The following is a 72089-nucleotide window of genomic DNA, read 5'->3' on the forward strand; positions in this document are numbered from 1 at the left end:
TGAATTGGCTTTGTCATTTTGTTGCATCTGTACCAGGTGATGTCTGCAAATCCATGTGGCTTCCATGCTAGAGTTAGTAACACAAGTGGACACTTGGGTTACTCAGTCCCCCCATGGCTACAAGGAGCAAATTGGAGTCAAGGATATGGTAACATTCAAGCACATCCTAATCAACCAATCTTAGGTAGTCCACCATACTTGGGTCAGGCAAGAGACTCAACAATTATGGCCAATGCAAGAAATGGAGGCCATCAAGCATAAGGGAGGCATGAATTAATTTTTGTAACCACTATCGCAATGTGAATTTTGTAAGGAAACCTATCCCACGCATGCAATGATGTGTTGGCTACTTATTAAAACCAGTTCGGCAAGTTATGGCAGGGTTTAGGGTTTCTATACCGTGATTACACTATGCATTTTTCATTTACGCGTTCATTTCTGTTTGGGACCTGTTCTTCTCCGTTCGCTCTGCTGGGTAGTTGAATTTGAATTGGAATTATGATTTGGAATTATGATGAAACTCAACATAATAATCGCAATGTGAATTTTGTAAGGATGGAATATGTTGATTGGTTTCATAGTAGAAGATAAACTATAAAATAAATTGAATTGGAATTGGAATTATGATGAAAGGCAACATAATAACTCAGGAAAAGAAGTGAACATGAAACAAAAGTAGTTACCAATCAAAGGAAAGATATGCCTAGGAGCATGTGCTTTAGAAGTGCAATAGAAACCAACCCTCTGTCTGCTCACAAAGGCAATAAACAAAAGAATCCCTCTGTTCTCACTAAAGGAAATTCAAGAGAAAATAGTAGAAAGTAAAGATCAATTGAATCCAGTTTGAAACAACATTTAAAAGGTAAAGAAGTAGTAATCTAGAATTGCACTCAAACTTGGATATGTGAATTTTGTAAGGGTGCAATATGTTGATTGGTTTCATAGTAGAAGCTAAACTATAATCTAAATTGAATTGGAATTGGAATTATGATGAAAGGCAACATAATAACTCAAGAAAATAAGTGAACATGAAACAAAAGTAGTTACCAATGGAAGGAAAGATTTGCCCAGGAGCATGTGCTTGAGAAGTACAATAGAAACCAACCCTCTGTTTGCTCACAGAGGCAGTAAACAAAAGAACCCCTTGTTCTCACTAAAGGAAATTCAAGAGAAAATAATAGAAAGTAAACATCAATTGAATCCAGTTTGAAACAACATTGCAAAGGAAAAGAAGTAGTAATTTAGAACAACACTCAAACTTGGATTTGGTTCCATATCAGTGGTATCAGAGCAGTTCCACTCCTCTGGATCTAGAAGCCAAAATGCTCTCATTCTGAGAGTTGTAGCTTGCTTCCATGGCCCTTTAGGTTTCTATATTACCCTTGTTTCTAATCCTTAGAGATCTTTCTTGAAGATATTTGTCATTTATTTCTCCAAAATAAAGTGCCCACTCTAAATCTGGTATTCTCTTTTAAATTGCCTTCACTATATTTAGAACATCACACAAACTTGGATTTGGTTCCATATCAGTGGTATCATAATAGTTCCACTCTTCTAGATCTAGAAGCCAAAATGCTCTCATTCTGAGAGTTGTAGCTTGCTGCCATGGCCCTTTAAGTTTCTATATTACACTTGTTTCTAATCCTTGGAGATCTTTCTTACAGATCTCTGTAATTTATTTAGCACTTAAACTAAGGGAATGTAGAGCGAATGAACGATGGAGGAAGAAGACCTAGTTGACTACTCAAAGGAAGGGGAGGCAGACCATGTGAAGTCTTTTCAAGTTGAGGGATGAAATATTAGCTCATTGGCAAGAAGCTAGGGGTCGGGGCTTAAAACAGGATAAGGAAAAATGGAATACAGTCTCAGACTCTAGAAAGAAACCCTAGTCCACTCCTTAGTTCTATTATTAAGAGGCCTTGCCCTAAACCTTTGTATGACAATCACACTACAGGTAGCACAAATTTTTAATGGCAAAGGCATTGAGAAAGTTTGTCCTATTGAGAATTAAATCAAAAGATGGAACTAGAGTATAAGAGAGGTCTCCTATTAGCATTGGCATAGCTTTCAAGGGGGTGTGATGCAAAAGAAATAAAAGGTTTAATGCATAGTTGGTAACGAGGCAACTTGGTGGTTACTCTGTCACATGCAAAGGGACATAAAGATCAGACCCACATTCGATTGTGTGGTAGATCAACACTATTTATCAGATAGGAGTTTGAACTTAAAGGCCTCATTGAACCTTATATTGTTCATTTCCAAAGTTAGGAGTCAAGGGCAGCAAAGACTCTCTAGTTGGAAAGCTTAGAGGACTAATATTGGATAAATTAAGTGTAACAAAGATAGCAAGAGGTTACCTGGACCAAAATTCAAGGAAAGGGACGTGGAAATCATAGTTAATACAATCTAGAGGAAGAAGAAATGTGTTAGGGTCAAAAGGGAGAAGGGAAACCTTCTGCCAGATGAAGACGCTCCAATGGAGGAGGTAATGTCATTGAGTGGAAAAGCCTTAGTCACAGCTTTGGTATAGGGGTTTCTAAAAAATCATTGTACAGATGGACTAATAAGTCTTGGAATCAAATAATGAGGTATATGCATTTTTTCATGTTTTAACATGAGGGTGACTAGCTTCTAGATTTCAAATGGAAGTAGATGCAAAGAGGATCCTAGAAGTAAAGTGGTAATGGGGCTATACACTGGATCCTATAAGTAAAGTGGTAATAGGTCTATATATTGTTGGCATTGAGGAGATGGACTTTGTGTTTTGAGTTGAGGCTGGAAAAGTGTTTCACCCAGCCAACATGGGTGAAATTACCAAGTTTGCCCCTCGATTTATGGAATACAACAATCTTGGAGGAAATTAGCAATAGGCTTGAGCATTTATCGCTTTAGAAGAGAATACTCTAACAAAGGATACCAGGACTGTAGCGAAATTATTGGTGCGAATAGATATGAGAAAAGGGCACAGAGAGGTTGTTTAAATTGACTTAGGGAATAGATAATATAGCCAAATTCTATTGGAAAATCCCCTTCCAGAGCTTGAGATGTCACAAGAAAGGGCATATGGTAAGGGATTGCCCACAACCTTAAAGGAAATGGGAATGGAGAAGGGTTGAGAAAAAAAAACAGATATGAAATCCAAGAGAAACTACAGAGCAGTGCAGAGCTGGAGTTTACTATGAAAAATGCAGAAAAGGTCATGCGAGTTTTTAAAGGGTAAGGAACAAATCTCAGTTTTGGCAAAAGAGGTCAGAGTAGAAATTTTTGAAGTGCTTTGAGGCATATAGAAATTTCTATACAAACATAAATTGATGTAAAATAGAGATGTCATCTTTATCCTAGACAACCCAGACAATATTTCAATTCTTAACAACTACAAACATCTAGACAACCCAAGAGAAAAATACCAAAATGTTCTGATAAGTTTCAGCGTTCTAGGCCAGATATGAACACACTCAATTACAACTATAAATACAACAACAAAACAACCCTTATCTTCTTCAATTACAATGCTAAATCACTTAGCATAATCACCATTAATTTATGTCAAATTAGCAAGACATATAAGTCAGAAATTATAAACCCTGAAAAACATAGATGGCTGAAAATCAAATCTCCAATTCACAGAGGTATTGGACAGTTGAAAACTTCATTAATATGCATAAGATGAAGTTCATATGCATACTAGTCTTATTTCAATTATCCTAGACAAAAACAGACAATATTTCAATTCTTAACAACTACAAACATCCAGACAACCCAAGAGAAAAATACCAAAATGTTCTGATAAGTTTCAGCCTTCTAGGCCAGATATGAACACAAACAATTACAGCTCTAAATACAACAGCAAAACAACCCTTATCTTCTTCAATTACAATGCTAAATCACTTAGCATAATCACCATTAATTTATGTCAAATTAGCAACACATATAAGTCGGAAATTATAAACCCTAAAAACATAGACGGATGAAAATCAAATCTTCAATTCACACAGGTATTGGACAGCTGAAAACTTCATTAATATGCATAAGATTAATTTCATATGCATACCACAGTCTTATCACAATACTAGTGCAATCCACTAATTCTTCAAACCCTGGATAGAGAAAACCAAGAAAACACTAGCTCGACCAAGAAGATTCAACAAACATGAATCAGCACTCAAACAAATCACTCACAGATAATGTAAAACCCATAGGTAATTTGAATGGGTTGATTCGACCAACCGGGATTTGACCAGCCCACCATTTATTTCTTAGACCAACAAGGTTTTATTCGACCCAGTCAGTAGCAAGTTCAAAGCAATAAGGTACTCTCTTCGTGAGACAAGTGAGTGACCATGGATGCTTTTACTTTCAAATGAATCAATTTATAGACACTCACAGAGACTATAAAACCCAAAACCCACTGACTGTAAAACCCACAACCCAAAACCCAGTGTAAAACCCACTAACCCACTTATTGTAAAACCCACAAACCAAAACCCAATAATTAGCCAAAACCCACACAGGTAAACAAATGCACAATATTCCAATGGAGGCTAAATGTGTTAAAAAACATAGTATATCTGGCTGGTAGGACAGTGTCCTACCTTTTTTCTCCATGCCACCTTTTTTCTCCATGCCAGAAAGCCACAAGAACCCCAGATGCTCAAACAGTAGCTTAGACTGCAACAACCTGCAAAACAACATCAAAATGGTTAGATAGGGACCAAAAATCAGTTAAACAATGAAATTGCAGCTAAATTATTGAACCACAAACCTGAAAAATCCGTTCGGAGCGCGAAACGACCATCTCCAACACTGAGCCAAGCATAATTCGCCACAGGGATAAAGGCAGACGAATAACGAGCCCATACCACCAAACGGGGAAGAAAAACCAGGCGGAAAAACAACACGAAACACACGAAAACAACCGAACAAGCTAAAGAACGACCACCTTTGCTGAACCATAAACCACCACCCGACACTGCAAAGCCACTACCCGCATCACGCACAACAGTAATGGCAGTGACCGCCATTGGAGCAACAGCGGTCAACTACCAACACTGCGAACGGACAAGAATAGGTCCCAAACATAAATGAACAGTGTGCAGCGTAATCATGGTATAGAAACCCTAAACCCCACCATAACCTGTCAAACCGGTTTTAATAAGCAGCCAACACGTCATTGCATGCGTGGGACAGGTGTCGTACAAAAAAAGGGTTTTCCAGCGTGGCGTTGTGGGTGATCGACGTGGAGGTGTTTTCCTAATGGCGCCCCTCCCCTAGTACAAACACATACATTTCTTTCATATTCCTTTTATCTTAAATTACAATGTATATGTATATAACGAAGCAACTACTTATGCAACTTTAGTGAATATAAATTTAGCAGGGTTAAATTTAGGGCGGATTGGTAAACCATTTATGCAAGAGTTTCCACCCTTTTCTATAGCTCATTGGCATTGGTTCCTACTACTTTTTCCACATGCATATCATCTTTAATTTATAAGAAGGAATTAGGATGTTCATATACTTCAAAGATAGATCTTTAAACTTGAAGCTTGCCATGTATTTGGAATAGACCCTCTAGTATGTAGTAAAACAAATTGCTACTTGTTCCAAAATATTTAAATAATAATAATAATAATAGAAACAACAAAGCAAAGCTTCTAGTAAGGTATTCATGATGAAAATATGAGTAGAGGTATATAGAAATATGCAACAAATAGAATTACAAAACTATAAATTTGATCCAACAGATATGTTGTTCTTTTAGAGCTCTACAATCAATAATTGGGATTAGATTGAATTTAATCTTAAGTCCCAACACATATAGTTAGATTTCAACAAAATACTTAACTCGAGTTGGAACAAAAGTGTTCCTACCAACCCTCATTACATATTTGCTATCATTGCCAAGCTTCACATGAATACCTGAACTCTTTTTTTTTAATTACTAAATAGCTCTGCATTGTTATTTACCATGCATTCCTAATAATTGTGTTGATAGGAAGGGCATGAAACTCATGAAAAGTCTTTTTCAAACTTTATAGCAAACTCATGAAAGTTTTACTTCAAACTTTATAGCAAACTCATTAAACTGGTTCCCAATGATCTGAAAAACAATTCATTGTTGTGTTACCTAGCTCTACATCAGTAACCTTTTCCCCAACTGCTAGAAGTTGATCACAAATTCAGTTGGTTCATAACATCACTACCAATTGTTATTTATTTGTCAATCAAGAACAAACCAAACTAGAGTCTTCAACAAGGTATTCATAATGAAAATATGGAGTAGAGATATACAAAAATATCCAACAAATAAAGTTACAGAACCATATATTAGATCCAACAAATATATCATTTTTCTGAATCTCTAGAATCCATAACTGATATTAAGATCGAATTTTTTTTAAGTCTCAATGCATATAACATGTTTTTAGCTTCCAACAAAATAAACACATTTACCAATAAAACGAGAACTGAACTGAATTCTCACTTTTTTAAAAGTAGCAAAAAATCATCCAATTTTGAAAAGTGTTGATTGAAAATACACCTATTTTTAAGTATATTTTTTATACTTTAAATTTTCTTTGCACATTTTTTTTAAATGTTAGTGACTTTCATGTCAATTTTGAAAAGTGTTGATGCAACATCAACCCCTTTTTTGGGTTTATTTTTGACACTTTAAACTTTCTCATATATTAAGGATAATTTTTTTTAAATATTGTTGATTTTCATGCGGATTTTGAAAAACATCAACCTTTTTCTTTTTTTCTTTTTCTGGGGCATATTTTTGACACTTCCAATTTTTTATGTCTAAAGTATCCATTTTTTTTAATATTTGTTATTTAACCCATATGTATATAAAATTAAATCGTCCTGCCACCCCCGCCTTACGACCCTTTGGCCGCTGAGCGAGAGTGGTCAGGGTCGCAGGGCAAGGGTGGCCACTCCCATCACCACCCTACCCAACAGCCAAGGGGTCGTGGGCCAGGGCTTTGGGCGTTGAGTGAGGGTGGCCACACCCATCACCACCCTACCCAATTGCCAAGGGGTCGTGGGCCAAGACAGGCGCTTCCGCGACCCCTTGGCTACTAGGTAAGGTTTTTCCTTTTTTTTATTTTTTTTTGTCTTTTAAAAAAAAAAATTGTTGTTTCTTATTTTTTATGTTTGAATTTTCATCGTTTTATGGGTTATCCTTCGTTATTTTTATTTTTATTTTTATTTTTATTTTTATTTTTATTTTTATTTTTATTTTTATTTTTATTTTTATTTTTTGTGTTTATTTATTTTTGGTTTTTTTCTTTGTTTTTTAATACCATTCTTTTGTATTTGATCTTTTTTGTCATTTTTAATTTTAATATTTTTTTCAATGTTTTAATTTTATTTTATTTTATTTTGTACTTGTTATTTTTTTTAGGTTATGATTTAATTTTGTTTTGTTTTGTTTTCTAATTCTATTGATTTATTCCCCGGATGCGGGTGTATGACGGCAAGAAAGGCAGGCACGTGGGCACCTGTCCGAACATGCCTGTCACGAGGAGTTGTACAAAGACAGGAAGTTGGGCTCGCACAGGGCTCTTAATGAGAAACATTAACTCTTCCACCAGCTTCCCGGGTTATTGTGCCAAGGTGAACCATATCTGTTGCTTGCTCGCTGCTTCAATGTTCATTTCTGTTGTTATAGTCTCAAAGCCTCTCCCTCAGCGAGGCAGTGTTAAACTCCTTCCTGGCTCTGTAGCACAACCTTGGGGCGGTGCCATGCAGCGTGAAAGGCAACGGATGTTAAGTTGGCAAGGAGGCTCAAGGGGACGCGCCATCTCGCAGCAGACCACCTCTCCGACGCGTTCCTTCATGGAGATGATTGATTCTGGGCACAGTAGTCCTCCGGCCACAAGATCTGGTCGTGGCAGAAGTCGAGGGCGCGGGAGCAGGAACAATTGTGAGCATGAGGCTCACCCCACAGTACGATTTCGAATCCCCTGCACTTTCGCTCACGCAACCTTTATCGTTTCAGTCACAATTGAGCAATGCGAAGATTCCAGAGACCAGGATGACACTCCTCCGGAAACGCCGATCGTCCAAAGAATGGCAACTCCAACGGACAGTCAGCAATCGATTTTATGCAGCTCCGCACTGGTGAACCAAACTGTTTCTGCAGGTCCTAGCGAACCAGTGCCGAGAGAACCAACAGGCGTGGCGGCTCAGCATTCTGATTCGGAGGACTCGCTACAATATGGCTGCCGAGTAGTTGAGGAACCTTATACCACTGATGATGACTGATCACCTCAAGCTCTCTGCTAAAGGCAGTTTTGGTCGCAGGCATACTACTATGTTCAGTTTCTTAACTCAAGCCCGTAACAGGTTTCCGTATTGTATCGTGTTCTGTTCTAAGTCGGATGCAAAGTTGTCTCTATTTAGTTTTTGGGTACTTACTGTCTCTGTTCAGCTATGTAAATGTGTCGGGTCCTATAAGAGGCCACAGCAAAACTGGAGGTCCTCTGAGAACTATCAATGGAAAACTTGTGCAAATCGCCAACTTCTTGGCAAGACTCTCAAGGCCAAGGCCTTGCTGTAATTTTTGATCTTTTTGCATAATAATAGAAGTAGTCAAATTCAGAAGAATAAAAAATAAAAATAAATAAATAAATAAAATAAAAATTAAAAAAAATTAAAAAAATTAAAATTAAAATTAAAATTAAAAATTAAAAATTAAAAAATTAAAAAAATTAAAATAAAATAAAATAAATAAATAAATAAAAAATAAATAAATAAATAAATAAATAAAAAATTAAAAAATTAAAAAAAAAAAAAAAAAAAATCTATTGATTTATTTATCTATATTTTGTTGTAAGGGTTGTGTTGATGTTTGACTAGCAACCCGACCCCGTTATGTGTCAAATTGATAGTTGATTTTTCAATGTTTGTTATAATAAATCAAGTTCGTCTCCACTATGTGTTAATTTGATAGTTGATTTTTAAATTTCAATTGCAATGAATCAAGTCCCCACTATGTGTCAATTTGATCATTTTTAAGTTTTCATTGCAATATGTCAAGTTGTCTTAGACTAAGATTTTAAAAGAACTATACTTTTAGCAGTTAGTATAATGACCTTTTGATTTAGGTATTTATTTTTAGGGTTTAATTTAATCATGATATTTGATCCCAAAATATGTTGAAAACCTAAAGTTTGTTATAGTCGTGATATTTGTTTTTAATTCCATGGCCGAAAAATATTGAAATTTTAGAGTTTTTTGGAGTCATGATATTTTATTTTTAACGCCATAGTTGAAAATTTGCAAAATTATAACTTTTACTAGAGTCATAATGCTATGGTTGAAAATTGTTAGAAATTTTAGGTCTTTTTCAAGTCATGATATTTTATCTTCAACATATCGTTGAAAACTATTGGAAATTTAATGATTTTTGGAGTCATGCTATTTTATTTTTAAAGTCATTGCTAAAAAATGTTGGAATTTTAGTCCCCCCAAAAAATGTTGATGCCAACATCAACACTTTTTTATTTCAGGATGTTTTCTGCACAAAAAAAATTGGTTTTTACTGTCATTTTTAAAAAAATGTTGAAATTTTACCACAAAAAAACATCGTTCCAACATACACACTTTTCGTTTTTGGGTTGTTTTTTCATGTTTTTTGAGATTTATTTTGCTAGCATTCTCGTTTTGACGTTATAGTTCTCGTTTGATTGGTAACTTTGTTAATGCTTGACTATAGTAGGAACAAACTTGTTCTTCCTAACTCTCATTGCATATTTGCCATCATTTCCGAACTTCACATTAGTACCTAAATCATTTTTTTGAACCACTAAATAGCTACATTGTTTCTTACCATGCATTTCTAGCAATTGTGCTAGTAGGAAGCTAAGTCACATGGTTCGGGTTCGAATTTGGGTTCGGCAATGATTAGGTTTGGTTTGAGTTCATATCTTTTATGGGATTCAGATAAAGTTCGCCATTAGGTTTATCTATATACATTTTCTATTTATATAGATATATTAACTTTAAAATGAAATATAGGATAAAATTGTAAGAAAACAACATCAAAAAAATAAAAAATGCTATCATGAACATGGAAACTACAAAGATAGATTACAAGCTTGAGTTGTGACACGAAGTTGTGAATTTTGGTCAATGGCTATAAGGTTCGATGAGATTTGTCGAACCTCAAAATATTTTTAAGGTTCGTAAAAATTCGAATCTCAAAGTTGAAGTTCAACGAACCTTGTGACATGGGTAGGAAGGGATGAAACTCATGAAAAGCCATTTTTAAAATTCATGACAATCTCATACAATTAGTTTCCAATGCTTTGAAAAAACATTTGTTGTTGTATCACCTTTCTCTGCTTCAATCGCCTTTCCCCCGAATGTTAGAAGCTTATGAAAAATATAGGCCATGCTCATGAGGTAGCTACTAACATCACTACCAATTGCTATAGTTATGCCCATCAAAGAAATTGCATACCCGACTATTGAAGAAATTCACATGTAGTCATAGTCATTGTGCTATTAGAAACATAGGAAAAGAGAAATCAAATTGAATATAATAATTTACATAAAAGAAGTAAAAAAATATGGTATCTCAAGATAAGTTCATTGAAAATTGTCACCATACTAAAGAGTGCCACACAATATCGAATTATATAATTTTTTTGCCAATGTCGTGAACAAAAATGATTAACAACTTTTCCATTGAGATCCTAACCTCATCCAAATTAGTTTTTGGGAATGCTATTACCCACTGCAATTTTTCCTTACCCTTTTTTTTATTACAGATGTCGAGATGCATAATGTCGACTCTTGTCACATATGTAGTATTTTATCTTACTCAAGTTCTTCCCTAAATGTGAGGTATCAGATGCACATCCCATGCGTCTAATACTATGACACAAACCCCTCACTCAAAGATGAAAAAGATACGTCATATTAGCACAAGTGTTTAGATGCAAATGACCTTACACAAGTAGAAAATGAAACTTGTTGCTTGCTATAATAGTGTTATAGTCTTCATCTTTTTATTGCCTCTAGTTAAACTCAACAATAATGAATCTTTTAAATTTGCATAGCCTTTGATGATTCTATAATTGCCTCCTCTCCTTGACCAACCCCCAAACTATTTCAACCTCAAAACTTGATGCTTTAAATTAGTCATATGAGCATCTTGTCCTCGACGTATTGGTTTTGAAGAATAAAACTCAAGTGTGAATGGGCACTCAACTCACTTGTAGACTTGACAACTTATCATCTAGTAAAGTAACCTAGCACTCGTTCTCTCTAATTATCTATCAATGATTTTAGAAATTGTAAAAATAGGGAAGGCAAGTTAGTGTAGGCATAAGACACACTCTCTCTAATGAAATGGCTCAGTTAAAAAGGTAGATAGCCTAAGTGACTGGATTTAGATAACTAGTCTAATTCATTTGGCATTTGTTAGTTTTTCTCACCACTACAAACAACAATACAATTTTAGTCTTTAGGAACTGGCCTTTGTTTTTCCTTGGAGTTGCCAAATGAGAAAAAAAAATCCTCGAATTGAATGTCTCAACACTTCATTGTAGCATGTATATTGAATCCAAGGAAATGGACTTTGTCCCTAGCAACAGTACCAATTTGTTACCGCAAGAACTTTCACTTCAAGATATTAAAGTCCATAAAGAAAGAACAAGGTTAAGGAAATTCACGATGCTATCCATTATTACTAGAGTAGCCATTCCTCTCAATTTAAGATGGTTATTTTCCAATAGGAGGAGGGAGGGACTATTTTAGAGAAAATCGCTAACATATCCTCTCCATTTGGTCAAGCTAGCTTTTGCATCCTCAAATGTAGATTTGAAAATCAAATTAGTGAAATGGATTGTTTTGAGAGTTTTTGCCATATAAAAAAGTGCAACTCAAGAGGACAAGTGCCTTATCCTTTTAACTATGGAGTCAAGACAACAAAATTGCAAATAAGCTTTGAATGGAATGAATAAAATTAGCAAAGCTAATAACAATAAAACCTACCAAATTAGGTCAACCAAAATAATGTGCAAACTAAATGAAACACCCATAAAGATACAACCTCACCTCCAATATACACATAACATATACATAGGTGTTGAATCTACTCATTTTACATGGATACAAACATGCAATGAAAATGCTAAATGCTTTTCCACACAAATTGGTTATGCTTTCTTCATATATGAAAATGGAAATTTTAATATTAAAATCAAAGACTTGACCTAGACATTGGAGTTTGTAACTATTTATGATTTTGTCTAAAGTTTTGAATAATATTACTTACAGTGCTATACATAAATTTTGAATAATATTACTTACAATGCTATACATAAAGTATAAATGATATATCTATATTTATATTGTTTTTTTGTATAGAGCCCAATGTTCAAAGATAACAAGGACATGAAGTGTGGTATTGTTTAATTTATAATATGTATTTAATTAAATGTTTGTTATTGTTTTGCATTTTAGGAGTAATATATAGTGGCTAGGAAAGTAAAAGTAAAAAAAAGGATACAAGGTATACACTTATGTTATTATATTGGTTTTTTTCTCAATGGCATAGGATCACAAATATAACATAAGAATTATTTGAAAAATATAAGTCAAAATATGTCAAAAATGAAACTTGTGAAATAAAAAGGCAACACATTTTACATGGAAGCATTGACCATGTCTCAAAAATCGATGTCCTTTTTAAATTAGATGCATTTTCATACGCTGTAAGAAATTGTTTATTTGATGCATTTCAAGTTTTATTGCATTTTCATTATTCTTCAAACGAATTGCGAAATGGAATGATAGATTATTTCTTAATTTGTTTAAAAAATGAAGATATAAAAGCACTACAATCACACCAAAGTGATTTGGCATCTTATTTTGTATATCAATTGCATGGAATTCATGACATTGACACACATCTTTTCAAAATATGAATGTTTGCATCAACCAATCTAAATGAAACTAAAAAAGAGTTATGGGAAGATACATTTTGCATATGATGGTTAGCTAAATGGCTAGATATATCAATTGCAATATGGTCGTATTAACAAGGAAATAAAGATATATATTATTCAACAAAGATGCAAATATCGATCCTTATTACATCTTGTTTCATGTTACAAACCATTACTCTATAAAAATCTATCTAGATGGAATTTTGAAGGATCTAATATCTACTTATCACCATTTTGCAAAGATCTTCAAAATCACTAGAAACATATGAAGCGCAATATCCAGTCTCCTGGTTTAAATGTACCATTAACCATAACATCTAATTGTGGCGATAGTCTTTTTAGTGCAATTTTGCTATTTAGTAGCAACATATTTCAGTGTACAATTTATGAGACTTTACTTTGCCCTGCCTTTTTGCATCAAGGTAAAAAAAAGTATTGCATTGCTTACAACAATATCTAATAACTAATGTCATACAAAACACAACAATGATTAAGAATTGGCAAGGGTATTTCATAAATATGGTAATGCCATATGAAAAGGGAAAGATAAAGGGTGGACCATTTTGTTTGCAATGGATATCTGTCATTTTCAAAGTAAATATTCAACTATGGTCCTCTTTCACTAATACCATTGTCAACATCTATTCAACTAATTCAAACTTTTATAAAACGATTGACATCATATCATTTTAAATAGATGCATTGCACATACACTACGAACCATTATTGAGAGAACAATGCAACAAATGCATTTTGATCAACATGTAAAAGTCCATATCTATTTATAGAAAATATTTAGGTTAACTATCGCAATTTGGAAAAAAAAAAACATTCATGAAAGTTACAAATGTAATGACATATCTCTTCTTGAATACAAAAAAGCTAGTATCAATTGTTATACATTTATAGAAATATCAACTGTAGAAATAATGACCCATAATAAGAAGCCAAAAATAACATAAGTTATACAAAAGCTTAATAGTAAAAAAACAAAACAAATAGTATGGTCACTAAGCATGGTCACCTATAGAAGAAAAATCCAAAGTAGATTTATATGAAACAAATTGAAGACACACCTAGGAATATATGTGCAATTTGTGAAGAATTGCATTTTGGAAAGAATGTTAAATGCTTCACCAAAGATTTGGACAAAGAGTATGTGAAGTTGCCAACAAATGGAAAAACATTCATCAGTACAAAAATATGTGCTATTTGCAAAAGAGCACTTCAAAATGGAAAATTGCCATAATTTGCAACACGTGACGAAATAAGATGTAACACACCATTATTGGTTATAAGTACACTTAGAGATCTTGAAGAGAGGTATGTATCACTAAGAATTGCATTTGTACAAATTAGACAATGGGGTTATAAACAATCCCAAATGGATTTGACAGGATCAATTATCAATGTGCTTGTCCAAATGGATATTGTGCAAAGAGCAATGCCACTATCCATGAGTGAAACAACAATTATGATTGCATTGAAGAGGCAATTGCACTACAAAAGGGAATACCAAATAGGGAAAGTACATGTAAACATTGTCATGAAAGCACAAAAGGAATTGTGTTCTATAACTCTATACAAAGCTAGAAAAAATTGTATAAATAAGAACTTGAGTCAAGTTATTCAATAAGACGATCGCAGATCTACGCAAAATGAAGACACTTATATTGACAATAATATAGTGAATCAAACAATGAAAAACCTACTGAGATATTGGTACATGGACTCATGAATCACAACGCATCCATGATTTGCAAGACAAGATATTGGGATTGCACCAATTGAAGAACACAATCTTGAAATTTTCAAGGACAAATATGCAAAAGAAATGAACTTCCCAACATTGTTCTATGAAGATCTACAGGCTAACGTTATAGAAAGATTTAGCTACCTAAAAATAGTGCAATGGGAAATGTTGCAAGCTAGTGGTGATTTTATGTATCATACAACAAATTTGTTTTTCAAAATTATGCAAATAATAATTAATAAAGTTATTTCTTGCATATGGATACTAATATGAAAAGCACAACTAAGAAAAATAAAAATATTGGAAAAAGATGTTAAGTACAAAGCAAATTTAGAAAAGATATTGAAATATGAATACATAAATTTCAAGAACATTTGCATCTTTCTCAATTACTTACAACATATCAAAAAATATATATATTTGCAATGATACGACAATTAGGCCCACCAACATTCTTTGTCACATTTACAATTGCATGGCATCAATGGAAACCATTATTGAGTACATTGTTTGAGTTGTATAAAAATATAAAAATGAATAATCACATTGAGACTTTGGAAGACAACAACATCGATTATGTCGTAAGAAAATAACATGTCACTTGTAATTGTTATTATTAGCATATAATAAATGCCATGAAGTAATTAATATGTCATGACCCCACTTTCTTTGGAAAAATATTAGATAGTTATTTCGTAATAGAGTTTCAAAACAAGAGAAATGAACATGAACACAAATTGTTTTGTATAGAAAATGTTCCAATATATGGTAAGGATAGTAATTCACATATGACACAAACCATTTAGGCTCAAAACTTGCTAAAGTACATAAGAACTTCCATACAAGATGTTGTAAAAAGCGGAAGATATTTGTACTTCTTTTCACATATTAATGAGTACACATAAAAGTAAAGAGGTGACTAAACCATTGTTAGCTCTTTTCTTTTTTACTTTTATTTGTTAATTAACATATCATTGCCCCAAATAAACTTAATCAAACTCGCATACAATCTCTAGTTTATTGGCTATAGATGCATTAAACAAGATTAAAACCTTATTAGCTTACAAGGCATAGAGAAAATGATGACAAGGTGTTCTATTAAGGCACTCCATGGTTTAAAGTCATCGATTCAAAACTCCATGGGAAAAAATCAAGCCATGCTAAGGGCTAGTGTGGCACAATCCAAATTCAAACATTGTGTGATTTGACAACTTGGATGCCCCTGAGTCACAACTACTCAAACCACAAATTAGTCATGACAGTGATCTCAAGACTCACATAAACTAACAAACAAACAAAAAAGATTGAACTCTTATTAACTCTCTCTATCTCCCCCCCCTCTTAATTTAGCTATCATTCCTCAAAATTTGGGTAATGAATCCAAGTACCTTAGCTTGATACTCCCTTGTACTGGTGTGGTCCCTAATGTTATATTTTGACAAGTACACTAGATTGCTCCCATCAACTCTTCCCTTTATCAAGCGAAGAATTTCCTTGGTCCATTCCTCTTGTTATACCATTCGTGCTTTCATAACCCATGGAAGCTCCTTATCATAGTTTCCTTAGCCTAACTCACTCTATCTCGGCCCTAAGTCTACTCTCAAAGTATGGAAAACCTAAATCAATATAATATTATTTGCATTGAAACATTTTCAAAATCGATATAGCAACTATTTGTATGAACCATTCCTAAGTATGCCATTTACACATTTAATAAAAATATTAAAAAAAAAACAAGATAATAACACAAACTATTATGTGCATGATGCAATACATACATTTTTATTAGCAAATAAGTTGTGCATTCCAAGTTACTAAATTACAAAGTAATAAGCAATGGGAAGTCTTCTTTCAAAATTAATCATCCATTGTATAATGACAACCAAACTTAGAATTATATAATAAGTCAAGACACATATACCAACAATCAAGAAATTCACAACTATACATAATTTCCTTAGCTTCTATAATTTAATAACTTATTGTAACAAAAATAATCATATAGAAAAGCTTTTTCTAACACCAATGATATCGTGCACCAAGGAGAAATAGAATCTCGATTTCAGATCTGTTGATTTTGTGCTCTGTTGATGTAGTCTTTATACACGTGTGGAGATTCCTATATCCCATTTGAATATTGCTAACTCACCAATTGACCTCTCAGTCTACTCTTTGAGTACTCTTCTTCCCCATGCACCCCCAAGTTACAATGAGATTGTACAATATAGAAAGAACACTAACGAGTGGAAGAGAGCACTCCGGCTCAAAAGTGACCACTTCAAGTGTCTCCACTTCACCAAACTCACTATAAAACTCAGTGATCACTCTAAAAACTAGCATTAGGATAGTCATCCAACAATAGGGCAACAATAGTCTAATCTCTCATAGTTAACACTTATCTCTTCATGCAAAAATAATTGATTTTATTAGTCTAATAATTTGATTATTCACTTATCCACGTGTCAACGACTCACCAAGACTCTCCTAAAATGATTTACTTAATTTCTTATTAAAAAAGATAGTTTTCCTCACACGCACATCATTATCTATTTTTTCTTCTATTTGTCCGTTGATCCCATTTTATATTCCTTATTTTGTGTTCATTATTGAAGTCCATTGGTAAGTCTCAAATTATGTTCATCAACTACTTAGTTTATCTAGAGTTGAAATCTTACATGAAAATCTTTGTGATTTACTCTTGCCACATGGAAGTTTTCTAATGTAACAAAATTTCTCAAATTTAAATTATTATTATTTAATTTCATACACAACCATCTTTTCTTGATAAAGTTACTATCATTAGATTCATGTTTTTAATTTAACTCTCCCCCTCTCCTTTTGTTATTAGAACAACTTACATATTTTAAAATTATTTTAAATACACATTATGTTTTTCAAATGTGAAAAGAATAAAGTTACTCATTTGGTCCAATTGTTATAATTCTTTCTTTTCTCCCTTCCCCCAAGATTTCCTTGTGATTTAATTAATTTGATTCTCAATTTCTCCCAACCCAAAAAAAAAGTTGAAAGATAGCAATGATGAGCACTAATTTACATGTAGTGCTCAAGTTACGATGTGAGTGCTAGTGAGTGGAATTAGAAACATTGTCCTGCCCCTCCCATGATGTTCCATGGCATGTACAGTCTCATCACCTATGTATGAGTCAACTAAGCAACTAACCTGTGTTAGCCACTATCATACATATAATAATTATAACAAAATATCAATTAAAACTTTAAATTTTAATGTGAATAGTATGCAATTGATCAAACCAAAATTCGTTGACTCATCACATACAAGTGCATCCGAATAGTCTCTTGCCACCCAACAATCATATTAATGTCTGCTCATAATGTTAATTATTAATATAATTGTACATGTTGAATTATCATTATAACATAATCACTAATTGTAAGCAAGAAGCTAATCTTCAAAATATGTAAACAAGGCAACATAATGAATTCAACATAATTACATATAGTCATCATACTAGTCCCATCACAACCATCATCATACTAATACATCACAATTATTATCACATCACAAATAATAAAAGTAAAATAACTAGATCATCGATCTGAGATCCTTAAATAATAATTTATGAGTCTTAGATATACCAAAATTAATGTAATATCAAAATCAAACAACTAGAACAAAGCACTGCACTATTTCACAAACAATGTAAAAGGTTTACTCAATGTGACACAAATGAGCACATTTGACATTTTTCAAAACAATAATATAAGTGTAAATCCAACAAGCATTCAAGAGATGCACCCACTATGGTTTCCTTCGAAAAAAATCACCTCCATAACTTCAGTTTATTCCTCGAGTTATCCTCTAAAAACCTTAAACAAAAGAACTCGCCTCTTACTTAAACATGAACATAGCCAACTATGGAGTATCTCTTAACACCGCTTTTCAACATCACTAAAACTATTGATCCTAGCCAAAAAGTGTCATACAAATTTGTTCCAACCTCTAAACAATGTGAACATTTAACCTCTTTCGAAAGCAATCACAAAATGTAAGTTATGTAAAAGAACTCATGCCCAATGTGAAACAAGGTGGTGAACGATTCAACTGATTTCACAACCACCTAAAATTGTAACTCGTAGTATCTTAGCCCCTTTTAAATGTTCTAATAGTTCTTTTGGCCAACAATTACCTTTATACACCAGCATGAAATTAGCAGCTACATTGTTCCAACTTCTAAATTAATGGAATTTTATCTTATCACATAATACTAGTAATTACAATATTCCAACTTCTAAATTAATGGATTTTTTATGTTATCAATTAGTTAGAAACAGAAAATATATGTAAAATTAAAAAGCAAAATAAAAAGGCCATTGATTTGTTAAAGATATTTCTAGTTTTTTTTGGGCCAACAATTACCTTTATACATCCTATATCCCATTTGAATATTGCTAACTCACTAATTGACCTCTCAATCTACTCTTTGAGTGCTCTTCTTCCCCACGCACCCCCAAGTTACAATGAGATTGTACAATATAGAAAGAACACTAACAAGTGGGAGAGAGCACTCCAGCTCAACAGTGACCACTTCAAGTGTCTCCACTTCACCAAACTCACTATAAAACTCAGTGATCACTCTAAAAACTAGCATTAAGATAGTCATCCAACAGTAGGGCAACAATAGTCTAATCTCTCATAGTTAACACTTATCACTTCATGCAAAAATAATTGATTTTATTAGTCCCATATTTTGATTATTCACTTATCCACGTGTCAGCGACTCACCAAGACTCTCCTAAAATGATTTACTTAATTTCTTATTAAAAAAAATAGTTTTCCTCACACGCACATCATTATCTATTTTTTCTTCTATTTGTCCCTTGATCCCATTTTATATTCCTTATTTTGTGTTCATTATTGAAGTCCATTGGTAAGTCTCAAATTATGTTCATCAACTACTTAGTTTATCTAGAGTTGAAATCTTACATGAAAATCTTTGTGATTTACTCTTGCCACATGGAAGTTTTCTAATGTAACAAAATTTCTCAAATTTTAAATTATTATTATTTAATTTCATACACAATCGTCTTTTCTTGATAAGGTTACTATCATTAGATTCATGTTTTTAATTTAACTATCCCCCTCTCCTTTTGTTATTAGAACAACTTACATATTTTAAAATTATTTTAAATACACATTATGTTTTTCAAATGTAAAAAGAATAAAGTTACTCATTTGGTCCAATTTTTATAATTCTTTCTTTTCTCCCTTCCCCAAGATTTCCTTGTGAATTAATTAATTTGATTCTCAATTTCTCCCAACCGAAAAACAAAAAAAATAAAAAATTGAAAGATATCAATGATGAGCACTAATTTACATGTAGTGCTCAAGTTGCAATGTGAGTGCTAGTGAGTGGAATTAGAAACATTGTGCCACCCCTCCCATGATGTACAGTCTCATCACCTATGTATGAGTCAACCAAGCAACTAACTTGTGTCAGCCACTATCATACATATAATAATTATAACAAAATATCAATTAAAACTTTAAATTTTAATGCCAATAGTATGCAATTGATCAAACCAAAATTCGTTGACTCATCACATGCAAGTGCATCCGAATAGTCTCTTGCCACCCAACAATCATATTAATGTCTGCTCATAATGTTAATTATTAATATAATTGTACTTGTTGAATTATCATTATAACATAATCACTAATTGTAATCAAGAAGCTAATCTTCAAAATATGTAAACAAGGCAACATAATGAATTCAACATAATTACATATAGTCATCATACTAGTCCCATCACAACCATCATCATACTAATACATCACAATTATTATCACATCACAAATAATAAAAGTAACATCACAAATAATAAAAGTAAAATAACTAGATCATCAATCTAAGATCCTTAAATAATAATTTATGAGTCTTGGATATACCAAAATTAATGTAATATCAAAAAACAGACAACTAGAACAAAGCACTGCACTATTTCACAAACAATGTAAAACGTTTACTCAATGTGACACAAATGAGCACATTTGACATTTTTCAAAACAATAATATAAGTGTGAATCCAACAAACATTCAAGAGATGCACCCACTATGGTTTCCTTCAAAAAAAGTCACCTCTATAACTTCAATTTATTCCTTGAGTTATCCTCTAAAAACCTTAAACAAAAGAACTCGCCTCTTACTTAAACATGAACATAGCCAGCCATGGAGTATCTCTTAACATCTCTTTTCAACATCACTAAAACTGTTGGTCCTAGCCAAAAGTGTCATACAAATTTGTTCCAACCTCTAAACAATGTGAACATTTAACCTCTTTCGAAAGCAATCACAAAATGTAAGTTATGTAAAAGAACTCATGCCCAATGTGAAACAAGGTGGTGAACAATTCAACTGATTTCACAACCACCTAAAATTGTAACTCTTAGTATCTTAGCCCCTTTTAAATGTTCTAATAGTTCTTTTGGCCAACAATTACCTTTATACACCCGCATGAAATTAGCAGCTACATTGTTCCAACTTCTAAATTAATGAAACTTTATCTTATCACATAATACTAATAATTACAATATTCCAACTTCTAAATTAATGGATTTTTATGTTATCAATTAGTTAGAAACAGAAGATATATGTAAAATTAAAAAGCAAAATAAAAAGGCCATTGATTTGTTAAAGATTTTTCTAGTTTTTTTTGGGCCAACAATTACCTTTATACATCAACATGAAATTAGCAGCTACATTGTTCCAACTTCTAAATTAATGGAATTTTATTTTCACATAATACTAGTAATTACAATATTCGAAATTCTAAATTAATAGATTTTTATGTTATCAATTGGTTAGAAATCTAGGAAAGTGAAACAAAAAATATATGTAAAATTAAAAAGCAAAAGAAAAAGGCCATTAGTTTGTTAAAGACATTTCTTCATCTAAAGCCCTTTGAAATATTTAGAATCCAAATTTCTTGTATCTTACAAGTAGGAAAGAGTTCATGAAGTGGTTTGAATGCATCTCTCCCTGTCAATCTATGAACATAAAATTATTGAAGAACACAACATCAGAGACATAAAAACCTGACACCTTGCAGTTGCATTGGATTCGAAGGAACTATTCACTATTCAAGATCATCCCCTATATTTCTTTTTCACCTAAAGCACAGTTCAGGTAAGATCATCCCCTTCCCCTCAAAGAGCTAGAAGGTGGTAAGGTATAATCCTCACTTGGCAGAGTTGGTGGGAAATCAAGTCCCATGCTTCTAGTGCATGAAGGTGAATCTCTCACTGGCAATGGATATAGATCTCTAACTACTACAAGCTTTGAAATTAGGTCAATTGTCGTGTTCACTCTCCCTTTGCATCGGAGTCTTTGTCCAAATCTTGCAAATTATTGTCATAAGATTCAGCCAAAGTGCTTTGAAGATTATTCCACTTTATCAAATACGGCTTTCACAAACGCACAAGAGGTATCATTCAAGGTCAATCATTCATCTCATAAGCTAATCTGGCACACCCCTAATAGCAAGACCCACAACTATATTATGAAGTATCAGCCTCAATGTTGCATACAATTAGGTTCTGCATGCAATAGTGTTCTGTCGATACATACAAAAAAATCATATTTATGTTTTTCACGATCATTTTATATGCCTAAATGTTAATGTGATAGTAATAATATGGTCGAGAGTAGTGAAAACGCAAAGCGAGTCTGAAAAGAAGCTTCGCCTATCTTCAAATTCAAGTCAATTGCCCAAGTTGTCAGACAAGAAGCAGTTCATGACCATATCTCATGACTTAGCATTTGCTTTTAAGAATGATCTGTTTTGTTGGATGACGCCAAACATGCGAAGGAATAGTTTCCTTTGTTCAAGTATTGTCTTATAACTCAGAGGGAGCCTTCGAAAGAGAAGTTGAGAGCACTCTTAGATTTATCTGTTCCATCATCATTAATTAGGACGAGAATCCTCAGGGCTTCAAAGAAAGAAGCGACACAAAAGTTAAATTTTCTTTTTGAACGTAGGGAGAAACTTGCACTCGATGCTATAAAGAATGAATGCTACCAATGATATGTCCAGGCCATGCTTTTTCTTGTCGGGCATTATTTTAGCCGCCACTTTGTTAGTAGTGGAATATGCATTAGATATGCTGCATGTGACTGCCTTTGCATATCCCCTTAGAATATCAAACTTTCTCATGTCCCCGAAGTAAAAAACAGTGAAAGTGGCAGTACATATAAAAGTTGTCAATCTTTTTGTTTTCTTATAATTCTGAAGAAAAAGGTTCTGAGTTCCAGTTAGGCTGAAGGATGCTTCAAACAGTACTACAAATTCCATGAAAAAAATTAAAAATAGATATTCAAAAATTCTCCCACTTCATTTCCCTAGATAGAAATGACTGCATGCCTGCAATTTTGCTGATGATATGATTATAGAAGTCCACTTCAATTTGTTCACATGCAAGGCTCAATGATAACCCTGGATCTTTGCAGCTAGTGAGGTCTAACATATTAGTGTTAAGTTACCATGGCTAGCTCAAGAGAACAGAACTTCCATAAAAAGCAAATTTTCCTTTGTGTAAATATTAAGGTAAAAAATAACGAGGGTGAAGGTCAAGGGATGGTTTGTCACAATCCCTGCTATTAACAGTGCAGTGTAAGGACACTTTAATATCATGACATTAGATTATTATTATTATGATTCTGCAGGTTCTCAGTGTATCTTTGGGTGAAATTATGACTGCTTCATGAGATGCTTTGATTGCAAACGGAGTATTGTATTCTATAACATGATTTGAGATTTCAACAACTTGTAATTTTACATTAAATTGCAAACCAAGCTAAGGCCAACATCAAATTGCCATGCAATATTCATAATTAGGTAGGCCAGTGCTGCAATAGACAACAACAACAAAAATGCTAGGTATGTTTTTATCTTTTGGTAAGTTTCACGGAAGAAAAACTCGAGTAACAAAAACAAAAACGAAAAAGAAAATAAGGCCCATATTCCAATATTGATGCCATGAAGCATCGTTCATTAAACGCAGTGATCTTGTTGTTTGAAGTTTGCTGTTAACCTGTAGCTTCTAAAATGTAATAATCCATGTTACCGTAACAGATACTTCTATTCCTAGAAATTGGAGCTTGGTTCCATCGCTCTCCTATGATTGCACTCGAAAAAGGATTATAAGAAAAAGTAAATTAAAAAGAACAGAAAATAGATACATTACATAATCATCTAACATTAGGAATTCTTCATTGTTGTTGGATAAAAAGAATCTCAAAAATAACCCAAATTGCTAATCAACATTGGAAAAACAGAGGGCGTCACAATCCATTAAAATATTATCATGCATTTCAATCAATGCTTTAAAACTCGGTCAACTCAAACTCGAACACGGCCTTGTTGACCGGGTTGACCCTCCTGCTGAACTGACTCAGTATTCACAACAACTGAGTTGAACCCCATTCAGACCAACTCAATCTTTCATTACTTCAAATTCAGCATAGTCTGCCAAATCCACATTTGTTCACAGTATCTGAGTATATAATATTAGATTTACTCTTACCATCTTCATAAACCTTAGCAAGTATCCGTTTTAATGTATAATATCGTAATGTATTTCCATAAGGATCTAACGGGAGTCATAGATTCATGACCTTCAAAACAACACTTTCTTCCATCTGTTGCTCAGGAAATTGTTAAAATTACCATAAATGAGATTGCAATAGCTTCCTTTTTGTTACTGATATAAAATAACAAGGGCAATACGTGTTTGGGCAGGGTTCACGTCAGTCGTCAATTTTGCTCAATTTACATCAAATTACTGCAAGAACTGTCTATGATAGGGCAGCATACATAAATGGGATTCATCCCTTTAGCACCTTTAATCAGAATCTCATCTAGGCTAATTTTTAATAAGAAAATGCAAAAAACTACAATGGAAGCAACATAAAAATTCGAGTTGCACTAAAACTAGATGAAAAGAGATTGGTGCTCCAAATTAGCCAACTGGCATAGTTGATTGTATGAGGACATTTCTGCAAAAAGAAAAATCATCTTAGTTTTATAATAGGCACAAAAAATGACTTATATTCTGCAACAAATACATTACATTCAACCACAACCAATCAACTTAAAACAAGCATGATAAAAGTAAAAAATAACTTGTTGCAGAGAAGCAAAAAACTGTTCCATATAGTGTAGAAAATCCACGAAATTCTGCAACTGCTAATATGAACAATAGACACAGAATTTCTCTACTTATTTTGGAGTAGTATAGGAACAGAAATAACAGTCACACAATATCAAAAACACATTTTTTTTAGGGAACCCAAAAGGGAAAACCCTTTGCTTGATTGGGAATTTTATTGATAGAAGAATGAGCAATAGATCTCTTACAAAAACAATCTTGTTTCAATAGAAACCAATCTGGTTTCTCTGCTTGTACTAAGCTGAAACACCTACAAGACTCTGATCCCTGCTTCCCTATTTCCTTGCGCAAATCCCAAGGAAATTCTCCTATAAATCTGTGCACAAGCCTCTCTTGGTATGCTGATCCTCTCACAAGCTCACACACACAAACACAAATCTGTGTTCTCTACTACCTTGTCTCACCAACTCATGCTCACAAGACAATGAATAACAATGTGCCTTGATCCTCCTTTTAAGCTTTTCGAATAGGCTAAATCTGGCAAGTCTTTATTTTAGGAAATCGAACTGCTGGTTGAAGAGTTAACAAAGGCTATCAAGTTGTTGTAACTCGTCCTGCCTTAATTTAGAAGTTAAGGCTCTCTTAGCTCGTCCTTTCCCAAATTAACTCGCACTAGAAGACAACAACTGAGCCTTCCACATCTGCACTAGTCAAACTACTTCATGCACGTCCTAACTTTTAGGAATTTGCCCTAAATTTTAGGAACTCGTCCTAATTTTTAGGAATTAGCTCCTAACTTATAGGAATTGGTTCCTAACTTATAGGAACTTGTGCATGCTAAGGAAAAATTGCTTCTGGTCTCTTTGACTAAGGCACAAGTCAAAGAAGGACCTTTCTCGCTACTATTTTCAACACTCCCTCTTAGCAAGGAAGGTGCTTCTGGAAGAAGCTTGTCCACTTGAATCTGTCTACAACACTACCATGTTCTCCGCTACTACAGTTGCTCCCTATGAACTAGAAGACTTCCCTACTTTATTCTGCAAAACTTGATCTGAAGACCTGTTCTTTCCCACCATGCTCTGCAAGTCTATCACCTCAATCTTTTCAACACTCCCTCTTAGCAAGGAAGATGCTTCTGGAAGAAGCTTGTCCACTTGAATCTGTCTCCAACACTACCATGTTCTCCGCTACTACAGTTGCTCCCTATGAACTAGAAGACTTTCCTACTTTATTCTGCAAAACTTGATCTGAAGACCTATTCTTTCCCACCATGCTCTGCAAGTCTATCACCTCAATCATAAGTGCCATGTACCCCGTGTACCTTTGTGCCCGCTTCTTCTGGTTGAAGGTGGTACTAGGAGATCCAACTCTCTTTTGAATCTCCCCAAACAAATCCTATGCCCACTTGGTTCGAACATTCCCTATATTGGGAGTCACCAACTGAGTGGCTACCTCCACTCACCCTGGGCTATGCTCCTCATCATCTTGTTGGTCAGCCCAACTACCAACTAGCTTTGACCCAAATTGAGATATTGGTTGAGGCTCCATCTTGAGAGCTCTATCTTGCTCTTCTCAACCACCACTTCTTTACTTTGAGCTCTCCCTACCTTGATGCTCAAGGCTGCATTTGTCTCAAAGAAATCTACCCACTAGTTGCTCTCCTGCTCCTCCAAGATTGTCAGCTCTTAAGGTCTTCAACAAACTGCCCACTAGCACTGATATTGGTTGTTCCATCATCACTGCTCTTAGGGACTTATGGAACTACCCCCTTATCAACCATATGGCTCCTTTCATCAATTGAACTAGGGCTCCCATAGCCCATGACTCCTTCCATGAACACTGTACTTGAGGTCTTCAACAAGGTTGGCTTCTCACAACAGATAAGTACATCTGCCCACTACATACTTTCCCATGAGAAACATTGTTCACAACTTTGTTTGTAAACAATACTTTGTTGCCTTCACATAGTGTCTTAGTTGCTCCAAGATCATTGTCATAAGGCCTTCCAAATCTGCCCACTTGTCCACCTTCTATTCACTTCAGAATGTTGATCCTAGGGCCTAAATCAACCAGCCCTTTCATCACAGATTTGATCCTTCAAACCTCTAAACTGGGGCCCACAATACTGTTGTTCAAACACTCCTATGAACATACCTCTTCATTGTTACTTCCAGCACACTACTTGTGCTAGACCAGTCCCTCACTGTTCACGCCATACCAGCCCTTCCTATTGTTCTTCCAAATCATATCATTGTGCAACAATCTAAGCACATTCGACCCTTTAGGAGCATATATGCCATAGAACTCTACATCCAATCCCGAGGTATTGCTGCCTTTTATCTCAAGTCTGCACCAACATATATAGTACCTCCTAGAGTCTAGACTCTCTAGTCTTTAGCACAAAAATATAGCGACGATACCAAACTCTGAACAATCTTCAAACCTGGGTTAGTATGAACATAACCAGCCCTAACTAGGGCTCTTGAACCAACCCTCTAACAACAATAAGACTATCTTCTTATACTGTACTTAGGGCTCACATACACACCCTCTTATCAGTCACAAGTCTTGATCCAGGTGGATATTAGTGGCCACCCGCCTATTCCACTTGGACCACCACCATTGTTTCTTTTCAGTTTCCTTAATTGTCGCACAACTTACTATTTTTGGCAGTTTTTTGGGTCCTAAATTTTCAGAGCCGTTTTGAGGGACTAAAAGACATTTTTAGGGAAAACAGAGAAACCGAAAAAGTACCAAACCGGTTTACCGATTTGTTTTTGGCCTCTTCTTCGAGATATTTGAAACAAGGTATTATGATAGTCAAACAGAGATTGCATGCCAAAGTTACAACCCCGAGAAGTTGATGTACCAATTTACCTAAACGAGACCCACAATTTTGGCTCTTCATCTCCTAGAGTTAGGTTTTTGGATGTTTGGGGTTTTCCATTGCTTCTCAATAATAAATATGCCTATGAGCGACATTGTAACACGGTTCAGAGGCATGTAGCCACCACATCTCTTCTCAGAGATAGCTACCATCGCACGCGCTAATTTATTTCCATTTTTGTATGTAACCATATTTTAGTTCTTTAATATTAATGAAATGAAGTTTTATTTATGTTGCATCTTTGTGTTTATGTGTATATCTGTATTTTGTTGCACTCCTGCATAAGTCTGGATCAGTGGTATCAAAGCGGTCTGCTCTTTCTCTGTTTTTCTTTGCATTTCCCCAACGAGGTCAAGATAGGAGGAGTTAGTAATCAAACTGGTTGAACCTTTGCAAGACTAGCCTCGCAAACCCCGACGACCTCCCATGGCAGATGAAAAGAGGCGACAAGAGATCCTTCCAAAATATTGCTCAAGGAAACCCTCAAGCAGCAAAGGAACACAATGATGGATAACTTTGCCCAGATCCTTCGACGGCTACCCACAGGCGACGCATCTTCATCTAATGACCACTCTAGAGGCACCACTCCTTTTAAGGTACAAGTTAACTTTGACATTCTCATATTTGAAGGACAAATCGATGCAGACACTGTATATAGATGGTTAAATATGTTGGAAGGATTTTTTTTCAATTCATGACTTTTCCAATCGAGAAAAGATTACTTTTGCACTCCTCAAAGTCGCCCCACATATCAAGGATTGGTGGGAAACCTACTGTGAACAAAAGGACGAGAGGGAATCCACACTATTTTTAGTCGCACCCAATTGGAATTCTTTCCGAGATGCCATCAAAGAACAATATTACCCTGTTGGGAGCTATGAAGATAAATACATAAAGTGGACCACGTTGTGGCAAGGAAGGGACCAAGATGTGTCGAATTTCACAAATGTTTTCCATACCCTTCGCATGAAGCTGGGCATTAAGGATTATGAACAGCATTTGGTACTCAAGTACCGCAGTTGTCTACACAAGTACATCCAGGATGAGATGGAGTTCTTGGACATCTCGCTTGGCACTGCCTATCAATACACTATCAAGATCAAGCAAAAATTTAAACAAAAGAAACGAGACTTTGGATCTGCGAATCCAAAGCAAGGGAGAGGTGCCCCCAAACCTCAAAACAAAGGACAAAGCCAAAGCAGGGCGACCCAGGACAACCCGTCGAAGCCGCAAGCAAAGAACAATGCCATGAAGACAAAGAAGGACACAAGGAAATTGTGTGAGTTCCATAAGAGCCCCACTCACAACAAAAGTGAATGTCGAGCCAAGCAATCACTGGTGGTCAAGCTGAAAGCTTCTGAATCAGTTGCATGTTCTGACTCCGAGTCAGAAACCGACAAGGGGAATGACAAAGGGAAGCATATTATCGATGTGGAGCCTAATGCCACCATTGCCACCACCAAGATCCAGAGGAGGGGTAGCAGCTCTTCACTCACAGATGTGGGTGAAGGGTTCTCCGCTACAGTTCATTGTCGACACCAAGAGCCAAAAGAACCTCATTTCAGCAGAGATCGTCAAGCAGTTGGGCTTATCGACCACACCACACCCGCAGTCGTACACCATCGAGTGGCTTCACCAAGGGCAAGATATCTATGTCAGCCAACAGTGTCGTCTTCCCTACAGCGTTAAGCCCTTCACAGATGAAGTAGTGTGATGTTGCTCCTCTTGAAGTTTGTGATGTTTTATTAGGCCAACCATACTTGTGGAAGCATCATGTTGTGTATGAGTCTAGGCCTCGCACTGTTATTATTACTTTGGGCAATAAATTATACAGGATACCAGAGATAGCACCACCTAGTGTCATTTCTTTGATCACTGCAAAGCAATGTAGGAAGATCATTTCCCAGACCGAGAAATTTGTTTTCCTTATGATTCGCCCTCAAGGCAAGAAGAAGATTGTGGCCACAACTTTCAGACAAGGCTCCTCTGCACGGCAGCAGCAGATAGAGAAGGTTGTAGAGTACAGGGACATCTTAACCTCACCCACAGGGGTACCTCTACATCGTCAATTGAATCGATCTGACCCCGAGCACGCCGTTACTCAATGGACTGATCTATCGACACTCTGTTCTGGAGAACGATGAAATCAAGAGGTAGATTCAGGAGTTGTTGCAAAAAAAGGCACATCAGGCCAAGTTCATCACCCTGTGGAAGCTCGATCGTGTTGGTACAAAAGAAGGACGAGACCTGAAGACTTTGTATTGACTATCAGGGGGTGAACAAAATCACTGTTCGGAATAGGTATCCAATCCCCTATGAAACCGAATTCGTCCAAAACAGGCCACATGTCTGAATCCCACGAATCCAACACAATTCGATGAGAATTCAAATCCAAAAATGGGACACCATCGAATCCCGATCATGTCTTGTTAGGACACATCGTGTCTCGATTTTAGGATTCGAATCCCAAAAAAGCGAGGGTTTATGAGGTTTATGAGAAAGGGCTTATGAGGTTTGTGAGGGTTTATGAGGGTTTATGAGGTTATTTGAATTTTGCATGTACTACGCATGCTATAATGTTACTAACTTACTTTGTAAACAGTAAAACTAACATCTAGATGAAGATCTATGTTTGAAATCAATGAATTTGTATCATTAATGAGAATTTGTGTAAGAAATATCTAATTTTTAATATATATATATATATATATAACGAATCCTACGTGTCCAGTTCCAGGGGGTCAACGTGTCTGAATCCGACACTCAAATCCCCTTATCCTACGAATCTCGAATCCCTGTGTCAAGTGACTTAGCCAATCCCACAAATTGATGACCTTCTGGGCCAGCTCAAGGGGGGCAAATATTTCAGCAAGATTGACTTGAAGTGTAGTTATCACCAGGTACCGATCAAACCCTCTGATGTATGGAAAATTGCCTTCAAATCCATGGAGGGCCTTTTCAAATGGTTGGTCGTGCCTTTTGGGTTGATAATGCCCCCACAACCTTCATGAGGTTGATGGACGACATCTTGCGACCCTTCACTAACTCATTCGTGGTGGTCTATTTGGATGACATTTTGATCTTCAGCCAGAGCTAGGAAGAACACCTCCACCATATTCGACAGGTCCTCCAAACCCTGCGGCAACACAAGTTGTGTGCCAATTTGGAGAAATGCACTTTTGGTATGACCCGAGTTCAATATATAGGGTACATCATTGATGAGCAGGGTGTGCATGTGGACCCAGCCAAGATACAAGTCATTCGGGATTGGCCAACCCCAACCACTCTAACAGAGCTCCGCAACTTTTTGGGTCATGCCAACTTCTACCACGGGTTCGTGTTGGGGTTCTCTCATATAACTTGGCCTTTAAGTCAAGACACCAAGGGAGGAGCGAAAGCAAAGTTCTTTTGGTCTGAACCCCAACAAAAGGCATTTGCCAAGTTGAAGTGTCGCCTTTGCTCTGCACTAGTGCTCACATTACCAGACCTGCAGCAACCATTTGAAATCGAGACAAATGCCTCCGACTATTCTATTGGTGCAGTTCTTACTCAGCAAGGGCATCCAATGGCATATCACAGTCATTGTTTTAAAATTCGGCCGAGTCGAAACGGAAACGGCCGAGCTGATCCGTTTCATTGCCCAAAAATATGACTCGGTGGAGGAAACGGTTTGAGAGGCCGAGTCATGGCTAACTCGGCCAACTCGGCCGTTTCCACATCTACTCGGCCGAATCATTAAATCCGGCTAATCACCCAAAAAAACAGGGATTTTTCTAATTTTTTTGAACTTTTTAACATTTAGCTAATTGTTGGGGACTCCAAGGTGTTTTCTAAATTGATTAAGTGCTTTTTGGGGTCCATTCCCCTCTCCTAGTATTGATATGCTATTCAAATTTCATGGTAATGTTAAATTCTTAAAGTAAAAGTGACATTATCCTTAATCTTCATTTTCATCCTTTTAATTAAATTTTTAAATTTACCATGAAATGACTCAGGATGTTTGAGAGTGGTTCCGGCCTCATTGGATTTCAAATGGAGAAAGTAGAATTTTAGATTTCATTCAAAATCCAACAGACTTATCAGTTTTTCAGGATTTCAGGATTGGAGGATTGCAATGTTTCCATTGAATTTTGTCATGTATTAGGGTATGGAACTCGTATTTAATCAAGAGCACCAATCCCTCTATGTACCTTGATGTTAGTGACATTGGTTGTCGAACTCCGGGATTCGCTCCCAAACCAGGAGCTTCTGAAAATGTCACTCCCACTCCCGTTTTCGCTCTCGCTCCCCACTTTTTCTCCTGCTCCCAAGTAACACTGAGCCAGATGATGTTGGCAACTCTAGCAGTTGCCAGTAGTACTGGTCACAGACTTTTGTTGTAGAGGCCATTTATAGCCTCCTTGGTTATGTGTTTTTGTTTTGATCTCTATATCAACATCGTGTATGTATTAGACAGTGCACTGGGTGCCATTTTGATATAATGGATATATTCATGAGCCTACTTTGATCATATGTTGTCTTCTATCTATATTCTAATGCTGTGTGTTTGGAAACATGAATGAAAATCTTTAAAATTATGTGTTTTTATAAAAAATAAATATTTAATGTATTTTTTACAACGACCGAGTCATTGAAATCGAGCCGGCGGAGTCGATACCGAGTCGGAGTCGGAGTCGACCCTCGGCCGAGTCGAAGTCGGAGTCGGAGTTTTAAAACATTGATCACAGTGAACCACTTTCAAACATAGTCCAAAAGTATCCCACCTATGACAAAGAGATGTATTCCATTGTGCAGGTTTACCAACAATGGAAGCATTACATTCTAGGGAAGGAAACAGTCATTCACAAAGACCACCGACCCCTGCAATTCATAAAGACACAAGGGAAGTTGCAAAACGATCGTCATCAAAAATGGTCCACATACCTACAACAATTCCATTTGAACATTAAGCACAAGAAGGGCAGCACCAACAATGTTACAAATTGCCTCAGCCGACCACTAGTCATGGCGCTGGCCATTGTGCTCAACTCTTGTGGGCACAAAACTGAGTGGTGGCTGCATCTTTACAAGAGCGATCCAGAATTCGGCAACACATACCAAACGATCCTGGAAGGCAAGCAAGTTCCAAATTTTCACCTCCAGGATGCACTATTATGCCACCTAGGACACCTTTGTGTTCCCGTAAGTGAGCATGCCAAGATGATTTGGGAGGTGCACTACAGTCGAGTCATTGGACATTTCGAGATAGAAAAAACAATGGCAGGGTTGCAAAAGTATTTTTATTGGCAGAACCTTCAACAAGATGTTGGGAAGTACATCAAATCTTGCATTGCCTATGCCATTGCCAAACTGACCATCAAGAAGCAAAGCCTATATACTCCTTTGCATACTCCTAGTCGACCTTGGAAAACCATCTCCATGGATTACATGTCGAGCCTTCCTTCTACTAAGCATGGCAACAATTGTATTTTCGTGGTCGTCGACAAATTCTCTAAGATGGCCATTAGCAGCCTACAAGAAGAGTATCACAACAAAAGCCACTGCTAAGCTCTTCTTTGAACAAGTGTGGGTACATTTTGGGATCCCACAGTCCATTATCTCAGATCAAGACAACAAGTTCCTAAGTACATTTTGGTCAAGTCTTTGGTCGATGTTAGATACCAAGCTCACTAAGTCCACGACTTTCCACCCCCAAACTGATGGCCAAACAAAGGTCATCAATAGGATGATCGTACACATTCTGTGTATGTACAACTCGAAAAATCCACGTACATGGGATGAAAGCCTCCCCTATGTCCAAGATAGCTACAACAAAGCTCTCCATAGCTCAACTAGCCACAACCCCTTTCAAGTGGCGTTGGGATTCCAGTCATTATGCCCCATTGGTGTGACCATACCATTTGCAACTACTCAGGCAGATTCAACTCATGACCAGTCCAAAGCTAACACAGCTAACAACTTCATTGAGCGCATTCAGCGCATCCACCAGTAGGTCCATGACATATTGGACAGAGCCAATGCTAAGTACAAGCAGTGTCATGATCAACGTCGGGTGCCACACAAGTTTCAAGTGGGCGACAAAGTTTGGTTACATTTGCAGAAAAAGCGCCTCATTGGGCCCCACCACAAGCTTCGCCCGCCCCAATATGGGCCTTACACCATCACTAAGGTTGTAGGAGACAATGCTTTTGAGCTCAACATTCCACCATTCTTTAGCCTGCACCCAGTGTTCAATGTGGACCACCTTCGACCATACTTTCCACCATTACTAGCTATATCAGACATTGCAAAACAGCTCACACCAATACAATTAAACACAGACTGCATGGAACAAGCCACAACCGATCAGATCAGGGACACACAAATCAAGAACGCTCGCCAACAGAAGATCCAACTGTATTGGGTTGTCAAAGTTGGCCAACTCCTACACCAAGGCAAGTGGCTCACCAGGGACCAAGTTCAGCAAAAGTTTCCCCATCTCCTGAAGGCACTCAACGCAATGGGGACCATTGCTTCCTAAGGGGGGAGGATTGATCTAAGTGGATATTGGTGACCACCCACCTATTCCACTTAGACCCCCACCATTGTTTCTTTTCAATTTCCTTAATTGTAGTACAACTTACTATTTTTTGCAGCTTTTCAGGTCATAAACTTTCAGAGTCATTTTGAGGGACTAAAAGACGTTTATAGGAAAAAAGGAGAGACCAAAAAAATCCCAAACTGATTTTTCAATATGTTTCCGGCCTCCTCTTCGAAATCTTCAAAACGAGGTATTATGATAGCCAAATAGAGATTGAATGCCAAAGTTACGACCCCAAGAAGTTGATGTACCAATTTACCCAAACGAGGCCCACAGTTTTGGCGCTTCAGCTCCTAGGGTTAGGTTTTTGGATGTTTATGGTTTTCCATTGTTTCTCAATAATATATAGGCCTTTGAGCCTCATTGTAACACAGTTCAAAGGCATGTAGCTACCAAATCTCTTCTCAGAGATAAGCTACCATCGCCCGGGCTAGTTTATTTCCATTTTTGTATGTAAGCATATTTAAGTTCTTTGATATTAATGAAATGAAGTTTTATTTCTATTGCATCTCTATGTTTATATGTATATATGTATTTTGTTGCGTTCTTGCATATATCTAGATCAAGTCTGCTACTTATCAATTTAATTGTAGGAATTTCTAATTCTAACCAGTTAGAAATTCTTCCTGTACTATCTGGTTTATTTCTTCCTACTTGTTTAATTACTTAACAAGTTATTTACCATGTAAATACTGAAAATAAATACAAGTACAGTATCAACATCTACAGATTATCAACTGAAAAAAAACAAGCACACAAGTGACACCATTATTTTTGGACCAATGTCCTTGGAAAAACCCAATGCGGGAAAACTGATGCAGCTATTCAGAGGGTTTTATTATTATGCAATTTTCAGAATACAACCAGGGCGCCAGAAATGGCTCACCCAACAGAGAATGCCCTCAGCAGTAGTACCTCTCCTCAAAGACATATTTCGACTAAATAATCACTGGATGAACGATCCCACAACAACAATTGCAACTCCCACTGCTCTGTGTCACTCTGATAGGGACTGTGTCACCCTATCCAGCTCACCAGCACCCAGTCTGTCCCACGAAATCCTTCCAGCGCTGGTCAGCTCTGCTAGCCTCTGCGTCAACTTCTGGAGCTTCTACGTCAACCCCTAGACCCTCTGCGTCTCACACGCTGGCCTCTCCTGGCTCTACGCAACTCCTAGCTGCCTCTGCGTAGCACCCAACTGCCTCTGTGTCAACCTCTCTAAGCTTTGCGATATCTCTCTGGTACCAACTCTGCCTCTCTATTATGTATTCACTGCCCCTCGCTGTTGATCATTGATTCTATCTCTCTTAGCAAACCCCGCTCTAAAGAATAGAATGATTGATCACTCTGGTGTGTTCTCCAACTGACCCTCAAGCCTCCTCTTATACTTTTCTCGTTGGTCCATCAACGACCGAGATTAAATCTCTAATCAACAACTAAGATTAGATTTGGCTTGATCCATGACTTTTGGAACATTCTAACCCAGTTTTATATTAATACCCATTAATATTTTAATTTTCCTAAGTTTAGACTTGGGAACTCCATTAAAAATATTAATTATTTTAATATCTCCCAAACCAATTAGAATCTGCCAAACCATTTCTGGGTCTTGGAGATCTCAAGTGCTTTAGCCTCTCCACCAATTTTCATGGCTAGAGCACATCCAATGCTACCCCAAATCAACATGAACAAAGGCTATGGTCACTGTTGTTCAAACTCATCAAACAACCCTCATCACCTAGCATTCAATCAACATAAAAGGGCACTTTACTTACCTTGTTGTCCTCAACAGATATGACCACAGTTTTGAGCATACATGTCTGTAATCCACATCCAAGTTACAGTTCAAACCTGAGGAAGGTTCAGGGGTGCGGCAACCTCCAAATGTATGGATAACCAATCACCCAACTTGTGTGCTAACTCCTCCAACTAGCTCGTAATCCCTACACTGTCATGGAGAGAACTTTGGCCCTTTCTCAACCTCTACTTCTAGCCCAAAAAAGAGGTCATAGCCTTCTTTCACAAAACTCTACGACATGATCACAACACTGTCAAACTTCAAACAACTATGCCCATAACATCTTCGCACAGGTCTCCTAGAGTCAATCTACTAGAACTTAAGACAAAAACAAAACTAGAAAATTCGTCCTTATCTTCTTCTTGGCTTGGATTCACTTGATATTTGTGGTTGCTTCAAGTAGTTCCTTTCTTTTGATCGAATGGACTTGTGATGTATTGTTGCCCAAAAAAAACTTTGAGATTGTCTTCTTCTAATGACATTCTCTGTATGTTGGTCTAGATTATGTTCACTGCTCTAATACCATGTAGAAAATCCACGAAATTCTACAATTGCTTATATGAACAATCTAAAACTAATTTCTTTTCATATAGACACAAAATTTCTCTACTTATTTTGCAGCAAAATAAGAACAAAAATAACACAATCACACAATATCAAAAACACAATTTTTTTAGGGAACCCAACTGGGAAAACCCTCTACTTGATTGAGAATTTTATAGTTAAAAGAATGAGCAATAGATCGCTTACAAAAACAATCTTGTTTCAAAAGAAACCAATCTGATTTTCTCTACTTGTACTAAGCTAAAACACCTACAAGACTCTGATCCTTGCTTCCCTATTTCCTTGCGCAAATCCCATGGAAATTCTCCTATAAATCTACACACAAGCCTCTCTTGGTACGTTGATCCCCTCACAAGCTTACACACACAAATACAAATTTGTGTTCTCTACTGCCTTGTTTCACCAACTCGTGCTCACAAGACAATGAATAACAATGTGCCTTGATCCTCCTTTTAAGTTTTTTGAATAGGCTAAATCTGGCAAGTCTTTATTTTAGGAAATCGAACTATTGGTTGAAGGCAATCAAGTTGTTGTAATTCGTCTTGCCTTAATTTAGAATTTAAGGCTTTCTTAGCTTGTCCTTTCCCAAATCAACTTGCACTAGAAGACAACCATTGAGCCTTCCACATTTGTACTAGTCAAAGTGCTTCATGCACATGTCCTAACTTTTAGGAATTCACCCTAAATTTTAGGAATTTGTCCTAATTTTTAGGAATTCACTCCTAACTTATAGGAATTGATTCCTAACTTATAAGAACTTGTGCATGCTAAGGAAAAACTACTTCTAGTCTCTTTGACTAAGGCACAAGTCAAAGAACGACCTTTCTTGCTACTATTTTCAACATATAGGAAAATCAAAATAAGAAAAACTATGACCTCCAAATTGGCAATAAAATACATCCTTTTAAATGTGGTAAATGTTAATATAGAAGAACATAAAATATGTTCCACGCAATAGAAAACAAGCATTCAAGAATAATCCAATAAACAACAATTGCTAAATTTTTCAAGGGAAAACTAAAAATGAACAAATGAATAAATCAACTAAGGTAAAATCCAGTGGAGTTTCATAGTGTAAGCTAAATTTCCTATTAGAAACAATGTTACATTTATCATTATCGGCAATTTATCGTCAAGGGTCCAAAATTTAAATTACAGCAATATCGGGGAAAATATAAAAAATTATCAAGAAACTTGAAAAAAAAATACAAAAATAATCATTTTTTTTCAAATTTATTCTTTTAAAGCAACATCAACATTAAACAAACACAATATCATACAAATATGAAAATTAAATACAATATAAAATGTACAAGATGTCAAGTGGTACATCAATCATTGATACTAGATAGTAGATACTGAAATATGACATTTTTTCAAATTTATTCCTTTAAAGCACTTAGCAAACATCAACATCAAACAATTAACAAACACATTGTCACACAAATATGAAAATAAAATTCTAAAACTACAATATAAAATGTATAAGATGTAGATATTACTGCTAGATACTGAAGTCCAAAGTATGGCATTTTTCATTTTGTCTTGACTCCTCAATCATAAGTTCCGAGTTTTGACAATATAATAGTTTTTTTTTTTTTAAGACAGGGTTTTTAGCGAACAAAAAAAAAATAAACTTGATATAGATCACAGAAGCCTTAATTCAATAATATAATAGTTAAAACTTAATACAAAATCACATTAAAATAAAAATAATTGTATCTCATGAGATGATCATCATGAGGCATCTAGATTCTAGATACTATAAGTCTATAACGATAATCCGCTAAGCTTGTGGTTCTCTCTTTCTAGTAGTATCACGAATTGAGTTCTTAGCAATAAGGACAATGTCTGTGGTAGTTGTAGGGCAAACATGCACATCATGCTCTAGGATTTTGGCAAGGTGGTATTTCAAGCAGTTGATTTCACCAAATATTTCCATTCCACAAAGCTTGCACCTCAGCTTTGCTCTATTATCATCCTCACATGGCTCACCATACTCACACATTTGGTCCAATGGCTTGCCATTTTGTAGAGGTCTGATTAAATTTTAAGGTTTTGGACTTACCACGAAATCAAATGTGGAAATTCAAAAGAGGATAAGAAGAGGTAGACTCTACATTTATAGTATATACTAATCTTGGAAAACAAAGAAAAGGAAGGCATTTTTTTTACATACCTGAAAATAATAAATATGGATATGGAATACTAGAGTAAATCTCCACTCAAAAAATGCTCAGTGGATGACAAAGAAAACTATGGATTTCCCCTTGTTTGCTTGATGAAAAATGGTCACAAGACTCACACAACCCTCAAAGCTCAATCTTAGCATAAGGAAAAACAAAAGTGACCCGGAAAAAACCCAAACCACAACTTATATCCGCGTTTTTTTACAGCAGGACAATAATTTCCAATCGTCCCGCAATAATTTCACTTGGGCAAATTATCGCGATAAATATCGGGGATAATATCGCAATAAATTTCAGAATAATATCGTGATAATTCTAGTATTGTCACAATATGTGCAACACTAGTTAGAAATACAATTGTTAACTTTACTAAATCTAGCACTTGACCTACTTTGATAGACTTATTTTAAAAGCATTTGTTGTAGCAGCTGCAACACCCTCCAAAATTTTGGCCTGCATCCAATTTCAAAGCCTTCCTTGGTTTTTCCTTTATATTTGCAAACACTCGGACTCACCCCATGAGCTCGTGTCAAGTCTTTACACCCTCTTTGCTTAATTATTCACCGATCATCTTTTAGCATGTTGGTTGCAATGTCATGCTTGCAATCTTGTTCCAACTATGTTAAAGGTATGTCTCCATGTGTACAAGTGTTTGTTATGTAAACATATGTCGCACTCACACACGAAGTTGTATGCAATGTTGCGCAAGTTTCATCACAGTCATTCAATGATCTATCTCAAGTGTCGCACTTGTCGCTCTCACCCTTAGTCAGTCATACTGAGCATATGGTGTCTTGTTGGTTTGAGGTGTCTTGTCGTCGAGTCATGTTGAGTGTGTGTTCGCATAGGCATGTATACACGAGTTCACTCGCTCACACACTTAACCATTTTGCCAAAGATCTATCGATCGACCCACCCTCCATCAGCCAAACCTCCACTGAGTTGCACTGCATAGTCTCAACCCTTAGTGACCAAGAACTGTTGCCCATAACTGCACAGAGCTTGAGGCTACCCTCCATGCACTCTGCACTGCGCAATCTTGGAATCAACTTGGTTGACTGTCACCCAGAACAATGCAAAAGTTGCCCAAGAAGTTATCTAGTCTGCGCTTCCCACAAACCTACCCATCAAGCCTCCCGTTGGTCAACCAGAGAATTTGACTAGGCAATGACCCAGGGTTGCACTCATCCCAAAAATTGCGCAGAAGCTGTCAACCTGCCTGCTTGCATTGACTAAAGAAATTGCGCAGAAGCTGTCAGCCTGCCTGCCTGCACTGACTAAAGAAATTGCGCAGACATGAGGGACAAGCGCCTGATGCCTGTCACTGCACTGTCTCTAGAAATTGTGCAATTTTGTCAATTAGTCCCCCTGTCAACCTACTTGCCACTCCTGAAAACTGAGCAGTTTTCTTGGACAGTCCACTTGCTACCCGGCACCCCGCTCATCGCGGAAACTGCGCAAACATGTCTTGCATTACTGCCTCCCAGATCTGCACAGTTCTAGCCAACAAGCTCCCGCAGCCCAATCCCGACCTCCTTTGTAAATCTGCGCAATTTTCACTACCAATGCCTCCTGCTACCCACACTGCCTTCCCTAGAAAAATTGCACAGTTATGCCTCCCAACTGAGCAAGATCTCGCAGATGTCACTGCTGTCCAGACTGCTCAACCCAGCCTCTGAGTGACCTCTACATAGTTTTTCTTGACAGGGCCCCAGAGCCTCGCATCTCAGCCTGAAATGTTCTTTGTTCAATTTCAAAGCCTTGCCCTCTCTCCCAGTCACCTACACCCGAGAACAAAAAATGATGCATCATGGTAAACTAGGGGATTTCTGGATTTGATGTCGTCTTGTCATGAGTGATTGCAGAGACAGGTACATGGATGAAACATGGCGCGACAACGAACAGGATGAACAAGGAGCGCATGCTAGGAGACTTGTTCGCGAATGGATGAACACATGAAGCATGCCAAGTACCAGCAAAGGGGACACATGCACATGCAACATCAAGCGAACACCAAGACCATCGAAGACTCCGCACACCTTGTCATGCGAAGGTGAAGCTATGATACACCAAGAGCACACTCATCACTCAGCAACACAACAGCTCGACATGGACACCACCATCAGCATGAACATACCAGCAGTGTCATGTCAAGTCATGTCATAAGTTGTCTCGACCACATCACTATTGCGGGCCATACTGCTGTAATCAATGTAATGTAGCATGGAAGTCCAAGAGACCCACATACGAAGTTGAAGAGTCGTGTAAGTCAAACAGCGATGAGGGAAGTCAAAGAGTCACAAGGGTCAAGTTCACCCTTGGCTATATATACCCCTCATTTGTACCTGCGAAGGACTTTTCACCTTGGCTCCTCCCACATAGCCTTGAAATTCTGTAGTATTTTCTTTGAAGAGCGAGCAGTGGCTCCAACGCCCCGCTATCGTGGTTAATGATGTATGGTGTACGGATGTGTCTTGGAACTTTCACTTAATTCAAAAACTTGTTAACAAGCCAACATGTTTTCACATGTATTGTATTCGTTTGTAAGACTATTCTTTGGACGCTTGTAATACATGTTGCTTTAACCTGTACTAAGATAGTTGAACTATTTCGGTTGTTTTAGTGCATATGTTGTTGGAAATATGTTGTATCAGTTGCTAACGTTGTCTCGCCCGTGTGGACTATTTTGTCGGACACTAAACAGATTCATCTTTGCAAACTTGTTATAACGACCATCACACTCGTGTGGACTATTCTGCTCGGTGTTGTACGTGCTATCTCTTCACTTTGTGTTTTTGATTGCCGCATCCATGTGGACTACTCCGTCGGAAGCTACACATGTCCTGTTGTGTTGTGTGCCTCTAACTAAGTTGGGACTATTCCCTTTCGACTTGAGACTCACTCGCACCCTCTCCTTCTGCAGTGAAAGAACCTAGACACAAGTTACACTAAGCACTCACTAGGCACACAAACCTCGATGTTTGAAGACTAAGTATACCAGTCTCATGTGCTAACAAGCAAGAGCTAAGGCATATCTTTAAAATAATGGCAACCAGGCCATCATACCGAACAAGACTCCTACACCAAAAGTCTAAGGTCTAGTTGGGACTTCATACCGGGGAGATCCCCTGAATGTTGGCGGGTCCAGCACCATCAACAACATTTTACAAAAGTAGTTACCTCAAAAAGTATGTTATAATACCATCTATACTGTCACAACAAATGTTCAAATCAAGCATCACAAGCCCAAGACTAGATTCCATTATCTTTATTCTAGTCTTCAAGCTGAGTCTCAAGCTGGGTATGTCCTGTTGGATTTTGGAATCCAAGTAACATTAAAGGACCAAGGTTGCAATTATCATATCTTTAGTCTTGATAGATCTATGAAATAAAGGCCTAAGAGCACTCACATAAGTCCCTTGTTCCACAAGTGACATCATAAGATTCAAAGTAATGTGTGTGAAATCAAGAATATAAAAGTTGATGAACAATGACAACGGAGATAAATGAGCAACATAATCAAACAAGGAGCCAGCAAAATGGCAAATAAAGTAGAGTAAAAGACGCATCAAAGCAGAAAAATCAGCAGCAACTAAAACAATAACAAAATCAGAAATACAAGATGAAGCTTTTCATTGCTAAAATTTGATTGTGTCTACCTCACATGTGAAGAATGGTCCCCTGCTTGTTACATTCAAGATTGTCATCTTTTTCATGTTTAAATTTTCTATAAATCCCTCACGAATACTATAAAATGAAAGCTGGACCTAGGTTTATTACACACAAATCCAATTAAGGACACAAAAAGGGCATTTCCAGTAAATAATTTTAAAATGCTATGGTTAAAAAGCCTTATTACAAAATCTGGCCTTAAGCCAACTAATCAGTCTAACTCATTAACAAAAACCCCAAAAAATGGAAGACATTGTTGACTGCACTGACATATTATAATAAATGTTAATACCATATCCACTATGCTTTCGACCTTGCACCAAATCAACTAGCAGTGAATTTTGACCTCTCGCAATCCAAGCCTTTCTCCTTGGAATTCAATCCTTCATGCAATAAACACCAATGGTCTATCAAATTTTAATTTGCATGGCAACCTAAACAGATAAAAAATTATTTCTCATATTTGGAAAAGTGGAAGGAATATTATTTTTTCCCATATTCTTGCAATTACCTTACCTTTTAAGGGCTGACAAAGTGGAAATTTGTGTAACTTGTCTCTACCGAGTATTTTCCAAGTACAAAAATTTGAAGTAGGGGTTGCCCATCTTTGCTAGCTTTTGAAATGTTGGGGGAGGAGAGCTACTTGCACAATGACCAAAGAGCCACAACAAACTCTCTAACTCGTTCAACACAATCCCATTAGTCACACATCAGTAGAGTCCATCATAACCACAAGTATGGGCCATGTGGGAGCATCACGAACGTTAACACAATCTCCTTCCTAATCCACCAAATAATAAGTTTTCCATGTTCACCCTTGCTGCCTTTAAAGCTAAGAAGCCCCCAAAGGTGTAGTAAAACGAAAATGGGATATGGTAAATCCCTATCGCTAAGTTGGGGTCATCAACATACGGCTGAGGACTGCACAATAATGAGAAGGATATTACCCTTGCTTTCAGACTGACTCCCAATACTCTTAAGATCCAAAACATTCTTGATTTGATTATTATTTTGAATGTGTTTATAGCAGGATGTCAAGCAAAGTACTTTTGGACAGTTACGTTTTTTTAAATTACAAATTGCACTTGATTTTAGAACCCTCGTGCCACCTTTTTGTTGATAAATGTGACTTTTTCATTTTCCTACTTTGTGCCAATGGAGGTTTGCTTTTGAGGCCCATTTTTATTTTTTACAAATGCTTTTAAAAGTGTGATATATTTCTTACTTACAGAAGTTATTGGAAACATTTAATTTGGATAACCCAAAAAAACAAAAATCCTGGGTCGCTACTATGAGGAGGATGGTTACCTTCCTGTTACTAGCCAACCCAAGTAAAACTCTAACAATAAGCAGATACGTGCAGTTTTGCAAGTAATCAACCTTGCAAATTGAGAAGCATGAAACCCTAAGGCAATAAGCGTGAGTTTCTCTGAAAAGGGACGGAAAAAAAGACACGAACATATTTCTCTGAAAATGATACTATATTCTTCTTACTTCCTTAAATAAATAAATGCCTGACGGATATTTACGATGATTTTCGTTATCCAGTATTTTATTTTAACAAATACCATTACTTTCGAAAGATTTTGCTTGATAGTACAAAATTTATTTATTTAATAGCCTAAATTTTTTTTTTTCAGATTTTGATTATCAGCAAGTGGACTGTTTCGTGTCTGGCATTATGTTGGTCGTGAACCCTGGTTTCCTAGATGATAATCATTCAAATTGTTATCGCATGCTGAATACACTAAGCAATTGAGAAAAGCAACAACAAAAAAATTAAGTTTGGTACGATTATGTTCAATATATCATTTTAATTAGGGTAGAAAACAACCAATATCTATCCAGAACCGGGTAGAAAACAAACAATTAAATTTATAAGTATATAGCCTACCTAAATAAATAAATAAAAACAGAAACCCCTCTCGATGCTACAATTAGGGAAATTGGCGTACCAAATTTGTCACCAAAATTGGTGCAGATTTCGGCCCTGATAGTGCGATCGTTCTCTGCAACACCAATAACTTCCACAAACTGCGACAACGAAATGGCGGGAGGAGCCTGTTTTACAGAGATTTTCTGGCCGTCGGAAGTTTCTCCTTGGAGAATCCCACCATCGCCTCGGATAACTTTGAGCACGCATCGTACTCTCCTCCCTACGTGCCTCCTGATTATCTCTCCATTCACCAGTACAGCAGGGTTTGATGTATCCATTGTCAAGTAAAACCCTGCGAGATTTTCGTTTGAAGAAACCTCTTTTTAAGCAGAGAATGGCCGTCGTTGCCTGGCAAGGGCTGCCGGAGCTCGATCAGATGATTAAACAGTGGAAGGCGGGACTTGAGCGTTTTGCATTCGTATAGAGGGCGGGAGCGAACACCAAGATGCTATTAATGTAGTTCAATTTGATATGTTCTGGATAAAGAGGGAATGTGAGATAAGGTTTTGGCGGGAGAGTCCTTTAGCGTTGGGGTTGGTTTTATTAATTTATACTTTAAAAAACTTTTTATTCTTTAGTGGTGGTTTTTAAGTGTGAATTTTGTTATGAGGTTTTGATGGATTTTGGGTTGGAATCTGGCGAAAAAAAATTGTGGTTAAATTTTGATTTGTGTTATTTAAATTGGTTTTTTTGATTGTATATAGGAATTTAGCACTCTTAAAGACTTGTGAGACAGTTTAACTGTGAAAAATTCACTTATCACTCAATCAGACTTGTGATTTCAATAAATCACTACAAAATTATAAACAAATTAATCCAAACAAAAAATCACACTTAAAAACTACTAATTGTAAATACAAATGAAATACCTCTATTTCAAAAATCTTTTATTTCTATTGCAAATTTCATTCATTTCTGACAAACTAGCTACAGTGTCACTAAAGTGATAACAAAACACCAAATTCACACTGATAAAGATCAGAAAATATAATTTGTATATTTTATAAATAAAGTATAAAAAAAAAAAGACGGGAAAGACAGGATAAACCTCCTAGTATCAGAATCTCCCAGCATATTAGGAAAGGCTTTAACAAGACAATTGAAAACCAGCCTCTTTGACAAATATGCATATAGAAATGTATTGTTGGAAGCTTGCATCTAACTGCAACAGAGAAAAGAGGAATTTCTCCTATTCTTCATAAAAATCTACATTTTTTAGTTGAGAGGGCCTTGTTTCACCTTTCTGTTGTGTTTTATTTTCACCTTTGTGTTGTGTTCTATTTCCTGTGAATGTGCTGAAAAAATAAATAGCTAAATAGAATATGTATATTTAATATGTTTTCTTCTTAGTATGATAAATTTAGTAGTTTTTTTTAGTATGATAAATTTAGGGAGTTGTCTACTATGATAAATTTAGGGAGTTGTTTTTAATGTAATTTTTGGATTTTTTGGTGCCGGAATCTGGCGAAAAAAAATTGAAGTGAATTTTTAATTTGTGTTATTTAAATTGGTTTTTTGACTATATATATGGATTCAATACTGTGAAAAACCCTTAGAGCATTTCTAATGTATAGAAGTTAGCCGTGAAACTTGTGATTTCAATAAATTCTTACCGGATTTTAGAGAAACTAACTTTAAAAACTTCAAAAAATCACACTAAAAACAACTTTAGTAAATGCAAATTTTTTTGGGGCCTACTAATCATCAATTAGACACTTCGATTCACCACCAACCGATAAATTAGCATCTTTATGAAAGAACCAAAAATAAAAGAGCTCAATCGTTAGTGTGTTGGAATAATCAAATCGTTTTTGGTCAATTTTGATTGAGCGTAGGGTAAAGGTGCTTTAATTGAAAGGTCGACAGGAATCCTATTTTAGAACAATTAAACAAATTTTAATTTTGATGTGACGTTTGCTTCTCTCTACATACACTGCAATAATATTAATTAAAAATATTTTATAATTTATATTAATTTTTTTTCTGTGTAAATACTATTTCTATTAAAAAAGAGAAAATTTATGTACAATTAAGTCGAGACCTCAGAGGGGGCAGATGCCAGCGCTCAGCCAGATATTCAGAGATATACATTTCATACTTTCTGCGGATTTCCCATTACAGACTTCAAAAGATTTTGTGTTGGACCATGACCCCCTGAGACGCATACTATCATGCCCGCCATTAATCAAAAAGACAAAATGATACCCATCAAAACCACAGTTATAACAGTAAACAGAGAGCAGGGTGGCTTGCGCCACGAACTTAAACAAGAACATAAACCAGACATAAGACCATAGACTTGGAAACAAAGACGCATAGTCAAAATTACACAGAGCAGAGGCAAGAATGCCACCCGTTAGTGATGAGTCGGCCTTAGTCTGCATGCTGCGGAGAGTCAGGCATGTCCTTATCCACCTGGCTAGACGAAGCGACCCAGGTGACAAAGCCATTGTCATCATTTCCTTCAATGCCACCTTCAGGAGTAGTCACCAAATTGAGAATGCAACCGGCACGCTGAGACGACCCACAAGCAAGAATCTCATTCTGAGTTGAGTCAACCGGATGAAGAGGCTCTTCAGAAACAGGGGTGTCATCCTGCATATTGTCCGCGTTAGACACCACCCCGGCCATTTCCCCTTGAAGAACGCTATCTTCCTGAGATTGAGAGGAAGTAGCGTGAGCCGAGCTGATAGGATTACTCTCTTCCTCAGCGAGAATAACTGTGATGCTTGCCGTCAAAACAGGCCTGTTAAGCCTACTGTGGAAGGTGAACCTGATAGTCTGAAAAGAATTATGCGGAAGAGACCCAGCTTGACCCGGGGGTGGGGATGAAGGGGAGGCTGAAGCAATGGGAATGACATTCTACGGAGCAGGCCGAGAGGTTCTTCCTCTATTCCCAGTATTGCTTCCTCTGCGCGGGATTCCTCGACGGCGAGGCATACTTACGATAACAGGCTGACTGAGAAAGGGAAGGAGGCGGAGCTGACAGGTGAGAATTTGAGCACAGAGGAGCTCACTAACATCAATTAACCAGGCAAGCTTCCAAATACGTTGAGCCAGGCAAGGGTGCAGGAAGAATTCCGAGCGGAGGTGAAATAAACCAGTGACAATGGCGTGAATTAAAAACGAAGCCATACATAAAATCTTACCCCAATGCTCTTGAACCAGGCGCTCATAAATGCTGAATTGTGTGACCAACATACCGTTCTGCCGCGGATTCAATTCGCGTGCCTTTGAAGGTGTCTGCCAGCCAGAGGCGCATGCAATGGGGGTCGTCTGCCAGCCAGGTGCAGGGCCAGGTGCCTGCTCTGTGCGGCCCCTCATAAATAACATTGATTTCCACCTGCATCCGGGTTTATAATTTATATTAATTACTGTAATTAAAAAATATTGAAACAAATTTAAAATATATAAATAAAGCTCACACTTCAATGGTACCATTTTAGATAAGTGAGAAAAAAAAATGATTGTATTTTTAATTTAGAATTTATTTGGGAGTCAAGGTATTTTACCTAAAGTTGCAATGAACAAGGAGGAAAGGTAGATAGTATATGGGCAATTCATTAGGAAAAATAACGATGGGAGCCCCTCAATTTAATCATTACTCACGATAATAATGAGATTACAAACTCAAGATAAGGATTACGGATGGCCCCTGATCGGGGTGAAAGAATTGAAGAGGACGTGTGATAAGATGGTAAAGGGAAGAAGGTGGCAACGTTGGCCACCATACATCCTCATAATTCCACAAGACGCATGGGCAGCATGCAGGCAAGGTAGAATCTCGAGGCATAGAGGTGACAGAGAAGTGGGGGAAGAAGCAGGAGGAAACGGCGGCGGAAGGTTGATGAGACGCAAGGTAGGTGGGAGGAGGTTAACAAAGATGGCGAAAAACAGAACCAAGGTTATTATGCAACAAGGGAAGGAGACGGCGGGAGCTCAGTGCGAACTGGTGTTCTCTGCAACTTGGCATAGGACTGGGTACATATTCTTAAATCCAATCCCTGCATTTCTTTCAATCTTTAGTAATATTAAGGAAGAGGGGGGAGAGCTAGACGCAGCAGAGGGAAAGAGAAGCGAGAGGGATTTGGAATTCTTTCCTGCTACAAGCAGTCAGAAGGCAGAGGGTGGCAGGATGAGAAATGCTGGGGAAGAATCTAGTAAGGCTGGGAGCCATGCAGGCCAGGGTAAATGCATGCAGGGATTCTGTACAGATAGTGATCAGGGGCAGTTCGAGGAGGTAAAACAGGCGGTCTGGGAGGCAGAGAAGACTCCCGAGAACATTCACCAACCTCATCTAAGGGGAGGAAAGCTGGGGAATAACCCAACCATTAGAAAAACGCGAAAGGGGGAGGGTAAGAATTGGGAGCGAGAAGCAAAGGAGACTGGAATAGAAGCAATTACGAAGAATATAACATTTGTTGTTGGCCAGGGTAGTCAGGCGGTAGTTAAGAACAAAACGGCTCGCCCAAGTCGAGGAAGAGGGCGTGGGGGCAGAGGCAGACATAACCAAACAGGCAGACATGAAACAAAGCCCTCCTCTCCAGCATGTCAGAGACGCAGCCGAAAAACCATGAGACATATTGTGCAAGAGGCAGAAAAAGCATACAAAGAAGGAACTGATGAGGACATTCGTAAGCTTATTCAAGAATTGGAGGCAAATATAATGGAAGAAGATTCGGAACCTGAAATGGAAGAATGGGGTAACCTCATTCTTAACCCGGGCAACACTAGGGGACGCATGACCTTATATAAGCAGGCCTTACATGTTTATTGGGTGCTGAAGTGGTTACTTGCCAAGGCAATGGAGCAGGTAGCAGGGGAAATGGCTGAGTTGGCTCAGGGCATGCTCAATATGAAGAGAGAAATGAAGAATCTGCAAATCACTATGCTCATGCAGGACAGCAAGGTGGACGAAATCCAGCGACAGCTGAAGAATATTGCTCCAGCAACGAGGGACGCATAAGCACCTCCTAAGAAGGTGGAAGTTTAATCCTTTAGTTAGAGTCAATGGCTTACCATGTTTGTTCCTTGATAATAGTATTTGTTTTTCTTGTTAGTAGTTTTTAATTACTGTCTAGAACCAGCTTAGTAGCTGCTGTTGTGAAGTTTATCTAGCATGGATTAGTAGACTTATTCTTTTTTGTTATTGGACGGCCTATAAAAACTTAAGGTGGCCAACAGATCCGGTTTCCCATTTGGGCGCGTTGAGGCCACCAAATGTTGTATCTAGTTCAACCTGTGTTTGATATAAATAGAGAAAGAAGGGTCCTACCGTAGCTTACAAAAAAAGGAAAAAAATTACGTGAACATTTATTAACTTCCCTAATTTAAAGAATAGTTTTCTATCTTCCATTCAATGAATAATGTTATTGTTTTTCAATCCATTAGATATTTTTATATAAATCACTTTTTATATGATACATCATCATTATTTAGTTAATATTGTTTTGAATAATGTTATTTGGATATCATTTTTACATGATACAACATCATTATTTGGTTAATAAGAAAATCAATTATTATTTGAAATAATAATTAATAATATATTTGTAAAATTAAAAATAGCAAAATAAAATAAAATAAATAAATATTGATTAGTCTTTAAAGAATTAATTTTTTAAATGCCGTCAAGTCGTTTGGAATGATTATGGTAAGTATGGTAGCAAGTTTTTACTCTTTCTAGATGTATTTAGGTGTTTGGTTGTTATTCGTTTTTGTGAGATACTTTTGGGCATAGGGGGTAATGGTCTATAAAGTGACAAGCTTTTACTTTTTTAAAATACATTTAAATGTTTGGCATTAACCTATTTAAAGGGGAAGGTTTTCATTCTTGCTAGATACTATTTCGTAAAGGGCAATTTTTTACAATTGAGAAATGCTTTTGGGTGTTGCATAATTAAATTGTTTTCTTGGAAGATCATCTCTTGGTTAAACAAGTGTACCTTTAAATTATTTATTAAAAATAAAAACAAAAAAAATATGTATATATATATATATAAAAATTAAAAATTTAACTTAACAAACCCAATTATACTTAGTTGGAAAATTTTCGTTGGGTTTAATATTGCAATATCCCTACTTTAAAGACTCTTTTATTAAAATGAAAATAATACACATTTAATGTATGTTTAAATTGTTTCCATAAAAATATTTACATAAAAGATATTTTTTATTAAAATGAAAATAATACAAATTTAATGTATATTTGAATTGTTTCTATAAAAATATTTACATAAAAGATTTTGATTATTAATATCTATTTCACTTGTACGTGTATCTTTTGTTCAATACCTTACATAACAATTTTAATAACTCAAAGTTATTAATAATACTATAATAACTCATTCCACCGACGGTTGTTATCAAGAACCGTTGTGTAACTAACAAGTTATTTTTACCCTATTCAATCAAACAAAAGAGAGGCTCTTTTTTTTTTTTATGAAGATGTGCTTTTCTTCTTTTTCATGTTGGGGGCATTTTTCTTTTTTTTTTTCATGTTGGGGGATGGTAATTTGACCTGTTCTCGAAAAGAAGAGAGAGTGTGGTTATGTTATCGCGAGAGGCCACTAGCTTGTCTCCATCCCTAACACCCTTTTCCCTTCCAATAGGAAACTACATACATTGCATCTTATTGACCTGTAGCAGCTCATTTTTACAATATAAGTGCAGATCCATTTGTTTAATGATAGAGTCATAGTATTAGTATCTACCTACTTACTGATAGAGCCATAGACTTAGTAAATTTTTTTGGGTGAACTATGGATTATAATATGAGTCCTCGAGCTCGCAAAGAATTGTTTATTGATAGTGTCATAGTATTAATATATGCCTACTTATTGATAGAGCCATAGGCTTAGTAATTTTTTGGGGTGAACTAACAATAAGTGGTGGCCAAAAATAACTCTATTCGCCTGGTTAGTAGCAAAAGAAAGGATTCTGACCTGGGATAAAATTCAAAAGAAAGGTTTTAGCGGCCCATCAAGATGCAGTATGTGTAATATAGAGGTAGAAAATCAAGAGCACTTGCTGAACAACTGTGTTTATGTAAAGAACTTATGGGCAGAAACGAGGAACCTGTATGGTAAATCTCAAAGAAACCCCAGAGACATAAAACAAACCATATTCCAGTGGCATAAAGAGAAATTTCAATGCAAGGTAGTACAGAGGGCATGGAGACTCACGGTTGGCTTTGTGATCTGGTTGGTGTGGAAAGAAAGAAACTGAAGAACTTTCCAAGATAAAAATAAAAATACTGAAGTAGTATGGAAAAGAGTCTTAAGTTCCGTTAGGGAAACAATCCTAGCTGAAGAATGGGAGGAGGAGGAGTGGAAAGCAGATCGGTATGAAGAACAAATTCTAGCGAAACTAAACCTGAAATATGAAATGGTATATAACAGAAGGGTAAAAGGAAATAATAAGATCTTCCAGAGTCCAGACCAATTTTGCTACCCAAGGGAGCGGTTCATCAAACTGAACTTTGACGGGGCCTCGAAAGGGAATCCTGGAAATGCAGGATTTGGGGGAATTTTCCGGGACAGTGAGAAAACCACTAGATGGATTTTCGCGGAATGGGGAGGCGAGATGACAAATAATGAAGCGGAGCTATGGGCAGTTCACCAGGGCCTGAGAATCGCTATAAGAAATAGCTACAGAAATTTAGAAATTGAAGGGGACTCCTAGCTGGTTATCGAAATGTTGAGAAAACTCAATAATGGAAAAAAATGGGAACAAGTAGCAGAAAGTTGGCGAATGGTTGGGATAGTGCAGGATTTGGCAAAACTGATAAGAAGGATAGACTACAAAATTTTTAGCCATGTCAGACGCAAAGGAAATCAAGTGGCGGATTTTCTCGCTAACTGGGGAAGTACGAACAAGGACAACAGGGTTGACAGCAAATGGCCGTTAGTTATCAATAATAAGAAATGGGAGGAACTGGCAAGGACCATAAATCAAGACCATGCGAAATCCACATAACAGTCATAATTATCCTAAACAAGTGATGGATATGATGGACGGTCGAAACAGGTTAATAAATGAGCGTTGGGAGTGGCAAAGAAGAAATCTAGGCAATGAGCAGAAGACATTAAATCAGGCACGTACAAGTAATCGAAATAAGCAAACATCACACCGCAACAGCAGAGAAAAGATGGCGAGGAAAGGAGCAAAGGACGGCATGTCAGAAACCAAAAGTGGAAATGATAATCGGGAAACAGAGGAAGAAGATGGCGGCAAGAAAAATAACAGGTGGCACGGTAAATTTCAACTGAAGGATAGGTGGAACGAGGTAAGGAGACTTATTAAAGAGCAGGGACAAGACGGGAGAAGGCAGAAGAGATATGCTGTATTGCGAAAAGATTCGTGTAGTAAGAAGGTGACGGACCGGGGTAACGACGAGAGCATTGCACCAAACAAAGCAAATAACTGTAAGAGGCGGATCAGTATGGAAACCAGAAGGAATACAAGGGTCGAGGAAGAAACGGAGGCAATGGAGCGCAGAACCCGGGAGAGTAAAGGTAAGAATGTGGCGAAGGAGGAAAAGGCGGAGGAAATTTATGAGATTCAGGATGATACTGAAGAGGAGGAGGAAAGGTACGAGACAGTCAGGGAAATGGACAACCTGAGACGCGAGGCAGGCAGGAAGAGCAGGAAAAGGAGGATTGAAGAGCAGCTGGAGAATTCAGAAAGTGAAGAACAGCATGTCCGTGGACGCAGGCGAAGCAAAGGCGAAAGTAGCACGCCAAGCAGGGGAAATAGGGGCGGCAGGGGACAGTACAGAAATAGAGGAGAAAGAAGAAGAGGACAGAGCCCGCAAGGAAGGGGCAGAGGGAGAACAGGGAGATATTGTAGAAAGTCAAAAAGATCTCTAAATAGGAAAATCCAACATGCAGAAAGAGCCTACAACAAGAACACCAACCCAAAAATCAGGAGGATAATACAACACATGGAAGAAGAGGCCATCCAAGCTCAATCAGATTCTGAGATGGAAGACTGGGAGTTCCTTCTTCCGGACCCAGGCGATACTAGGGGTAGGATGACTCTGTTTAAGCAGTCTATACATATATATTGGGTAATGAAGAGACTGTTGGCAAAAGCTCTGGAGCAAGCAGCAACAGAAATGGCGGAATTGGCGCAGGGAGTTCCAAATTTAAGGAAAGAATTGAGAATAATGCAAATCACTTTGGAGATGCAAAGCAAAAAGATGGAGGAAATTCACACGATGATCAAGGAAGGACACCTAGGAGTCAACCGAGAAGCTGATCAATAGCCAGCAGCTGGAGCTCCATGAAAACAGATATGCATTAATTTTGATGAGTTTTCAAAGAGTAGTTAAATCTAAGATCCTCGCTATTATAGATAAGGAAATATGTTATATGCATTTAAGTAGTAAGAGTAAAGACTGTTTAGTTTATTTAGCTTGGACAAACAGAATCTGGATTTATTATTTTTGGCTGGTAATGAAAGACTTAAGGTGGCTGAGATACCCGGTTTCCCATAAGGGCGGGGTGAGGCCACCATGATACTGTAATATTTGGTTTATGATAATAGAAAGAAGTACCACCACAGCTTACAAAAAAAAAAAAAATTGGGGTGAACTGTGGATTATAATATGATTCCTCGAGCTCGCAAAGAAAAATTGCATTATATGTTATTGATTGTTGGATGTCGTGTAAGAAAAACTCTTTCAATGGTAAGAGGAGAATTACAGTTGGTGAGGCAAATGGCCCGAAGACATTGCAATTATAATGGGAAGTTTCACAGAGGGATGTTGCAAGCCTGCGGATCTCGTGCACTTCCAAGGACAACCAGTGAGAGGTTAGTCATAATTTCAAAGGTATGTTCTTGTATATTAATGTTCTTTATATTTCATATAAAAAGACAACCATGTATTTCAAAATTATTTCTTTATAAAAGATAAAGAAATCATATTACTTCTTGAACTAAAATTGCTTAGTAAAAGATAAAGAGATCATATTACTTTCTTGAAAGAAAATTGTATGGTGAAAAGAAAATATGTTGTTGATTATGTCCTTTTGGTTAAAAAGAAATAGATAATTCTTAGTTGTGGTCAAAAGAAATGAGGTTGTGTGCTTAGTCATGGTCAAAAGAAAATGTATATTGCTCTTACATGAAATCTTAAAAAGGTTGTATGGTTTTCATGCATAGAAGATAAGTTAGGGATGTTGTTTTTCTTGGAAAAGAAAGCACAAGTGAAACCTGCACAGAAAAGATTAAAGAAATCATTATATATTTTCTTAAAAGAATGTATGTAAACTTTCCTTATGGAAAGATAAAGAAAATATGCTATTTCATTAAAGAAAAGATTGTTAGGAAATTTTGAGAGAAAAATAGATTATTAATTTCCTTTGAGATATTAGCATGATTCCTATAGACTCTTAATATGAATATGTGTACAGTAATAATATCCATTATATTGGGAATTCTTGAAATAAGTTTTTATGTTAATTCTTGAAAGGGAAATATTAATTGTGTGCATCATTGCATTAGATCTCAGAGTGAAATGTCTTTGCATACATTATCGTATTAGATTCTTGGAAAAGAGAAAAGGTTTTGCATCCATTATTGTATTAAATTCTTGGAAAAGAGAAAGGGTAGGTATGCATGAAAGAATGGTGCTATGCATTAGACCTTTGAAAAAAAAAAGGATTATTTAGTGCATGTACAAAGAACATCCAATGTGTTATAGAAATATATATTTACATGCAGAGAAAATGATTAATTGTGTGTTAGAATTCTTGAAACTCAAACACATGTTTAATGGTATCTATTATGTTAGTTTTCTCTTAGAAGGGGACATGCATTTGCATGCATAATAGTAACAATAATAATATCTATTGTATTGGAAAGATTACTTAGTTACATGCACAAAGAAGAAGTTGAGGGGCTAACTCTCTTTGAATAAGTTTTTATCTAATTACATGCATAAAAACAAAGATAAGTTGCTAGTATCCTTTAAATGAAATGGATGGTTACAGTGGTTTCCATTGGATATGAACGTGTGCTGGTGTGAGAGTGATCATAGTAATGGATAATTATTTTGACATGCTTGATAATTATTTGCTTATACATGCACAATGTTGTTAGAAGAAGTAGGTTGTGATATTATATTTACATATGATCCAAGTGGATATTGGTGGCCACCCGCCAATTCCACTTGGACCCCCACCATTGTTTCTTTCAGTTTTTCAGTTTCCTTAATTGTAGCACAATTTACTATTTTTAACAATTTTTCGGGTTTTAAGCCTCCAGAGCCGTTTTGAGGCCCTAAACGACGTTTTTTTGGAACCGCCAACGATTTTTTGTATAAAATCGTCTTTTCCGTCGTAGTCCTCGGAGAGATCTTTCCAACGGGTTATCATGCGTGTCAAATGGAGATAATATGACCAAGTTGCGACCCCGGGAAGTTGGTTGTCCAACTCACCCCAACGAGGCCCATAAAATCTTGGTGTTACATCTCCTTAGGTTAGGGTTTTGGTTGTTTAGGATTTTCTCTTATTGTTCAATAATAAAAAGGCCCTTGAGCCTCATTGTAATGCAGTTCAGAGGCAGGTAGCCACCACATCTCTTCTCAGAGATAAGCTACCATCGCCCTAGCTAGTTTATTTCCATTTCTGTTTGTAAGCATATTTCAGTATTTTACAGTAATGAAATGAAGTATTGTTTCTGCTGCATCTTTGTATGTATGGTTATATATGTAATTTGTTGTGTTCCTATTTAAATCCGGATCAACATCTCATGTATGCACATGAATGGATGTTAAAATATCGCTTTTAATGATTGATTATTGGTTGATTAATGCTTTATCTAATCATGTTACCAAAGCTTGTTGATGACAACAATGACAGGAAATGATGGTGATTTGTGCAAAGATAGATTATGTTTAACATTGTGGCAGATAAAGAACTAATGGTCCACTAATGGAACAATCATGCCACAAGGATATAAAGAGTGGTGATTTATGAGTAAATGCTTTCATGATGATTGTAATAGATTTTAGCTAGTGTTGGGAATGGGTCCCCTGGGGGTCAATTTTGAGGTTAAACACCTAGTTTTTGGGGCAGAAGGCCCGAATTTTGTGTAAAGAAATGTAAAGTTTCCGCATTTTGTGGTCGCGGAGCACGAAGATGTCTAAAGTTAAAAGGGTTTTCCGCCCTTAGTCTAGATCATTTGTGTCCGTTTTGGAGATATACCCATGGTCCGCGGACCATGGGATTGTATAAAAATGGAAGTCTTAGAAGATCCAAGGGGACAGTACAGTAAGTAAGTTAGAAGTCATGAGTCATTAGTAAGTTTGGGTGAGCTAAGAGAGAGAGTCTTAGCATAGGAAAAGGCTCTGCAGTTGAGTGCGCAGAGGCCTAGGGTGGAAGTTCGCAGTTGAGTGCATGGACCCCTACAGCTGTGTGCGCAGGGCGGATAGAGTCTGTACTAGGAAATTGAATCATAAATAAAGAGAAGTATTATGGAATCACTGTGTTTTCTATCTCTAATTATTGCATCTGATTATGATATGTTAAGTTCTAGGTTTATAATATAATGTTAAATTGATGCGCGAATATATCTATTTCTATTTGTTATTTGAATGCAAGTACTAATATATGTTTACGCGAGGGTAATCTTAATTGCATGATAAAGTCGGCTAACCACTAAGATAATTATGGAAATAAGACAGTAACATAGTTACAGAGGCATGTAAGTGCCTGAATCATTGTTTAGGGTTGCACAAAGGATAGTCAAATACCTTTGCGGAGGTTTTGAAAGACGGAAGAGGAAATACGTCGATAAGCCCTAAAGGCTTATCGATATGCGTGGAGGCAGGGATTAAGGAAGAAAACCGACATCACAACCATCTCAGGGTGCGGAAACTTGAATCCTACATCCCCCCATACTACTTCGGGTGAGACTTCAGTCCGCGCTCCGCAGATTGATGCCGAAAGGGCCAGTAGTGTAGGGATTTGCTTGGCTGCTTAACGCTGAACCTGGTCAGGGCCCATCAAGCCAACAAATGGTTTCATTTTCGGGACCGGGATCTGCATAACGAGATGTGTGATGTCGTATCATTGGAATCCAACTAAGAAAGAGATTGAAAACTGGTTGGATAGAAAGATCCACGAATTCGCAGCGCAAGAAAACAAGAATCCACGATTGACGAAAGAACAGTGGTTGGACAAATACCTGTACACAGAAATACACGAAACCTTCTTCTGTTCCTTCCTGGTTGAGTTATACAAGTGGATCACGAAGTTGGCAGACGACCAAGGAAGGTGGAGGCTTGACAATCCGATTGTTTGGACACCGGAGTTAGTAAGGAGGTTGGAAGATTTTGAAGATAAGATCGCGCGCGTTTTCAACCATTGGCTCAATCACATCATAGGAGGATTTGTGACAGAGTTCGCGGTCGATACCTCTGTCAGTTACAACGAAGCTGAGCACCACTTCTTTAAAGGACCGCGAGGTAAGTATTTAAAGTCACTAAATACTTGGATTAAGATGCTCTTGTGTGAACAATGAGTCATGGGCTACCTTGATGTTTGGAGCTACACGAAGCGAAAGTCTTTTAGGGACAGAGGAAGAAAAGGTCCTGAGTATAGCCCCCTAATCCAGCCTCCTTTGAGTGATGATGAAGGAGCAGCGCAGTCTTCTCCACTGAGCGTTGTTCAACTGATAAGACAAGGGTTCCTGTGAATACCTACACCACCTCCATCCTCATCCCATCCATCCACACCACCTCCATCCTCACCCCCACCTCTCACCCCATCGCCCACACCACCCCCACCTCCACTGTTGTTCAACATGGCGAACTCTGTAAAGCTACTTGTATTCAAGGGCGTAGGAAATGAAGATCCAGACTAGTTTTGGTTCGTCACAAAGGATGTATGGGAAGCTCAGGGTATCACAAACGACCATATGAAGAAAGCTATGTTGGTCAGTGTTTTGCAGGACTGCACACTAACGTGGTACATTAAGTACATTACTGATAACCCAACGTCTGCATTGGTAGATATCCAAGCCGTGCTGAACAGAGAATTCAGTAGACCTAAGTCTCAAGTGTTCAGTCAATTTAATGTCTTAAATTGCTAACATAAATTATCGATCGGGGTTAGTAAACTAATGAAGTGTGGTGCACAATATGTGCTTAGTTAACTGTGTTTCTTACTTCGTTGAGTATGTTTTTGTATTGTTTTGAGGGTTTTGTCTTTTATGCCTAATGATTTTAATGGATGTTAAGTGTCAATGATCAACTAAGTCTAATGGATGTTTAATATAAAAACTAATTTCTAAGAAGGAAGAAAAGAAAATGTACTTGAACTAATCTATAAAAAAACAGAGCATTAATCTAAATACAATTGCATTCATACGACAAGATGAAAATGAAATCACTTCATTTCTTATCCTTGAAAGCTTTTGATCAAAATCAAACTAATCCTATTCATGGGCTGAAAGCAAAATAAGAATGACAATCTAAAACAAATCGAAAATACAACTATGATCTATTGTATGATCAAATACCCATGAACCATTCAATTTAGGAAGCAATCTTCTTGAAGTGATTAAGTACTTGATTATACATTAAATAAAAGAAAACAAGATCTAGGAAAGCATAAAGAAAGCATGTAAAAGAAAACATGTAAAAACTTGCAATGACTGTGTAATCTAATGTTTTTAAGAAATCCATTTCGGAATGGTTACCTTCTTGAAACGTTGAACATGAGATGACACAATAGATAAGAAATTTAATCTAAAAAACATGATAAAAACATGAGAAAGGGAACTAAATCACTGTTTGTTCTAAATGCCTCAAGCAATCAATTTTGGAAGAACTACCTTCTTGAAATGCTCTACATAAGATTAAATAGTGAATGTAAAACTTAATCCTAAGAAAGCATTGTAAAAACGTGTAAAGGAAAACTAAGATCACTATATGCTCCAATGCTTCAAACGCAATCCAATTTTGGAAGAGAGAAGAATATTTTCTTGAGATGCTTTGATTAGCATAAGATTACATAGTAATTAAGAAAGCAATAAATCTTAGTCTATGAAAGCAAATAAATCTTAACCTATGAAAACAAATAAATCTCACACATTGTAGATGGTCAATCCAAAAGTATGAGGATGGAAAGTTGAGAAGATCCAAATGCAAGCCTTCTTCTTTATTCAAAACATGAGCAATTCCCCAACTTTACACATAACATGATAGGAGAAAACTTCCCCTATTTATACAAAAAGATAAGAAGCTATCTCATTAATGAGAGTCCATGAATCTCTCGCTATATCTCTAGAGTTACAATCAAAATAGGAAATGATAAGACATATGTGTTCTTAGAGTTTCAATACAAATAGGAAATGAGACACATATCCTTATGGTCCCATGATCTTCTCCACTCAAATTCGAATTTGGTTTTGTCAGGCCACATAAAGGTCTTTTAGAAGCTTCTTTTTGACCTACACATGTCAACAATCTCATCCCACTTGTTAGGTATAAACATATGCACATTATTTTCTATTTTTTAACTATAAATTCATTTGAAAATGCTAATAATTAATAAAGTTTGGAAAAACATAAATGTGACCCAATAATGATAATGGTAAGGTACATGTAATGAAATGGAGATCAATGTAATGAAATAGAGGTGGAGTGAAGGTGACAATATGGAAATATAAGTGAAAATGTAACGGAAGTGAATGACAATTTCAAAGCCCAACATACCCCCCAACTAAAGCTATTACATGTCCTCATGCAATCTATTACATTAATTCTTTTTTATTTTTAAGCTTTGGCTTAACTTTGCATGATATTATCTGATAACTTCGTACTTCTACAAAGTCTTTTAGTTGAATTGCAACATGGTTGGTTCTTGTGTTACAACCATATTTTGTTGTTGCATTCATTTTTTATCTTTGAACTTTGCATAATGATAATTTGATTATTGTTGCAAAGTATATCTTTATTGGATTGCATCATAGTTGGTTCTTGTGTGACAACCATGATTGTGTTTGTATCAAATTATCTTTTTAGTATTTTTGACAAGCCTTTGTATTCTCATAACAATAATGTAATAGTTAATATCTTTTGAAAGTATGTGGGCTTTTGAATGTGATATGAATATGGCAAAATATGAATATGAATGTATCGCCCCCCCCCCCCCAAACTGATGATATTGGCAATTTTATGAGATGAGGAAGAATAATGTTTTTTTCCAAAAATTATCATTCTAGCTTTTCAAGAAATTTTATGGTAAAAAGTTAGAAAATGACATACCTTAACTTACCCTTTAGAATGGATGAGCTGCATGTGTGGTGGCTGCAAAATTCTGATCATAATCTTTTTCAAGTGGCTGGACAAGTCATGGAGAAAAGATTCAAGATGACTTTTTATTTCTTTTATTAAAACTTGTTAAATATGCTGCAGAATAATGCTGATTCTGCTGTTGCCATCTAATTCCGCAGTTGTTATTTTATTCTTTAGCTGTCATCTGATTCCGCGGTTGTTATTTTATTCTGCCGCTGTCATCTGATTCCTCTGCTGTTATTTGATTCCGTAGCTGCCATCTGGTTCTGTAGCTGCATATCTTCTACATTTGCTCCAAAATGTTGAGAATGATAGTCTTCATGTCTTCAAAACTCATTGACACAATTCATGTTATGTGAATAAATGTTCTGATATCGAACATAGCAGGAAATTGTTGACTTAGTGGCCATTAATGGATGCCACTAGTCAACACGAGAACTCTCACCGTTGATGACAATGAGAATCAAGATGCCCAAACATATCTTACTAAGTACGGATATTTTTGTTGTTGTCGAGTACCTAGAAGATCCACTGAACAAGGGACATTGATGTATTCCCATTGTTCGTCGGCATGAGGACTTGCCATTAAGAAATGCAAACCTCAAGGTGTTTTTGCAAGGATTTTAGACTCAAAGGACTATGGACTCAATAATTTGCATTGAAGTAGGGTTTATTTGCGAAATCAAAAGGATAGGAAACGAAAAATGAAAATGGAAGATGACGATGGAAAATAATAATGACAATGGGCAATAAGCATGTTAGTGAGCTTCTTGCTTTTATTTGCAGGTCAGGAGTAGACAAAAAGTAATGGGAAATGTATGTGAATAAAGGAAAATGAACAACTGACTCTTGCTGGGAAAAATGACTGTGGCTTGCTTTGAATTGCTTGGTTGGATTTATAATTCAAAAGGGAGGAAAGGTAATGGTTTTGATGGATATGGACATAGACTTGTTCTTATGTTTCTCATGGAATCAGTCCTTTGAAGACCAATTGTGCACACAATTAGTTTTCTTCAATGATCATTCGATCATCCCAAACCTGCAAAAAAAACTTGACATAAAGAACATAAGTGTGTTCAAAAAGAAATGATCAGTTCCTTTCTGATTCTTACAAAAAATGTCAAATGAAATAGACTAAGGAAAATCAAAAGTGTTATATTCAGTCCAATTCATGATATCGATAACAATCCATTTTAAGAAATAACCATGAAAAATAAATTAACTCCCCGTTGTCGGATGACTTCATGCACTGTGCTCAGTAAAATTATTGGTATCACAAAGATTCGATGTGTCTTGCAAGTTAAAACTTCATAGAAAAATACACAGCAACAATATTAATGCCAAATGTTCAGAAATCATTTAAATAATTTTCCAATTGTTCTGCAAGCCATTATTGAACATCCCAAAAGAACCAGAGAACTGAGGTAGAGTGTTCAACTGTCCACATGCAATCTCGGATATATAACTTGGCACAAGAGTAATAGCTAATCTGATTCCAAATCCATCAAGTAGACAGGCCAATACCATTAACAGTACAATTGCATCATGCAAGTGACAATTAAGATCAGCGAACTGCGCAGAGGATGAAAGAGACGGAAGTTTAAATCGAATTGGATTATTTGATCACGTATCATATGGATTAAATGCCACAACATAATTTCATTTTGAGTTGCATTCTTCCACCTTGTTGAAACCGTTCACTGTGTATATATAAAAATCGTTGTTTTTTTTTTCTTCTCACACAGACAACAAAATAGGGTTTTGAAGAACTGCAAAATTCTTTCAATTGGTTGCAAAATCCAGAAAATGTTTTTTGGGTTATCTAATCGTCCTTGTTCCGGAAAAAACCCACGTCTTGGATTTTGCCAATTCGCCCTCTTTTATTCAGAAAACGCATTTTAAAATCGTATGTTCAAAAAAATTACGTTTTCTAGAAATGTTCCGGCAACCGAAATCAATTTCTGGTGGTTGGATTTTTGATTTGCAGGTTTTGAAGGTTGGGCTTGTGGCTGCGTGGATGTCTTCCAGCAAAGGAAAAATGGAAGATATAGCTATCTCAATCGTCCTATGGACAATTATGGGGGACTCGAAATCTGGAATGAGTTAAAAGATGGAATAATGCTTTGAAGAAATGGAACCAGTGAGTCTTGATCACGAAGTTACCGATCCACAGATCTACCCAAGAAATCTAACCGCATCATTTTTGTATCCCCGTAGAAAAATCATGCATTACAGAGGTAAGGATCATGGATTTGCAAGTCTTGCAATATTCTTCAGAGGTTTTGACTTTCAAATCATAACCCCCAATTGACCTTCTTTCCCGGGACTCCTGGTGTTTAACGCTGCTACAACATTTTTTTTAAGCGCAAATTAAATTGGAGTCTATCAGCAGATTTGTAGTCACCATACATGCAGCTGGTATTGAAGGATTTGAAGAGCTGCGTGGTTGTTGTTTATTTTTGGTTGTTTTTGTTTTATTTGTTTTAATTTGTATTTTTAACATAAAAATTCTTTTTCTGATCCTCCAGATCACATAAAGCGTAGGAGGAGAGCATATTTGAGAAATTATTAATTGATTGATTTTATTTTAGTTTTAGATGTAAGAAATAAGGTCTCCTAATTACACTTCCCTGACAATGGCGCCAAAATGTTCTTTCAATTTAATGTCTTAAATTGCTAACATAAATTATCGACCGAGGTTAGTAAACTGGTGAAGTGTGGTGCAAAATATGTGCTTAGTTAGCCTTGCTTCTTACTTCGTTGAGTGTGTTTTTGTATTGTTTTAAGGTTTTGTCTTTTATGCCTAATGATTTTAATGGATGTTAAGTGTCAATGATCAACTAAGTCTAATGGATGTTTAATATAAAAACTAATTTCTAAGAAGGAAGAAAATGAAATGTACTTGAACTAATCTATAAAAAAAAACAAAGCATTAATCTAAATACAATTGCATTCATATGACAAGATGAAAATGAAATCACTTCCTTTCTTATCCTTGAAAGCTCTTGATAAAAATCAAGCTAATCATATTCATGGACTGAAAGCAAAATAAGAATGACAATCTAAAACAAATGGAAAAGACAACTATGTTCTATTGTATGATCAAATGCCCATGAACCATTCAATTTAGGAAGCAATCTTCTTGAAGTGATTAAGTACTTGATTATACATTAAATAAAAGAAAACATGATCTAGAAAAGCATAAAGAAAACATGTAAAAACTTGCAATGACTGTGTAATCTAATGTTTTTAAGCAATCAATTTCGGAAGGGTTACCTTCTTGAAATGTTGAGCATGAGATGACACAACAGATAAGAAATTTAATCTAAAAAGCATGATCAAAGCATGAGAAAGGAAACTAAACCATTGTTTGTTCTAAATGCCTCAAGCAATCAATTTTGGAAGAACTACCTTCTTGAAATGCTCTACATAAGATTAAACAGTGACTGTAAAACTTAATCCTAAGATGGCATTGTAAAAACATGTAAAGGAAAACTAAGATCACTATATGCTCCAATGCTTCAAACACAATCCAATTTTGGAAAAGAGAAAATTATTTTCTTGAGATGCTTTGATTAGCATAAGATTACACGGTAATTAAGAAAGCAATAAATCTTAATCTATGAAAGCAAATAAATCTTAATATATGAAAACAAATAAATCTCACACATTGTAGATGGCCATTCCAAAAGTATGAGGATGGAAAGTTGAGAAACTCCAAATGCAAGCCTTCTTCTTTATTCAAAACATGAGCAATTCCTCAACTTTACACATAAAATGATAGGAGAAAATTTCCCCTATTTATACAAAAAGATGAGAAGCTATCTCTTTAATGAGAGTCCATGAATCTCTTCCTATATCTTTAGAGTTACAATCAAAATAGGAAATGATAAGACACATGTCTTCTTAAAGTTTCAATACAAATAAGAAATAAGACACATATCCTTATGATTCAATGATCTTTTCCACTCAAATTCGAATTTGGTTTTGGGAGGCCACATAAAGGTCTTTTAAAAGCTTGCTTTTGACTTACACATGTCAACAATATCATCCCACTTGTTAAGTATAAGCATATGCACATTATTTTCTAATTTTTAACCATAAATTCATTTAAAAATGCTAAGAATTAATAAAGTTAGGAAAAACCTAAATGTGACCCAATAACGATAATGGTAAGGTATATGTAATGAAATAGAGGTGGAGTGAAGGTGACAATATGGAAATATAAGTGAAAATGTAGTGGAAGTGAATGACAATTTCAAGGCCCAACATCAAGCACAGTCGATTGTGGGGTTCAAGGAGATCATGATGAAGCCTGAGGAGATGCCCTGAGATTTGGACCAAAGGTTGAAGTGTATGATTCGTGAGGCCAACATGAACCTAACTGATGGGTAACACCACGAATGGTTTGTAGCCTCGCTCTTGCTCCACTTAAGGGTTGCGCTATCACAACAGAAGATTGGAACCCAGGCATAAGCTTTGGAAATCACGATGAGGTTGCATGAGACACCAATGCAGGATGTTGATCTGGGGGTTCAACAGATTCATGCGCAGTTGCAAAACCTTTGTCTCGAAATGCAAAGTCTGAAGAAGGACAGAACATCGCGGCCAAAGGTGCGCGAAGAAGTTCGGTGCCTAAAATGCAAGGGTCAGGGGCATGACAAAGACCATTGTCCAGTCTTTGCGAACTATGTTGCAGCAGTGGGACCAATGCCTCTGCGACCAGAGGCTGCGATAGGGCCAAGTGCAGGGCCCGCGTTATGGTGCGCTATATGCCAGGTGGCTAGGAAACATGCGACCGACAATTGCCATTTGCTGCAGAAATTCGTATAGACACCATAACAACTCTTCTACAACTTCTATCAATCAGTAGGTCATGATGAGCGCAATTGTCGAAGTTACGAATTGATGATGGATAGGAGCCCTGCATACAGGGTGCAGGCAGAAACGCGACCTCCAAACCAAGGCGTTGGGGGAACGCGAGGTGAGTATCAGGGGCGCGGCCGAGGTCGAGGTGGAGGAGGGCCTGGTAGAGGTTGAGGACAACTGATTTTTTACAATTGTGGAGGCTGAGGACACTAGCAAGGGACTTTCTGAATCCGACACGATTGTCATGTCGCTACTATACTTAGTTTGACCATGAGACTGTGGATTGCCCAATATTATTGGCTAAGATTCATGAAAATGGGGCGTAGCCGACGTAGAACCTTCAAATGATGAGGGTTGAGCCTCGCGAGGAAGACCCTAAGGTAAACATTATCTTGTGAAGCGGAACTACGATGAGGAAGGATAAAGGCAAGCAGCCTGCGGAAGGTGAATGGGTCTGCAAAGTACCAGAAAAAGAGATTGGGTTTGATCTGGAGCGCGCAAAAGAAACATTTATGGAAGCAAAGAAAAGCTTCGCTGGGGCATCTACTTCAGGAAGTCAGGAGAAACCAGTTGAATAAATGGACCCATCCATGGTTACCACATTCTTAGAGACCTGCATGAAACTGCTCCGCGATAGTAAGGCTATGAAGGGCCTGCAGGAACTGATTAATCGGTGCGCTAGTAAGTATCGCACTACTGGTGAACCGCGCGTGGTCAGGAAGCTTGGAAAGCACAAGGCAAGGACCGAGCGTGAAATGAGACTCACGGTGCATATAGGGGAATATGAAATGAACCAATTTATCCTGGATCTGGGGTTCGACATGAATGTTTTGCCAAAGCAAACATGGGAAAGAATGAGGAGACCTGTGCTCCAGTGGTCTCCGATCCAGTTAAGAATGGCGAATCAACAAAAAATTATCCCAATGGGGAGGTTGCAATGGGTAACGGTTGACATCGAGGGCGCGAGCTTACTGGCGGATTTTGAAGTAATAGAAATTGTGGATGATAGAAATCCCTACCATGCACTCCTTGGAATCGATTGGGCCACTGACATGAATGGGATAATCAACCTAAAAAAGCAAAAGATGATATTTGGAAAGAAGCTGCTCTGCATAGTGGTGCCATTGGACAGGATCACACTATACAAAACCGGTCTGTGATTATGAAAGTGATGACGACTTGGACTAGATTTACAAGATAATGACGCGCGACCAGGATTGGGTAAACCCAACAGCAGACGGACGTGTTGCATGGGATCGCGAGAGCTCCTGCACATTAGATTCGGACGAAGAACTAGAGTGCTGGCAGAACCGACTGCATGAAGTCTCTATGCTACGTTGTAATATAATGACCAAGTCATTGCACTGTGTGTCATCAGAAATAAGGAATCTGCCTCGCTATTATGGGATCACTGATGTTGATCGCTTTTTGGATGCATTTGAGAGAGAAGTGCCGAAGAAACATCGCTTCCAGGCCTTGGACTGGGTACTGTGTGCTACGCTTGCAAGATGGTGGGGTACGCACAAGGATAATTTTGGTGATTGGAACGACTATAGGAGGATGATGAGAATACATTTTGGGCAGCCAAAAGTGTGGATGACAGATGAGTATGATGGAAGGGATGATCCGCGTGATCACCTAGTCAAATGGACTAAGGCTTATGGAGCAGAGCCCCAACCTGAATGGGTGCATGTCATACTGTGGATGTCATACCAATGAATTAGTACTTGGAAACAGAGCTCCGCCATGGCACTGAAGAGTGGGACATATTGCGCCAGGGATTTATAATGACGTTTAGCTTTGAGGATGGGTTTGACTGTATTGACATGGTGCTACAGGAGGTTAAAGCAGCGATCTTTAGGATACCGCAAGATCCTTTGGACCTGGTCCAACCTGATTGGACTACCCAGCTGAGTCACGCGCTAGAATGCTATAACGTGACCGCTGAAGAAGAAGACGAGGATCCCAAAAAGTTTAATATTCCAAAAGCTGAAGGTCACCGCAAGGTTGAAGGTCCACAGATATAGGATCCAGACATAACCGCGCCGCTGAAAACTAGGCAGGTCAACATTGGCACAGAATCGGAACCAAAATTTGCAAATATTGGGGAGTATTGGGATGATGCGACAATAGACAAGGTTGTAGAGCTCCTCTGTGAATATCAGGATTTGTTCCCCACAAAGTTTTCAGATTTAAAAGGGATAATAGGAGACGTAGGTGTCATGAAGATCACCCTGAAACTGGATGCGAAACCTGTAAAACAAAGACCTTACCACCTTAATCCTAAGTATAAGGAAAGGGTTCGCGTTGAGTTAGATAAAATGCTCACGTTAGGAATTATTGAACCAGTGGAAGAATCTGGTAGGGTAAGCCCGATAGTGGTTCAGGAAAAGAAACAGAAGGAATAAATAAGGATATGCATGGATCTCAGGAAGCTGAATGACGCTTGCGTGCATGATCCCTTCCCAACCCTATTCACTAACGAGGTCCTGGATAATGTAGGTGGCCAAGAAGCATACTCTTTCACTGATGGGTTCTCTGGGTACCATTAGATCAAAATCGCGCTTGAGGATAGAAGCAAGACGACCTTTGTGACTGAATGGGGATGTTTTCAGTACACTGTAATGCCTTTTGGGCTGAAGAATGCGCCAGCAATCTTTTCACGTGTAGTCATTGCGACATTCAAAGACTTCATTCATAAGTTTATGGAGGTATACTTTGACGATTGGACAATGTTTGGATTGGTCAAGCGTCATGTGGCAAGTCTGCGCTTGATGTTAGATACATGTCAGAGATACCAGATCACACTCAATCTAAAGAAGTGTCTGTTTTGTGTCCCTTTCGGGATCCTGCTGGGTCATGTGGTATGAAAACAAGGATTGATGGTAGACCCCGCGAAGATCATGGTGATAATCAACTTGGAGGCACCAAGGAATGTGAAACAGCTGCGTGCAACTCTAGGGCATACTAGATACTATAGGAAGTTCATCAAGAGGTATGCCCAGATCACTATGCCCATGTAGAAGTTGTTGAAAAAGGATGCTACGTTCTGTTTGAATGATGAATGGCAGAAGAGCTTGGACGTGCTGAAAGAGAAAATGGTCACCGCGCCAATCTTTGTCTTCCCAGACTGGAAGAAAGAACTTCATGTGCACGTGGACGCCTCATGTATTGTGCTCGGGGTCATGCTAACACAAGCAGGCAAGCGGAATTGGACCATCCTATAACATTCACGAGCAGGAAGCTGTCCAAGGCTGAGAAGAACTATTCCACTACAGAGCACGAAGGACTAGCCATGGTGTACGCGCTCCAAAAGTTCAGGCACTATTTGCTGGGTGGACATTTTAAGATGTATATGGATCATTTTGCATTGAAATACCTGGTCAATAAGCCTGTGTTGGGGGGGAAGATTTGCATATGGTTGTTGTTGTTCCAGGAGTATGAATTTGAAGTTATTGTGAAGCCAGGATGACTGAATGCAGGACCTGATCATCTGTCGCGCATTGAAACGGGAGAGGAACCTACTAATTTGGAGGAGGGGTTGCCTGATGCGCAGCTCTTTGCAGTGCGCATTGCGGATAGTCACTTTGAAGATATCATACATTTCCTGATGACGGGAACTACTCCAGAAGGGTATACAAGCCAGCAAAAGAAGGAGTTAGTAGTGCACGCGACATACTTCTCCGTCATTGCAGGGCACTTGTACAAAATGGGGTCAGACGAAATATTGCGATGTTATGTACCTGACTTTTAACGAAACAACATTCTCGCGGAGGCTCATGGAGGAGCTGCAGGGGGACATTATGCAAGAAAAGCAATAACACAGAAGGTTGTGCGTGCTGGGTTGTGGTGACCAACTCTGCATAAGGATGCGAAAACATATTGTAGGGCATGTGATGCATATTAAAGGACTGGCAAGCCATCACGGAGGGATGAACTTCCTTTGATGTCACAGGTGACGTTACAACCATTCGAGAAATGGGCAATTGACTTTGTGGGTCCAATTCAACCTCAAGGAAAGAAGACAGGTGCGTGGTACATCATCACCGCAACTAAGTACTTGACCAGGTGGGTGAAGGCGCAGCTTGTGAAGGACTGTACAGACATGACAACAACAAAGTTTCTTTTTGAGTACATATTGACAAGATTTGGCTGTCCAAATATCTCGATGAGCGATCGCAGTATGCACTTTCTTAACAAAACAATTAGTGTGTTGACAGAAGAATTTCAGGTGTATCATCATGAGAGTACACCTTATCACCCATAGGGCAATGGGAGGGTGGAAGCATTCAATAAGATACTAGATAACACATTGACGAAGGTCTTCAATGCTCAGAGAAATGACTGGGATGTGTGTGTACCAGCAGTGCTATGGGCCTACAAAACGACTTGCAAGAAATTGGTTGGGAAAACGCCTTTTAGACTCGTGTATGGGTAGAAGTTGTGATGCTAATGGAATACATTGTATCTAGTCTGTGCATAGCAGCACTCACAGGAATGGCACACTGCAGAGCTTTGGAAGAGAGGCTCGCACAGCTAGCAGAGCTTGAGGAGGACCAATTCCTAGTTGGATTTCATCAACAAGTTCAAAAGAAGCGTGAAAAGGCATGGCACTATCGACGCATCAAATTGCGCACCTTCAAGGTAAATGATCTGGTCTTATTATATGACAGTAAATTTGATAAATTTCCAGGGAAATTTAGGATGCACTGGCTAGGGCCATATGTTATCAAGGAGATTACCGATGGTGGAGCAGTTAAGTTGGTCAAATTGAATGGAGAACCCTTCCCAAGGAAGGTGAATGGCACCCGATTGAAGCCATATACCAGTGATCCAGTTAGATGACTATATGAGGGAAGCACAGTCTTACCACTCCAGGTCGTTGAAAGGAAGCGCGAGACTATAAACTACACTGCCTGGGTCGGAGAGCTACGCGATTAGGGAACTGCGTGGAACGAAGATATGTCACAATGCCCACGGAAGCGCATAGGGGGCTGTGCTACCAAGGAAGAAACCACACAGAGCAGCTGGAAAGTGACCGTTAAAGTCACTGTTCATGATTTGACGATGAAAAAACGACCAAATGGAGCGAGAAGGGGGGGGGGGGGGCAACATTTAAGTCGGAATTTATGGGCAAGATCTTTGGAAATCTGCCGCCAATCTAGCATTAATGAACCGATTTTGGGGGGAACGGTCGGATTTGAATTCGAAAGTGCCTATAAATTATAGGTGGTTGCCCAGCGAAAAACACTTGGCATTTTGAGAATTGAGTTGTTGAGATCTTAGGCACACATGAACCATGAAACCTTCAAAGTTTTGCTAGCAAGTTCTATGTTTGAGACATTGCCACAGGCGAATCAGGAGCTATTGCATAGCATTATGTCGATGCCCACTGAAACTATGAGCGCGGAAGCAGTGACAGTTGAGGGAGTTGTTCCAGAGGTGGCTATGGCAGCAGAAGGAGCTACCCCAGAGGTTGCGCCTGCAAAGATACTAGCTGAAGTACCGAAGTCGCCATGGTCGCCTAGACCAAGGCCTACCCTGACCAAGGAGGGTCCCAAGAACAAGAAGGGCAAGCAGGCCGCGCCACCACAGCCGGTGCACACATCTCCTAGAAAACACCCGTAGAAGGATAAGCCCACCGCACAGGAAAAGGGCAAGACGATTAACCTGGAGCTGGAAGAAGAAGACATTGAGGATATCCCAATGGATGATGAGGATGTGGGGGTGGAAACGGAGGATGTTGAGATTGAGGGGTCTGACCCCATCACTAAGTTTCCTGAGTATGTTCCTCCACGCAGGGGCAAGACCAAGGTGCCCAAAGACATTGATGAAAGTAAGGTCACCCTACACACACCCCTCTTGCTGGACCAAATTGTGTTTGAAGGACTGCACTTGGGGCGTGTCCCCCTTTTGAAATTAGAATACTAGGATTTTGCGGACCCGTTGCGATTTCCTCACCTAAAAATGGATCAACTCATGCACCGCATGTTCCACAAAACCACTGGAGTAACCGCGTTGGAGCCGCGGAAGTGGCTGAGAGGCGTGGATAAGGCAAGACTGCTCAACCTACTATGGGTGCCGCATTACAACCGTGCACCCATCACAATGGTGGTAATCAAGCAGCTGCTGTGCTTGGTACACGATGGGTGTTTGTGGCTGGAGGAGCCAATACCCATCACTAATAGGTTGATCCATAGGATCACGTGGCTGTCGTACACAGGGGAAAATCCGGAAATGATGTTTGGTGGGAAGGCTGGTGAGCATGCCCTTGCGAAGACCATGATGGAAAAATTTAAGTTGGTAAAGAAGCCACGCGGTTATGCCATTTCGAGCATTTGTGACCCTGCGGTCAAAGTGGAAACACAACTCTTAGCAGGGAAGGTCATGCGGAAGTGTCGTGTAGATGAAGTGCTGACA

At 37.4% G+C, this 72089-nt stretch overlaps 1 protein-coding gene across 1 annotated transcript; it reads right to left on the reverse strand.

The window, feature by feature from the left end:
* Positions 1-24429: 24429 nt before the first annotated feature.
* LOC149167675 (replication protein A 14 kDa subunit B-like) lies at positions 24430-44980 on the reverse strand. Its single transcript, XM_089431576.1, has 2 exons — positions 44511-44980; positions 24430-24752 (listed from the first exon to the last, which is right to left on the reverse strand). The coding sequence occupies exons 1-2, from the start codon at positions 44767-44769 to the stop codon at positions 24688-24690; spliced, it is 324 nt and encodes a 107-aa protein (XP_089287702.1). The 5' UTR covers positions 44770-44980; the 3' UTR covers positions 24430-24687.
* Positions 44981-72089: the final 27109 nt, after the last annotated feature.

This window comes from Pinus tabuliformis, chromosome 5_1, assembly GCF_031772625.1.
Source record: "Pinus tabuliformis cultivar Carrire ecotype Pingquan chromosome 5_1, CPIR1, whole genome shotgun sequence".
Lineage (NCBI taxonomy): Eukaryota > Viridiplantae > Streptophyta > Pinopsida > Pinales > Pinaceae > Pinus > Pinus tabuliformis.

What these genes read in the sequence shown, in the direction of transcription:
- LOC149167675 (XM_089431576.1), bottom strand. Translation starts at nt 44,769, where the DNA reads ATGGATACATCAAACCCTGCTGTACTGGTGAATGGAGAGATAATCAGG. An exon ending in CAATTTTGGTGACAAATTTG is followed by an intron (nt 24,753 to 44,510) that starts GTACGCCAATTT and finishes TTCTTTTTGCAG; the next exon opens with AAATGTCCTCATACAATCAA.